Source organism: Equus caballus, chromosome 3 (assembly GCF_041296265.1).
Source record: "Equus caballus isolate H_3958 breed thoroughbred chromosome 3, TB-T2T, whole genome shotgun sequence".
NCBI classification, from domain to species: domain Eukaryota; kingdom Metazoa; phylum Chordata; class Mammalia; order Perissodactyla; family Equidae; genus Equus; species Equus caballus.
The window spans coordinates 57,001,973-57,074,061 of record NC_091686.1 but is presented as its reverse complement, the minus strand read 5'-3'; the positions used below and the strand labels follow the sequence as shown (position 1 = coordinate 57,074,061).

Genomic DNA, 72,089 nt, shown 5'->3' with positions numbered 1-72,089 from the left:
AGATCCTGGGGAGCACTGGAAGGTCACTGACCCCAGCCCAAAATAGGAGGCAAGTCTGAGATGAATCTTCAAATATGAGTGTGAATCAATCAGGCAAAGGAGGAATGAAGGACTGGATTAGATTCCAGATCTCTGCGCTTTCACAGGACACTGAAAGCAGCTCCACCATAAATAGTCAGAGTTACTATTTGTTTAGCCCTTCTTATTTGCTGGGGTTTACATTAAATCCTTTACGTGCATTATTATGTTTAATACTTAGGACATCCCTATAAGAAAAGTATTATTATTCTCTCTGCTTTGTTGAAAGGAAATAAGGTTTAGAAAGTAAATGTTCCTGAGAAGATGGGCAGGAAGATGTGATCCAGAGTACATATGGAGGGTTTGGCTTTTTTGATGGGAGAAGGTAGATGTCCCTATAGTCACAGAAAGGAAAAGATGAGTGCACAGTGGATGGGTTCATAGAGTTTGTCTACAAACGTAGACACAGAGTAAAAGGCAATGCTGAGACGTGAGCCCAGTCAGTTTGCCAGCAGAGTCCAAGACGCAAACCACTCCATTTTACTATCTAATTACACTTACCATACTGAATTAGAATTGCCTGTTTATCTGCCGGCCCCCGCCTCATTAGATGGGGGAGCTCTTTAATCTCTGAATTCCAGCCAAGGTCCAAGTACATAATAAGCACTAAACTAATTTTTACTAAATTTGTGAATGAATGAATAAATAAATGATGAAGCTAAACTCATTTGTGTGGCTTATTTTAAGAATGGGCTAAGGAATATGTGCAATTATCTGTATATTTTTATTCTAATTTTAGAAAACTCTGGCCATAATTTTAGGCCTGGTGCACATGATTTATCCTCAAGGAATTGCTTTTGTTTTTACCTTTTGGTGCAGGTCCACTAAAAAGAGTGTTTTTAAATATAATGGGTATTATTCTAGCACCCATTCTACCCCTCATCCATGATGTTACACCCATGCGGCTCTAGAAAAGCTGGCTTTACCCCTAGCCCCAGGAAGGAAGTACATAACCTAGTCTAAGATAACCATTGCAATCCATTCACCCTCTAAGCACTACCATTGGCTCATTCATGAGCATGTGATCCAGGCTAATATAATCAGAGAAAAATCTCAGGCTTTATGCTGGAGGTTATACAGATAATCTCCATTTCTCAGAAGTATGTGGTGTGCAAGTGCAAGAGCAGGAAGTGTTGTTGCCATCTTCCTCCTATGAAAAAAGCAAGCTGAGGAAGAAGTTGACACGTAGACGAGGGCAGAAACAAAATAATTGCATCATAACTCAGTGTTCTGATCAAATTATACCTGAAGTCTATATTACTGCTGGATTTCTCAAATTTTTAATAAGTTCCCTGTTATTTTGGCCAGTCTGTGCTGATTTTTTCCTTGGGTGCAAGCTAACACTTCCCAACTGATATGGTAGGACCCTTAATAGATCCCAGTTTCTGCATCCTTTCTCTTTCAACATTTAGAACCATACATGTGTTAACTAATGTCTTAGCCCTTCTATCTGGCAAACCAGATATTAAACAGCAGAAATTTCACCAACCTTAAGCCCAGCCTTTTAAGACCCAGCACCAGAAACTCCTGCTTGTCCAGCTCTGACCTAGTCCCCAAATCTGAGACTTTCTGCCCTTTCTTATAACTGAATCTTTGTCTAATTTCTCCTGCCTAATAGCCTCACAGTCATCTTCGTAGCCTTTCTCTGCTCTGACTAATACCATACCTCTCTCACCAGCCTCCTTCCAGGGTTCAGGGCCCTGCCTCTTCACCCCAGCCAGTGCCGGGTGGTCTGCTGCTAACAGAGAAACGTTTCTGAGTTCAACATCATCCTAACAGTTGCTAAATTATATCGAAAGCCAGTTACTTAACCTCTTTCAAACCTTTACAAAGGAAATTCCCCCCAAAATATTTCTCGTAACAATAAGGAAAGAGAGCTTTGGCACTTCTGCTTTTTGGGGGGCTTTTCTGCTTCAAATGAACTAAGAATGTGAAAATACAAGTTGTAAATAGCTTGGCACTGAAAAAAGCAATGCAGCTACTATCCAAGAATGATTACCTGGTCTCTTTAACAAAACGCATCCATCGTGAGGAATGGAGATTCTATGCATTAGAAAAGTTAAATTTTTCTGTGTAGTTTCGTAGTTTATGTGAGTACATTTTCTGTCCTCCGGCAAATTATGAGGACCTAGAAGACAAGTACATTATCTTCTGTGTTTTATTTAAGTAACACTTATTAAATTATGGATGACTTGGACGTGGAAGGCGGAGGGGTTGAGGGGGGTAGGCAGCAACTTCCCCAGAAAAAAATCTGTGGAAAAATCTTCACCAGCTCGTAAAGAGACTTTTAGATGACAGTGATGTGACTTTCCTAGTGGACTTCCTAAGCAGTTTGGCTGCTCGCACTTATTAGCAACTTTCAATTTCTCAGTAAACATTCAGTGAGTACTTACTATGTGCTGGGCACTGCTAAATACAAGGGAAGGGAATAAACACAGGGAAGAGGGAGCCCTGGTGTCGCCCCATCCCTGTGTCACGAGTGCCCCAGCCTGCATCATTGCTACTCTTCCCGTAGGTGCTCCAAAGCAGCAAGACTCCAACTGAGAATGGCGCCAGCTGCCAGAGGAAAGCACCGGAACTCTGGCTGGCAGCTTCCGTTCATATTAAATTGTTCTTCGGGCTGAGAGTTTGAACATTAAGATCTTACATTAAGGCTTTTGTATCTGGCAAATACGTGGTATACTTATCACAGAGTGGCTGAGGAGATCCTGGGCTCTGTGAACATGTCACTTCAGGAGTGAAAATCCTGTTATCAATTCATATTGTCAGTGACGTGAGAAAACTAAACTAGGCACAGACGAGTCAGCTTCACTTTCAGTGTCTGTTTTGCCTTGTGACTTCAGAACTTCAATTCTGTTGAGGGCAAACTGAGTTCTCTTATGAGAAACTGGAAAGCAGCATTATTTCACAGTACAGCTTTTGATAACCATAAGAAAAGACAAGAGCTGTGAATCTCTGATGCTTGGTTTTCTTCACTAAAGAACTTTTATAATCAATAGGAAACAGGTAGTCAGCAGGCATTTTATTCAGGGTAGAATATATCCACTATAATCTGATAAGAATATCTACAGATTTGATACCATTCCAGAGTCAGTTATTTCTACCCACACAAAACCTAGTTGAGATCAGGACTTAGCTGGTTCAAATGGCTCAAGATCATTTCGGATCACTGATCTCCCATCTTCCTACAAAAACGCTCAGGAGACAGAGAAGAGTGATCAAAATTCAAAACCACCTTGAAAACTAAAACTGAGACACAACCTAATGCCAGAATCGTAGAGGAAATTGCAGTAGCCGTAGTGTAGAATGGAGCTTCAGAGAATTGCATCGCAGGGCAGTAGAGCACAGAGGTCAAGAACGTGCGGTCCCCAGCACACAAAGCTGGATTCAAATTTCATCATTACCTGGCCAGGTGATCCCAGAAAATTAAAATCTGTAAAATTTTCCCTTCCGTAAAATGAGGATAATAACAGTACCACTGTTATGGACTGAATTGTGACTCCCCTCCCCCCAGCCCCCAATCCGTATGTGGAAGCCCTGCCCCCTAATGTGACAGCGTTTGGAGACAGGGCTCTTAAAGAAGTAATTAAGGTTAAACAAGAACATAAGGGTGGGGCCCTAATCCAATAGGACTGGTGTCCTCATAAGAGATCGTAGGGAGGCGCACCCTGAGGAGAGGCCACGTGCACACACAGTGGCAAGGCAGCCACCAAGCAAAGGAGAGAGGTCTCAGGAGAAACCAAGCCTGCCAACTCCTTGATCTTGGTTCCAGCCTCCAGAACTGTGAGAAACGAATTTCTGCTGTTTAAGCCACTTAGTCTGCGGTATTTTATTAAGGCAGCCCTAGCAAACTTAGACGGCCATCCTCACGGAGCGTTGTGAGAACCAAATGAGTTCGTGAGTATAGGGCCGGGAACAAGGCAAATGCTCAGGAAAGGCTGTTCCTGTTATTGTTATTAATTCATAAACAGAGATCATGTGGAAAAGGGTGGAAGGATGCTTCCTACATCCCTCATCTCTCCCAAAATTCCTCTGTGAAATTAGCCAGGGAATATTAAGCCCTTACTTTTGATACGAGGGCTGGGTTGGGCACATTTTAAGAGAAGGAACAGCTGGTCCACAGCACGAGCTACTTCCACGCACACCTTCCTCGTTGAGATGACACTGAGATCCCAATTGCATTCTTGATTTCCCAAAACATGCAACAGCTAGGAGGGTCCAGCAGCAGCTAAACCATGGTCCTCAGGGAGTCCCCTATATTAATCCACCATCAACCACATTCCTCTCAAGGAACAAATTCCTGACAGCTAGAAATATCCAGCCCTGGAACCAAAGGAAAGACGGAAGTTTAGGACCAAAGGTGGAATCATCGTTTTTTTCCCCACTGTATTAAGAGCTTCTCTCTTAAGAACCTTCTAGTGGAATTGCTCATGTAGGTGGTTATATGTGGGATAAACTGTCCACCTCTGATATCGAACCTGAAGTGAGTTCACTCACCCATTGCTCAGCAAGCCAATGTTTGACACGGGGTGTAGTAGAAGAAAATAGGACTTTATTATTGCACAGCACTGAGTAAGGGGAGAGGGCAGCTAACGCTGAAATCCTACACTCCCCCGAAAAGCTAAAAGGAAGGGTTTTTATTTGGGGTTTTAGGTAGGGGAGGGGGAGCATATGGCCTTGCTTGTCGGAGCTTTCCCACCAGCCTGTCTTTGGCCTTGAGACACTTGCAGACAGGAGGGAGCCCGTGACCTTGCTGGTCAGCAGCTTTCCCACCAGCCTGTATCTCCTTGTGGGGAGGAGATAATGAGTCCAGGAGCTTGTCCTTGGCTGCAGTCTGTCTCCATGGAGGATAGTGGATTCTGGAGCCAGGAAGCCAGGGAGTAAGCAGGGAATGAGTGTTTTGGTTTTAACCCCATAAATGCTGGGTTTAATGTAGGGAAACTGATATCAGGGTCGGTATCACCACTATACTGCCCAACCACTCTCCTCCTCTTCGTTCCTCTAGTTCAGGAAAACCTGCATTATCTACTTGTGTCTTTACGCACACACAGAAATAAGTACACAAATACATCAAAATATTAACAATGGTTTCCTAGCACTCACAGAATTATTAAAGCTTCCTTTTTTATTTTTTCTTCTTCTTTGTACATTTATATCTGTTAATTTTGTATGATAAATATGTGCTATTTGCATAATTTTTAGTTATTTTTAAAGTAGAATTTTAAAATACTAGAGCTTTCCTAGAAAATTCATATTCTCCTGAAAAAATAAAACCCTTTGAATAACTAAAGAATTATAGTGAGGGTTTTGCTATTGATAGTTATTTATTTGTATTTAATTATCCAGAAAAGCTGTTTTCATACTCCATGACAGTGTGTGTAGACTCAATTTTAAAAACCTAGATTCTTGAACTGCCATGATTATAGGCCATTTCCCAAGTCTATCTCTTCTTCAATTTTCCTGCCTGGAATTCTAACTAATCTTTGAACAACATGTTTAAAGCTAGAGCCCAGGGTCCAGTTATTTTAGCGCGAGTCACTTAACCACAGAACTGAATTCTGACAGAGTTGAACAAGGATGGTTTGAGGTATTATGATTAATAGCCACTTCCAGATGACTTCTTTTTTTTTTAATTTTTCTGGAGATCCTCCTTGAGAACCTGCTTAGCCCTTGTGAGATCCTACTGGATTTCCAGCAGCTCAGGGCCATTCCCGCTGCCCCATGCAGATGGCCTCTGCTCACTGACCTTTCCCAAATCCTCTTTTCTCCTTTCAAGACTTTTCTTGTTTTGGGGTCTCATCCTACAAAGTTCTTACTTTCCTGGGAAAAAGATAAAATCATTTCTACTGTGGGGTATAAATTATCCCAACGGAAGGTAAGTAATAAATGCATTTTGTATATGGGTGCTATGTTTTGTTAATTTTTTACCAATAGAGAACTTTGCACATGTACACAGAGTACATGGGAGGCACTCTAGAGGCAGAATGAAGAACTTTAAAGAAAAATACCTAAGACATCTTTCCCAAAATTTGGCCTAACATGTAGAAATTTTTCTTCATTCCAAAACTATTTCCTTGCTTCAGATGACCTTGAAGCAACCTTTTTCTCTGAAAGTTATACAGTTTACCTCGGTGAACCATCGAGCCCCAAACGACGCACAGCAGAGCCTGGCCCTGCTGCAAATAAATAAACTATTAATCATTTCAAACTACTAACTCCCTTCAGCACAGTAATCTACACACAGGCCACACTCGAGACATGTTGTTGGAGATCATGATTAATAGTATGAACATTAAAGGCACACAGTAGTCAATAAACACTTGTTGAATAACGATTTAACAGCAAATTGAAAGTGTATAGCTAAGAAAAAAACAAATGAGTTTTTTTTAATCTGGAGTTATTTTCTCTATGTGCAGTCTTTGCCATTTCTAAATTACCATCTAAAACACGTTTTTTCTTCAAACTCTGTTTTTTAAATTTGTGTGCTTTTATCGAATGTCATAGAAATTGCTCCGTTTTCACACATCAATTACAGAGAGATTATAATTAAAATAACAGATTATTAAACAATTTTGGCAAAATCATTTGTTGTGAAATGTACCAAAGTAATAACTTAAGACTCATCAAGCGGACCTAATAAAATATAAGTTAAAATTAGCAACTGCAAACCTCTCAAAACATTTAGTATAAAATGCCGCTCCTTTGGTTTTTAACAACATTTCCTAAAGGCTAGATCAATTAAACCTATTTATCACAAAACATTAATGACAGAATATTTGTGAGGATCTACCTAAGAAGTTTTCAAAAATTTGAAAATATGTCTCTTTCGCTGGCTTTGAAGGACAGCTCTGGCTATAAAAAAGTGTCATTCTCTAATAAAAAAGCATTTCTTTATCATATCTCTATGTGTTCTTATCAGTTTCACTGGTTTTGCTTTCCTTCTCCCTTTGAGGATGGTAAAATAATTGAAACATCAATTCTGCAAATTAAATACCATATGCAAAATATTACTATCCATACATGTTTAATAATTGATCTCTACAGCACATACATTTATGAACACAAAAATTGCACATATAACAATTTATCATACAGCGTGATCTTAATTACACCATAGGAGTCAAATCAAATGAACTATATCATCAGATTTGGAGGAGATTGCATTTTAAATCAACTCATTTCCATAGAAATTAGGGTATTGACAAGTAATAAAATTGAGTTTCTTTAATAATCACTCAGTATTTGCTTTTTTGTATATATCTGACTTGAATTTCAAATTCCCCCATTTCAGTGAGTGATTTTTTAATGAAAACGAAATAATGTTTCATAAGAGAATATTCATTGAGATTAGAGAAAAACCCATAAAGCTTCAACTCACCTGTGTTCCATTTTCTGGTTTATTTTCTCTTATACCCCTTTCTAGGAATCTCTCTTGTTCAGTGGCATCAGCTAATACCCATGATAATAAACCAACACTGAATTTTTAAAGAAAATCTTGAAAACAAAAGATCTAAGGACTCAGGGAAGAACTTCTAACTGTATCTTAGTCATCCTTGTGGCCCCTAACACGATGCTCTCCATAGTGCACTCAGCCATGGACGCCATCGCTAAGATTCTGAGTGTCATTAAACATGGGCCCAGTTCTGCACCAACCACTGGGATAAACAGAGAATAAGGCCTGGTTCCTTCCTTCAAGGAGTTTAGAGGCTACCAAGGCAAATGGGTCATAAAGAGATTTATGGCAAACACACCATAAATGTTGGCAAGGGCTGCAATTCCCTTGAGCGGCAGTGAGTCAGGTAGATTTCAGCAACAAATATCTGCCCAGTGCTCTCGTTTGTTTCACTTACTTGCAAGGCCAGTTCTCAATCCATTTTTCTAAGTATTGGAACACAGTCTCAAATAACAGCCTACTCAGAAATGTACCAGATGCAAAATTAAACCTTTATTTTGGATTATTGAGGAACTAGTTCTCCTGTTGTTAAAACTCTTTTATGTTAACCAGGTACGTTTATTGATAGCCTCGTTATTAATACAAATCCAGGGAATTATGGTGCCCTAAAGAACTAATGAAAAACTAAATTAAAATAACTGTCTAAAAATAGCCAGTTTTTAATTACACAAAGTCTACTTCTAGATGAAGTAATCTAGTGTGTACATGCGTGCATGAATGCATATGCGTGTGATTAATGTAAATGCGCAATAGGAGTTCCCATCTTCTGGGTCATTTCATCAAGTCCTGTTGCCCTTTTTTGCTTCTTGGTATGCTGACTGACAATCACATCAAGCATCGGATTCATATTGTTCTGGATCAGAGGGTGCTGTGCCTCTATTCACATTTTTTTATGCTTAATAGAAATAAATTATTAATTCTCTTTAAAATACTTTAAATTGCTCAGTTTTAACAGACATACGTGCAAACCTATTGTACAACAGAGACACAGAATTGCTCAGTGTTAAAGAGAAACATGTAACAAGGTGAGATTTTCCGACTTATCTATCTTGGCCTAGCCCAATCATCATTTGATGATGTGATCATTTGAACAATTGTTGAGATAATAAGTTTTATCTTAATTTTAAGCTTTGTGTATGATCGAAATTGTAAGTTTATAAGCAAAACAGAACTAAGTAAAGAAAGTTCCTATTTAATTTTTTCTAAAAATATGAGTGCTCCTAAGTAGTAACTGAATAAACATTTGCACTTATGTAAGATTTTGAGAAAAGGACTGTTCTAATTACCTCAATATTTATACTTAATCATATACAGTCATGTGCCGCATAACAATGTTTCCGTCGATGATGGACTGCAAATACAGAGTTGGTTCCATAAGATTAGTCCCACACAGCTTAGGTGTGCAGTAGGCTGTACCATCTAGGTTTGTGTAAGTGCACACTGCAATGTTCACACAAGGAGAAAATCGCCTAACAATGCATTTGTCAGAACGTATCCCTGTCGTTAAGCAGTGCGTGACTGTACAGATATCTTCTATTCATTCCCACCATGACAAAAGTGGGCACCTTTTCATAATAGCCAGGCAATGGGGAGAACTAGATTCTGATTCTTTTTCTGTGACTCAAGAAATACACTTCAATTTTCTTCTTTCATATGTAAAAAGTGGAGTGGGAAGAATTAAAAAAAAAAATAACTCCAGGTTGCCGTCATCTTTTCTGCATTTTTAGTCATATTTTTTTTAAAATTCATTGTATACTAGGCACTGGGCTGTAAACTAAGAATACAAAAGTGAATAAATAATACATGGTCCCTGTCCTAAGCAGTTCATAATCTATTAGGAGAGACCTACAAACATAATTGTATCCTATTTGAAAAGGATAATAATCGTTAATATTTAATGAATCCTAAATATGTGCCAACTTCTGTGCTAAGTATCCTGCATGTATTATTTAACTTTTTTCTCCACAATGAAATAATCATTAAGGAAACATCATCATGACCCGCATTTCACAAACAAAGACACTGAAGCTCAGAGAGTTTGTGCGACTTGACCAAAGTCAGGCAGCTCAAAATGAGTAGGGGACAGAGCTGAGATCTGAATTCTGGTGGCCTGATTTCAGGGCTCATGGCCTTAACCACTAGGTATACTGCATCCGAGGGGAGGAATAATAGTACAGACTGCTGTGAAGACATAAGTGAAAGCAGCTAGAAGCAGAGACAGCCATACATCCCTGTTTGGTTGGGACAGTCTATTTTATACGTGTTTCCCTAGGATGGTTTTTAATAGTGCCCTTCGAAGTGTCTCATGAGGATGATAATTACATGGTCATCCCATTCCTAGAGGAGGCTGCATTTGAGCTTATATCTAAAAAAGCAAGTGGGAGTTTGCCAGCTGGAGACTGGGTGGTTCAGGGAGGGAGGACGCTGCTCCAGGCAAAGGGGATACAAAGCACCAAGGCAAAGAAATGGAGTAGAGCTCAGGAAGGAGGGGCCTGGGCGGGAGCAGAGTGCCCTCAGGCAGACCTGAGCCCACCTCTAACTAGCTGCCAATATTCGCTACATCCCAGCCAGAGTGAGCTTTTAAAAGCAAATTATATTGTGCCAGTCGTCTGACAAACTCAGTGGCCTCCCACTGCTCTTAGAATAACACCCGTATTCCTTACCAGGCCTTCCAAGCCCCAACCCAATCAGTTCTGCCCACCTTTGTGGCCCCATCATGCACCTCCTTCCCCCATGCGCACTGTGCTCCAGCCTCACTCTCTCCTGTATGGCCTACTTCAGGCCTTCCACAAGATTTCCCAATTCCTCAGAAGGGTACTTTCCTGCCTGAAGTAGTGTTCCCACCCACTCGCTCCGCTGTATCACCTACCCCAGCGTCCACTTCCTTTATAGCTGCATCCATCAGTCAACTATTTTGTATATTTATGTTGTGTATTTACCGACCCTCTGCCTCTGACCTTTGAAAGTCAGTCCTTGAGGGCAAGAGCCTTACCTGTCACGTTCACAGGTACATTGCTCCTACCAGCGAAGTGACCTGCAACATATAGATGTTTTATGAATTTTAGCTGAATGGATGAAGGGTTAGGTACCATACTAAGGTATTAGCCCTCTAAGGGCACTTCTATTTTAAAGAAAATAAAAACAGAGGGCAACGTGGGAATGACCCTCTAATGCTACACTTGAAGGCATGGGTGAGAAAGAGACTCCTGTAAATACTTCAGTCCTTACCTGAGGAGGTATTCAATCTTACCTGCCACTTAACTGCCATAGCCATAGAACACCACAGCAATCACTGCCACCATCTACTGAGTTGTATGCCAAGTACTTTACATATATTAATAGCTAATTTCTTATTTGCTTTGGGGTGGCGATAGCTTTCCAGTCCCTTCACTCCATTGACACTTACCAAGGACCTAAATATTGAAATAGGAAAAAATGGTTAGATATTTGGTTCCTGGTGTACCTATGAGAACAGTATAGGAAATCAGAATAACTTATTTCTCTTCTGTGAAGTAAATAGTACACAATTTTAAACATTACACATATTAACATTATTGGCACTTTCTGTAAGCCAAGAAAGACATAATTATCGTTAATATATGTTAAGGTAGGGTATTTTTAATACTCAGCTAAAGTAAATTTCAAAACAGACTGGCAGGCATATAAATAGAAAGGCGAAAAGTTTTAAGGGTATATGATACATAGGAGGGTATATGAAACTCAAGTGGGAGTGTTATCAAAATGAAAACAGCCTGTTAAGATAATGAAAATTGGAAAATTCTAGCAAACAGGAATTATGTTAGGAAGCAAAACACATTAAGAAAAGCATAAGAGATTTTTTTTAATGAATTTTAATTCTTTCCGCAGCCTTTGTTGTTATCTGCTAATGTACTTTGTGAAGGTTGAAAACCAAAGTTTATTTTCTCATTAGCTTCATTCTTTTCCACTGGTAGACATCAATTCTCCCCTTTCCTGGACCCTCCCTTCAGAAATACATGGAACTAAAATGAATAAGATAGTTATATTCCCCTCATAGTACTTACATAGACATTAGCATCAGAACGAAGTCAAAATAGCTTAGGGTACAATGTAAATTACCTACAGAAGCAATTGAGAAGAAAAAAGACATTCTGGGATGGTTCCAGTCTAAGAATTTTCCTTACTATTATCATATAAACATTTCTATAAAAAAAATCAGCTGGGACAAAATAATTTAAACAGCCAACCTTCGATTGCCTTTCCATTCTTGGAATAGTGGAGCCCCAACACAGACAGCAGTAAATAATGACTGAGCATCTGTTATACATATGACACTATCTTTAGGCTCTGAGGATACAAAGAACTTTAGGCAAAGGTCTCTTTATATGAGGAGATAAACACGCAGGTAGTTACACAGAACATCTATGTGTATGCAGTAAACAACAAGTCAACCCCAGGATTTAGATGATAAAGGAATTAAGGCATAAAAGGAAAGAGTGAGGGCTTTTGGATAAGCAGACCATGGCTTTACTAGTAGAATGAGCTTGGATAGGTTACTTAGCCTCTACTAATAAATTCTCAGTAAGTACTAATAAATAAGCATTAAACAGGAAATTAAACCAGTTAATGTATGTAAAGTACCGGGCATATAATAAAACTCAACAAATGACAGCAGTGGGTGTTGTAGGGGTAGTGGATGTCCTTGCTCACGGCTATGGCAGTTAGGTGGTAAGTTACGGAAGATGTAGATAGTTATTAGCACAGCCTAGAAGATCTGGAGGTTTCACACCTGTCACCTCTGACATGATGACAGCATCCCACACCTGTCATACTCTGTCCCCAGGGTGTATGTGAGGTGTCCTCAGGCGGTGTTGACATGTCAGTATCACACACGTCACACAGGGTTCCCTAGACCTGCGTGTGTGTGTCTCTGGGCTGGGCTGCAGTCTGGTCATCACACACTCTGAAATGCGTATGTTCCCGGGCTGTGTCGCTGTGCGCTATGAGAACGCACTGTGTGTTTCCAGCTGTGTGATGTACAAACTAAAAATAAGAGGCTCCCTTCTCCCTGCTGAAAATAGGGAAAGCCGTTCCTCCACCTCCCTTTTCTCAGAGTACTTACTGCAGAAAACTTCTAAGTGCTTCCTGCCCTCTTTCAAATGTATCCCTTTGAAGACTAGAGAGGCCCTTTGTCAGCGGTCTTTTTTCTTTCTTTCTTTCTTTTTTTTTTCAGTTTTATGACCCAGGAATATCTTTCTCAAGAACGTGGAAGACATCTTTGTGAAACGTAAACATCAAAGGAGGCAGCTCCTCCAACTCCAGTTCCCGTGGGCGGGGAGGCGCCTAACCTCAGTGGACACCTGGCTCCAATTTGCAAAACTCCCTCCTGTCATAAAGACATGAGAAGTTGTTCTTTATGCTCTGGATGAAGCAAACAAGCTAACAGATAATCACCCCAATTATCAGGTGGAGTTAAGAAGGACGGTGTGTGACCAATGGTGCTGTCAAGTCCTCTGGAGGACTAGTTTGTTTACCTTGAAAACACGCGTGTAATGGGTTGTATCTGCTGGGCTGCACAGGGAGGCAAGATGTTTTTCTGTTTTGCAATGTCTTAGCGTGTTGCCTGTGAAGCACATCACACTCTGGTTTAATGCTTATTCAATAATAAAAGTGTTTTCTGTTTCTACAAAAAAAGATCCGGAGGCCTGACATTCACAAAGAAAATTGTGGCTGTTGTTTTTTGTGAAGGAGAATAATAGAGGGAGAGTGTGAGAATGATGTGGGGCTTCACCTGTTGTGCAGTGTGAGCACTAATGGGTTGCCTGGACTATGGGTCCCATATCAGTAAGTAATGGGTAAAAGTTTGGGAGACTTCCATTGCCAGGCGAAGCATTTATCCCATGAGAAAAAGAGAGTCAATATAATTTTGAGCAGGGAAGAGGCATGGGTAAAGAGATTGTTTTCAGGAAAGTAATCCAGAAGTAGAATACAAGATGTATTGAAAGGTACAGACTTGAGAGATCTACAAACCCAGAGAGAAACTGTTGCAATGTTCATATTAAAGGAAGTGCCTCTAAGAGATCTTTCCCTTTAAAAAGCTGAAGACGCCTTAGAAAAATACCTATGATGATAGTCTGACAGCTCATGGAATTCCGCCAGACTTTACTTCCCACCCTCCACTTCAGACCCTTTTCTTCAAGTCTTATGTCCCCTGTTTCCGTCATTTTGCCTCAACTTAGAGTCTCACGCTCTATCTAGCACCTACGTGAAGGAGTCCCAGTCGGGCTGGCCGCCTGGTCTCAGTTTGGGCTTCACCATATGAAGTGACCTATTGAATCGTGCTTGGCCTCCCCTACCAGCCTGAGTCCAGACCTTTGGACTCCTGCTAATCTGAGAGGATGAGTCAGAAAAGGATTGTGACTAATTTGACGTGGAGACAAAGGAGAGAGCAAAGCTACAGCTGACTTCAATGATTCAAGCATAACCGAACCTAAGAAATATGTCCAGCTGGCGGATAGAGGTGGGGCGGTAAGTCTCGAGGGAAGCTGTCACGGCCAGCGTGGAAGATTGAGGAGCATCTCAGGGAGCCTCCTAAGGAAAGGTTCTGGTGAGGAAACATCAGGGTGTCAAGGACAAAGTCCACATTCAGGGTCAGGAGGAAGAAGGACAACCAGCAAGGAGACAGAGGGTGACAGAGCAAGACAGCGTTTGGACAGTGAAAGCCAAGGAAAGAAGGAAGCAACATTTAGAGGCACCTCAAACACCGAGGAGGTCAACAAGAACGAGCACTGATAAAACCCCTCTTTTTCCTAATAAAGTTTAATTTCCTAAAACCTTGCTTCCTGGGTAAGCAGTAGATAATAGAGGTAGTCTTCAAACAAAAGGACTGTTAGTTCCAACACATTTCTAATCCCCAACTGGAAGCTCCATTTGCTGGTTTAGCTCATTTTTAAAAGTTTAAAAATATATATAATATGAAATATATACTATATATAAAATGACTCCAAGTATTTTTTTCCAAATAAGAAGAAATTTAGACTTTAGTATTTTCACTCGACTACTAAAAACACATCTGTCTTGTCTGTTGGCAATTTCAGTTTTTCTAAAACCTTTCTTCAACCCGTCCAGTTTTACGACTTAAGCACGATGCTTAACCTATGGCTTCCCCTTCTCTGCTTGAACTCGCTTCATCCAAAGCGATGTCACAAATAAATTAAGGTCTTTTTTTCTAGAGTACAAACTATACTGAGCCATTTTAAAGATTCTTACATTTCCAATGTTTGTTTCAAAACATCTCTGTATTGCTCTCCTTTTCAGTATTTTAGCCTCCCATTGTTTCATCTAAAGGAATAAATTAATTGTGGTTATTTCCATTTTTTCATTATTTCTATTTATGGAATATTATACTGCTGTCAAGTATGCCATCTGTACTATGATCACTACAATGCTAGAATTTCCCTTTTCTTTAAATGTATTTACATTCCCTTATCTTTAAATGTAAATTTTTTACTGTGATGTTTAAAGCACTTATATTCAAAGTAATTGTTCTGCCACTATGGAATGAACTTTTAGGTCATTTTCAGAATAAAAATCCAGGCAGAGTGTGGACTTTGCCCAACACCCAAAATCCCACTTTCTCTTCAAATGTTCTTATGCCTTCAGACAGACATGAAGCCAGAACAACACTTCAAGTTCTGCACTGTCTCTTACTAAATAATAATAATAACTACCGTTGGTTGGGGACCACTAAGTGCCGGGCAATAGGCTAAGGCTTTATATACACTATTTTATTTAATCTTCACTTCTTCTTAACAGAGTGAGTGACATCATTCTTATCGTACAGAAAAGGCAGCTGAAGCTCAAAGAAGTTAAAATTAGGTTCGATGACATCACTAGTAATTGGTGGAACCTACATTCAACCTAGCTTTGCCTTACCACAGAGTCTATGCTTTCAACTATATACACGCCCCTTCCTACAAATCATCCTAAAATTTGAAAAATAGTTATAAATACCCAATGTAAATAGAATTGAATCTTGCTGTAGTTTTAAAGTACCAAATTAAATCGGTGCATACTAAGATAGCAACAATTATTAATCTGAATTTACCTAAGTGAACACTTTTTCTTTTTTTTAAAGATTTTATTTTTCCTTTTTCTCCCAAAGCCCCCCGGTACATAATTGTGTATTTTCAGTTGTGGGTCTTTCTAGTTGTGGCATGTGGGATGCCACCTCAACATGGCTTGATGAGTGGTGCCATGTCCGCACCCAGGATTCAAACCGGCCAAACCCTGGGCCGCTGAAGCAGAGGGCACAAACTTAACCACTCAGCCACGGGCCGGCCCCTAAGTGAACACTTCTAAATAAGTTGTATTAAAAATTGTACAGTTCAGGGGCCGGCCCTGTGGTGTAGTGGTTAAGTACACACACTCTGCTTTGGTGGCCCAAAGTTCACAGGTTCGGATCCTGGGTATGGACCTAGCACTGCTCCTCAAGCCATGCGCTGGTGGCATACCACATAAAATAAAGGAAGACTGGCACAGATGTTAGCTCAGTGATAATCTGCCTCAAGCAAAAGGAGTAAGATTGGCAGCACATGATAGCTCAGGCCCAATCTTCCTTACCAAAAAAAAAAAAAATGTACAGTTCATCAGACTTTCAAAGATGTAATTTAACTATTTGAACTAGTTTATCAAATTATATATTTAAAATAAAAAATTTGCTCTACCAGTTGAGTAGATATTTTCATTATGTTTATTGTAACTTATCCTCTCTATAATATGAGATTACAGAGCTGCTTAAAGCATATCTGTGTCCTACTTTAATCTGCATGATGTTCTGCTCCATGTTGGCACTCTGTTAATATTTAATATTAAAGGGATTTGAAGCACAGAAACAAGCAGAGAGAACTAGCCAGCATTCAAACTAGAACAACATTCCCAAAAAACATTCAGCGGAAAATTCATGCATGAGAACGATTCACAGAAGAAGGTGGAGTGTGGGAAGGAGGATGGGATAAATTGGTGGCTTCAATTCAAGTGCCCAAGATACAATAGACAGAAAATTCCAAAGCAATATTCTAGACCAAGATGTAGTTTTCAATGAAAATAACCAGGAAATAATTGTGTGATTTTAAAATATCCTTACCCACAAGGGAAATATTTTGCATGTCATCAATTTTAAGATTCATTTCTTTCACATTCTAACATTTCTGAAGTTAGATATGTCTTACACTTGATGGCATATCACAATTGTCAATATTTTTTTTTCTTTCTTGGCAGTACATAAACCAATGGTGCATTTACAATAGATGGTATGGTAGCCAGCATCCAAGATGGCTCCCAATGACTCCCACCTCCGGCATTCACAGTCTTGCGTAGTCCCCTCCCACATTGCACCAGGGGTCAGCTATGTAACCAATAGAACGTCATTGCCAAGATAAGGTTATAAAAGTCACTGCTGTTTTGTCTCAGCCTCTCTCTCTCACATCACTCACTTTGGCCTTTGGGGGAAGTCAGGTGCTATGTCATGAGCAACTCTACAGATAGCTCACGTCATAAGGAACTGAGGCCTTCTGTTAACAGCCAGCAAGGAACTGAAGCCTCTTGCCGACAGCCTCGTGAGAAAGCCATCTTGGAAGCAGATCTTCCAGCCCTAGTCAACACATCAGGCAACGGCGGCCTGAATGAGACCTTGACCACCACCTCCTGAGAGACCCTGAGCCAGAACAATCTTATGTTGCTCCCGGATTCCTGACCCTCAGAAACTCTATGCAATAATAAATGTTTGTTGTTTTAAACTGCTAATTTGGGGAACAATTTGTTCTGCAGCAATAGATTACTAACAGAGATGATCTCTTAGATGAGATGAAATAGAATAAAAGAAGACTTAAGAGATGGATTTATTTAAAGAGACCCTTTAAAGTGCTGTGAGTTCACTCTCCACCATCACAAACGCGAGCTGAGAAGGATGGATAGGTGCCTGCTCCTCATTTCGAATCTATAAGGGGCTTTGACAATGATGGTCAGAGAGGATAATGGGGGATCACTGTAATTGGACCCACAAAGTAAACTGGAGGCTGACTCCCACCTGAAAAAGCCAAGAAACAAGAAAGCACGGTTGGCTCCTATGGCAGGGAAAAGGGTGTGGTGGGCAGGTGGGCTTGGCCTCAAGATCCCGAGTTTGCCAGGCCAAAGGACACGAATGTAGATGTATTCCACAGGTGGGCCATCTGAAAGGAAAGCGGTCTGCAGCTATTTAAACTTTGCAAGAGGACCACCTGGAAGACTAAGTGGGATCGACAGAGTGAGTGTGTGTGGAGTAATCACCAGACAACTACATCCGACAGGGAAGCTGCAGCAGGGAAGTCAGAGCATCAGTGCTACATCAGAAAAGATGCAGGGGAGCTTTCAAAGCACCCAGGAGAGACAGATCCAGCACCAGACAGCTGCCAAACCCAGAAAGCGTAAAGCCATGTTACGGCAAAGTAAATGAAGAACGGGCTGCCCCGCATTCCCTCCCTCCCTCCTCCTGCTCCTACGGAGGGAACATCTTGTAATAGCAGCTGGCTGCAGAGAGAGATGCCCACGCTGCAGCTAGCCCCAGCTGGGAGGGAAGAAGGTTTAATGACTGACCTAAGAGGCTGTTACCAACTTAAAGTGAATCAAAGATTTTGTTACTGAGAGACCAGAAAACCTAGCCTTGTCAAGTTTCCATCTAGGGGCTAGGGAGCTATATCGCCCTGAAAAAATCTAAGAGAGATGGTGGGAGACAAAATAAGTTTGCATTTGGATTGCATCTGTTGAGTTGTGCTAGTTAAACACACCAGTTTTGCAAGTTTGGGAGATGCTGCACACCGCTGCCCTTTGAAAGACACGTAAAGTAGCTGAGACAGACACGTCAGGAGAGCTGCCTGCTTCACCGTCCTTAATCCTGCATATCCCAAACTTACTCAAGCGTGGATCCCTTTCTGTTCGTTTAGCATCCACGTTTTGGAGTCAGATAGTTCTTGCGTAAGTCACTTCGCCAGTTCAGCCTGGGCTTCCCCATCTTTAAAACAGAGATACCTACCTCATCTGTCATTTGAGAAGATGAAGCAGTTCAATAAATGTAAAGTACTTAGCACACAGTAAGTATTCTATAAATTCTGGAAAAGGCAAAAACATCTGCAGAAAGTTGGTTCCTAGATTTTCGTTTTGTCAACTTGATCATTTTTTTCACAGAAAATATCAAAGTCGCATTAAATGATCAAATGCGGTTTCCAAGTCACTGAAAATTATCTATGTCACTCTCAGAATTGCAACTCAGAGCTGTGTTGATAGCTCGGTGTCTGGTGCCCTCCTCATCTTCTCTGGTTTCACGTAGTCGCCCTCTTGGAAGCTCCATTCATATTCCCATGGATCAAAATTATGCCTTTTTCATCTCATCGGAATCTTCCTTCCTTCAGAGCTGCTAGAGAGTAGCTGGTCTTTGAACTGCTTCCGAATAGGAACTTTGTCTTATTTATCTCTGAATCCACAGCACCCACCTAAGTCCCATTACATATCAGGTGCCCAAGGAGTGATTAAGGAAAGAAAAAATGAAAGGAAAGAGGAAAAGATGCCAGAAGAGAAAGAGGGTTAAAATGAGAAGTGAAGAACAGATTGCGCAAAGTTCTCTAGTGCATACAGACAGCTTAACAGAGTTGAACTAATTTACATAAGTAAATCTCTTGTTTCATATTTCTCCCTTGAATATGCTGGAAATGTTATACTCTCCTGTTATTTTAGTGATTACTTTCCCCTCCTCTCAGTTACTATAAGGACTTTGAATACTTTAAATCAGGCCACACTTTCTCAAGTTGAAAGCTACAGTTTTCCAGTATTTTAACTCACTGCCATCTTTTTAAACCACAAATTAGGTATTGTTATTGATGTTTAACATGCTCAGTGGTTTTTTTAGATTTATCTACATATTTACCATTTTCTCTGCTCACCTTTCCTTCTTCTCAGATCCTCCTTCTGAGAGTATTTTGCTGCTTCTTGAAGTCAATCTTAGAATTTTCTCTAATTAGCATCTGTTCTGCAATTGATCTTGAAAGTGAGTTTTACACGGCATAGAATTCTAGGTTAATAATAATTTTATCTCAGCCCTTTAAAAGTTTTATTACAATGTCTTCTGGCTCCTATTGTTGCTATGTAGAAATTAATCGTAAGTAATTATTGTGCAGCTGTTAAGATCTTCACTTGTCTTGAGATTCTGCAGTTTCACTAGAAGATATCTCAGCGTGGATTTATTTTTAAAGATTCTCTTGGGGATTCACTGGGCCTCTAGATTTAGAGGTGCACCCCCTCCATCATTTTTGGATGATCCTCACTATTATTTCTTACAAATATTATCTCTCCCTCAATTTCTGAAGTCTCCTTCTGGGACTCCAATTAGATACGTATCACGCCCTCTTATTCCATCTTACATGTCATGCATCTCTCTTTCATATTTTCCAGCTGTGCACCACTATTCTTCAGGGCACATAACAGTTCGTTATTTCTTTCCTTATCATGTCAAATCTCCTATGTAAACAGTCCTTTGTTCTCACAATTATTATATATTTCATTTTCAGGAGCCCTTCTTGTTCTTTTTTGTAAATCTAATTGGTTATTTTTGGTAGACTCTTCTCCTTTGTAGTACTTTTGATGGTATTCTGTTTCTCCTTTAAAAATATTAAATATTCATACCACATTTGGCGTCTGATAAATTCCAATCTCCACAGTCTTTGTTGGTCTGGTTCTGTAGTTTGATATTTTCACTGGTTCTTACTCATGGTTCTGCACGTATTTTATAATTTTATTGTCTACTCATGTGCACAGGAATTTTATCTGTGGGATTTCACTGATGCTTGAGTTGATAATGAATTCTTCCAGAGAAATTTGCCTTTGATTTCGCTTGGGGCCTAGGAACACCCAAAGCCTGAGAGCACCTTAGTTTTCACTTAAAGGTTTTTTTAAGCCACAATAATACGGATTTTGGTAAAAAAAAAAAAAATCTATGTGTGGGCAGGCCTCCTGGAGACTTCTCAAGAGACACATATTTTCCTGCTGTACACAGAGCCAAGACAGAGACAGGCAAGAAAGCCTACATCATCCCCCAGGAGGCAGGGATTTTTCTGGCCCACCCACTGAGGATGTGGAAGATGTAGCAGCTTTGTGGCCCAACCTTCAACCTTGTACAAATCCCAAGATTGGTCTCCCATACCCCTTTCATCACTCATAAAAGTGAGCCTGATTGTCTCTTGCCCATCTGATTCATGCCTTCATGTCATTTCTCCAATAATTTTGCTTATTTTCCTAATAGCTCATCTAAGCATTAATTTTTAAAATTTTATCCCGGACTTGTAGATGTTCTTTACAAGAAAGGTTACTCCAGACATCCAGTGCACCATGTTATCAGAAATAGAAGTCCTTGAATCTCTAAATAGTGATATTCCTGGCACTTCTGCAGAATATGAGGCAGTGTTGAAGGAACTGTTCTCACCGAACTAAAATACCATCAGCCACGCACCCTCCTTTTCTAGCTTTGCATGCAGATGGCCTTTCTTCTGAACACAGTGGAATACGGTGTTGAGGAGATGGTAGGTAGATAGATAGATAGGTAGGTAGATAGATAGGTAGGTAGATAGATAGATAGACAGACAGATAGATATATAGATAGATAAATAGACAGATAGATAGAACTTTCCTCATTTCTTCACCAACAGTTATGACTTGTTTCTTGGTTATGAAAAAAGAGAGAAAGTGCTATGTTTTTTCAAAAATAGAAATAGCATATTTATCAGAGTCCTTCCACAATGTAAGGCTAAAGAATTACTTCTTAATAATGTTTCATAATTTCTTTTTTTAACACAAATTCTCCTCACATAAATTTTCTTCAGGCAGGTATCTTAATAGTATATTAATAAGTCATGTTAATAGTAACCAGAACGCAGCCCATTACTAGTACTCATGTACTAAGTGATAAGAAAATGGCTGTGCATCATGGCTATCTCCAAATAGACTGTGGCTTCTTTTCATTTGTCAAGATGCAGATTCCACCATCCCAGTGGATTTATTCTGTGCATTAAACAGCATTTATCAAGGGTTTTGTGGTTTTGGTTTTTTATTTTTGTTTTTAGCTCTGGAGGACTTCTGAGGGGGGAATCACTATATATGAATAATAATATTACCATTCAACAAAGATAAAGGGAAACTGCTTTCCTCCGTTTTGTATATTACCAGTATTATTTTCCTTTTGGAAGATTATCTGGGCCTGCCACTTGCTTCCTCAGCACAATTGAACACATAATTACTATGTAAATTTGGATTTCCACATGCTTCCAGAGGAACATAGGCCATTTGGTATTGGATATTTCGAAGCATTAATCATTTGGAATATGGTACATTTGACTTAATCTGTACAATGCAGATAATTCTTATCTGTCTTCAGGGTTTAGCATTAGGATTAATTGCTTAATTTTGGATAAGCAATTTGAACATGAAAAGCCTTATATAAATGAAGGTAAGTTCAAATATTATTAAAACAGAAATTATTGAGCCATTCCGCAAAGAAGCACAGAGATATCTTTTCTGTTTATTATTCTGTTATTGTTATTGTTATCAGATCATTACCTAATAATTTCTAGATTAAAAAATATAAGACAACAAGTAGACCCTTTTCCTAAAGACCTAATACTCAGTGTTTTCCTTCCTTCACAAAAGTAGCATTGAGCATATCGTTACCACTGATGTCTATGAGTCTGCGATTCCGTAACACAGCGACGTTAACCTGGTCCATAAAATAGTATGATGTAGTTTAGACCAATGGCACCTTTTATTTTTCTTTGGTTGGGAGAGTATTGAAAAGAAATGCTAAGTCTCTTTTAAGAACTTCTTGCTTAAAAGAAAAGTCAGATATATAGAGATATAGATTTACCTTTAAAATCAATTCCCAAAATCAATGTAGAAAGAATGCATTGCTATTTAATTAAAGAATTACAGATGCCCTACACGTACCCATGCAGATTCCTAGTCATATAAAAAAAATACTCCAGAAATAATTATTGGTTGAAAAATCCAACATTCTGTAAGAAGAGAGGGAAGAATAGAACAAACATGAAATTGATCTCTGTTGTTAAATGTTTCAATGACTCTTCATTTTCTACAGCCTCAAATATAAATACATCAGCAGAGTACTAAAGTCTTCATCATTTTTCTGCTGCCTATTCTCAAACTTCAATCATTCTTTCATTCAACCAACAGTTTTTAAACAATGATTTAGTGAGCAGCTACTATGTGCTAGCCCTTTTGTTGAGTGCTGGGAATACGAAAGGAGGGAGAGGGAGAGAGAGAATTCCTGACAGCACAGAGATTAAATTCCAGCAGGAGATACAGATAGTTAACAAAACAAATGGTTAATTACGCATACCGCATAATCGTGTCAGAGACTACAAAGGTGATTACAGGATGCAATAAAGGCATGAAACAGAGAACCTAAGCTGAGAGGTAGAAAAATTGTCCCTATGGAAGTGCCATTTAAGCTCAGACCCAGAGAACAAGAAATTTTCCAGGTAAAGTTGCAGGAGCATGAAGAGGGACGGGTGACAGTCTGCATGAAGGCTCCAAGGGGAAAGAAAGAAGGTGGCTGGAGATAAGGCTACAGGAGAGGCGAGAGCCCGGATTAGAGAAGCCTTGTATACCATTTTAGCACCTTATCCTAAGAGCAATGGGAAAGCACTGAGGTATTTGAAGCAGTGGTATGAAATATTCACACATATGCTTTTTAAAAATTATTCTGGCTGCCGTATGAAGAAAAAGCTGACAGGGACAGGAATGAAAGCCAGACTATTATTGTTGCAATAGTTTAGGCTAGAAAAGACGGTAGAAAAAAAAGAAAGGAGGAAGAGAAGAAGGGAGTGAGGGAGCAAAGAAGAAAGGAAAGAGAGAGAAAAGAAAAGAGAAGAAAAGAGAAAAGTAAACAAAGCTCTTAGGAGATGGCCTGGTGGCGTAGTGGTTAGGTTCGTGCACTCTGCTTCGGTGGCCCGGGGTTCACAGGTTCAGGTCCCCGGTACAGACCTAGCACTGCTCGTCAAGCCATGCTGTGGAGGCATCCCACATGAAATGGAGGGGGATTGGCACAGATGTTAGCTCAGTGACAATCTTCCTCAAGCAAAAAGGGGGTGATTGGTGGCAGATGTTAGCTCAGGGCCAATCTTTCTCACACACAAAAAAAGAAAGCTCAAACAGTTTCAACAGTCAAATGACAATCAAGAAAAACTGTTTTCTATAACATTAGGCAAAGAGCTAATTCCCACAATATATACAGAGCTTCTACAAATCAGTAAAAGACTATCAACTCAATTTTTTAAATGAGCAAATGATGAACAGTTTATAGAAGAGGGAAATAGAAATGTTATAAACATATGAAAATATGTTCTTAATTAAAGAACTAAAAATTAAAATAATACTTGAGACTCTTTCACCTATAATATTGGCAACATTGAGGGCCCAGTTCAATGCTAGTTTGGGAGTTTAGGTGTCACTTGACAAAATAATTAAATAGGATTTCTACTCAAAATTTTATATTCTGTTCAACAAAATTCACATTCTACTCTCACATAAAAGACATCTAAAAACCCTGCCGTAAAGAAATTTTATTTAATTTGGCTTAACCCAAGGTTGCAGTTGGGGTCTTCAGAAAGCAAACTCTAAGTTGGAGATTTGTATACAGGAAGCTTATTGGAGATTGACAGCTAGAGTTGACAATAAGAGGTGCTGCTACAGAACAGCACTCACTATTGCACGAGGATGACAGGATCCCAGAACAGCAAAAGCCAAGTGGTGGCCCTTAACCCTTAGATTCAGAAAGGCATAATTACCATAATAGGCAGCAAGGACAGAATGGCCTGAGTCAGAGGGATCGATGGAGACAGCAAATAAAACATAGAGTTCCTAGGGGAACTATAAATGGACAGCTAACAGGGATAATTCTTAATTTATATAACCAAAGGAGATCATGAATGGATGAGCAGAAGGCCGAAGTCAGCCCTCCCAAAATTGTGACTTCTTGCCCAATTTCCAGACCTGAGCCAATTCTTAGACCCAGAACTCACTCACTAAAGAAGAATCTGGGTCTACATTAGGAAGGATTGTAAAATACAATGGAAAGTGTACAGAGTGGTAATTCCCCAATCCTTCCCCCAAGGGACTATAGCAATCATCCAGTTAATGATACAGTGGAAAAAGAGAATACCCAGATCTTTGGGGGCTGTTGTACACAGGGTCTGAGTTGACACTGATACCTGGTGATGCAAAGTGTCATCATGGAGATGAGGTAGTAAATGGAGTCTTGGCCAAGTCTGTCTCATAGTTTGCATTCACATGAGAAAGACAACAATATCAATTCATAGTCTTGATCCAGGGCTATAATCCTCCCGCTCCCTGTTATAATGAAGGCAACTGGACCATCCGGACATTCTATAGAGCATCACATTAATTCACTATACTGATGATATCATATAAATCAGACCTGATTAGCAAGAAGTGACAAGTGGGTACCATGCTAAGACTTATGTGTTCCAGAGGGTGGGAGAAAGGGCCTAGCTCATCAGTAAAATCTTTAAGCGTCCAGTGGTCTGAGTCATGCTCAACTATCTTCTTATCCTCCTTGCACATCTTACTACTAAGAAATAAGCACAACACTTGGTAGGCCAATTTGAGATTTTAATGCAGTATATTCTGCATTTAGAATATAGCACCAACTCATTTATTGGGTGATGAGGAAGACTGCTAGACCTGATTTGGTCCTGGAGCAAAAATAATTAATAAATACATAAATAAATAAAGTCTTTACAGAAGGTCCAGGCTGTACTATAAGCTGCCATATAACTTAGCAAATCCACTGCAGTAGAGGTATCTTTGGTAGAGAAAGATACCAAGTAGAATTTATGGCAAGCCTCAAAAGGGGAACCACAGCACAGACCCTTAGGCTTCTCGAGTAAGGGCATGCCGTCTGTAGCAGAGAATTAGGCACCATTTAAAAATAGATTCTGGCATATTCCTGGGCTCTGGTGGACTCTAAGCATCTGGTCATGGGATATGCAGCTGTAACTGCAGATGAAGAGCTGGATACTGTCAGACCCATCCCACTGTGTCATAAGTTTAGGCTGACTGAGGTAGATATGGAGCCCCCTCAAAGAAAGACTTGCCAGCCAACAGTAGGAAGTACAGACAATTTCTGGTTATCTGCTCCTACAGGGTCTGCCTTAGCTGCAGAGAGACCCTTAACTCAATGTCACACCATTCCCATGTCCCACATCTGGTGACTGAGTGAGACAAGGGTGTAAAGGCCTGGCTATTGCAGCCATTGCAAGACACTCCAATGGACACCATTTGCTGCAGAGCTCCCAGCCAGCTTAGCTGAGGCCCTGGTGGAACTGCATGGAAGTTCAGCTTCCTCCTCTGCCCAGTTTTGCTTCCTTCCCCTTCCTTTCACAAATGTCAATTCTTTACAAACATCTTGCACTCCAAACTTTTTCCTAGGGTCTTCTTCCAGAGAACCAACCCTGAAAATACCTACAAAATTAAAGGAGTGTGTCTAGCAGGTTCAGAGGACACGAGAAAGCTGCGCAAACATGTGGCCCAGATTCCTATGTCATTTGCCACTGTTACACCAACGCCTTTCCCTCAGCTCACACTGGGACATAACTGGGTTGGGGGTGGGAGGTTCCCCATGAGCAGCTGATGAAGAATGAAAGCTAAACTTGGTTCAGAGATGGGCAGCTCTGTCAGTGCAAGTTAATAATGGACAGCTGCTGGTTTACAGTGCCGCTCAGGTTGACTCTGAAAGAGAGCAGTGAAAGGAAGTTCTACCAGTGGGGAGAGCTTTGGGCAGAGTACCTGGCCATCCATCTTGCACAGAGAGAAAAGTGACCAAGGTAAGAATATACACAGTCTCTGTGAGGCAAATTGCTTAGCTGGTGGATCAGAGGCCTAGAAGTAACAAGATTGGTAGAACATGGACAAGAGTGTCAGGGGGAGAGGCATGTAGAAGGACTTATGGGAATTGCCACAAAGATCTTTGTACCACATTTTAATGTCCACCAGAGAGCATCTACTGTAGAAGAAGTGGTAAACAATGAACAGGATGACTTTGCCACAAGGATGGCAATCAGCTCCTATAGTTGGCCACCTCAGTACTTACACAATGGATGTGTGAACAGACAGTCTACAGTAGCAAGGACTGAGGCTATTCATTCATGACCCCAACAGCACTGGCTCCCTCTAACCAAGGCTGAGCTAGCTACTATTACTGTGGACTGTCCAATAAGTCAGCAACAGAGACAATGCTAAGACTCCAATACAGAACCATCGCTCATAGACACCGCCCAGCCTACTGACGTGAAATTGATTACATCAAGTCCCTTCCTCCCCAGAAAGGGCAATGATTTATTCTGACTAGGATTGACAAGTATTCCAGTTATGAGTTGATATCCCTCCTAACATTGCCTTAGGTCAAGGGACCCATTTGACAGCAAAGGAAGTATGGTGGTGAGCCCATAATAACAAAATTCACTGGTCTAATACATACTCCACCACCCAAAGCTGCTGCTGATAGTCTTCTTAAAGATACAGCTCAGTACCAGTTTGGAGACGACACCCTGTGAGGACAGAGCGCTATCCTTGAGGATGTGGTATATTCATTAAACCAACAGCCTTTATTTGATGCTGTGTCTCCAAAAGGTAGAATATACGAGAACAAAGGAGTAGAAGTAGGAGTTGTCCTGCTCACGATCACTCCAGGAACCCTCTTGAGGAACTTGTGCTTCCTATCCCTGAATCTGTAGGCACATGTGGGTCTAGAAATCTTCACTCTCAGTGGGTACTCAGTCTCCCAGGTGATACGGTAAGAGCTCACTGAACTTAAAGCTATGGCTGCTGCCTAGTTACCTGGTGTTCCTTGTGCCAGTAGACCAGCAAAGAGAAATGTTAACATACTGGAAGGGATAATTAACCCTGATCATCGTGAGGATAAAGGACTATTGCTACCAAGTGGGGGCAGGTAGAGTTAAGGCTGATATTCAGATGACCTGCAGGACATCTTTTAGTATTACTATGCTGAGTTTTAATTCTAAATGGGTAAATTCAAGAACTTTGGTCTGATAAAGACATGGTAATCAGGAGCTTGGACTTTCCATGACTGAATGTCTTGATCACTCCAGCAGGCAGGCCATCTAGAACTGGAGAAGTGCCAGCCTAGAGGGAGGAAAAATAGAATGGAAGGTAAAAGCAGAAGTTAATGCGTATCAGTTATGATCTCAAGATCAACTGCTCCAACAGGGGCCACAGTTTGTCCTACTAACCCTCCTCTTGTATGTTTTTCCAGAAATTGACCAGCCAGAATCCTGGAGAAGTTACACTTGGACAGAGTGAGCTTAATGTGAGAGGCAATTGGATTCATCGGCGCAAAGGAAGCACTGTATCAGACACTATTGATGCCCCACCCAGCTCCCTTTTCTCCATTGGTGCCCCCATCCCTCAGCTGCTGTAATTTCTGTTACTGACTCACATCTACAGCTTCCTCTCAAGAACGTCCTTGGGCAACAGGAGCTTCCTCCCCCGCAGAATGTTAGGCACTCCAGAAACCCCAGCTGGGGCCAACCCATAGCTAATAACTGCCTTATACAGGGATACAAAAGGCTGGACTCCTTTCCTCAAGGTAGGACCAACCTTTTGGTGCAAATATTACTCCAGAACTCCCCATAGGATTAGGTTGAAGCTAGACTTCAGCTGACAGCACGTTCTTGCCTAGCTTTTTTCCCTTCTCCTGTCCTGATTCCTTCACCCCCTTTCTCCTGAGAGCAGTCCAACAATAAGTCACTTGCATAAAAAAAACCCATGTTAGGGCCGATCTGGTGGCATAGCAGTTAAGTTCCCACACTCTATTTCAGCAGCCCAGGGTTCACCAGTTTGGATCCCAGGTGCAGACCTGCTCACCACTTGTCAAGCCATGCTTTGGCAGGCATCCAATATATAAAATAGAAGAAGATGGGCACAGATGTTAGCTCAGGGCTAATCTTCCTCAAAAAAAAAAAAAAATTGTTAATTTCTGCTTCTAGGGAACCCAAACCAGGTAACTATGCCTCAGTTTCCTTGCCCATACCTACTATTATTATCCTTTTGTTACAGAGAAGGGAATTGGGGATTAATCATAAAATACTTAGAACATGCCTGGTGCATTAAATGCTCAACAAGCATTAGCTATTACTAATATTGTCCTCCACAAACTATATGAGAAAACAACCTAGACTTGAAAAATTCAGAGTAGTCCACTGACATATCAGAATCATACTCTCCTCTTAGGCTCAAAGAAAGAAACTATCTATCTCATTGTTTCTTCATAGAGAAGGACAGAAAATGCTCAAGTCCCCAGATCCTTTCCACTGTGCAGTATAAACCTGTCTCCAGATCCTAGCAGATATTTGCATCCCATTTACCCAAGCTTTATTCCCATGTAAGTGACCCCAACTAGTCAAGGGCTAAGATTCCTCCTGATTTACAAACTTTCAATAAACTCATTTCATCTTAAATAGTTTTGGTTTAGGTATAGTGAACTGGAAATTAGATAAACAGAGAGTGAGACCAATAATAAGCCAAACAACATTCTAAAATGTTTTCCACCTAATCCTAAGAAATAAATCTCAATACTTAAAAAGCATTACCTTTGAAACTATACCAAAATAAAGTTTATCCTTCCCTCAAGAGGCAAGGGTTTAAACCCATTTATTGAACACTTACAACATACCAGATTTACCATTTACCTCTCCCTGTATAATAAACTACTCCAAATCAGTAGCTGAAAATAACACCCATTTTATTTGTTTATGATGCTGTGGATCAGCAGTTTGTGCTGGGTTCAGCTGGGTGGTTCTTCTGCTGGTCTCATGTGGAATTACTCTGTGCCTGCAGGAAGATACAAGCTTGACTGGTGTCGTAGTCCATTTGGGCTGCTATACTAAAACACCATAGGCTGAGTGACTTGAACAACATGTATTTCTCACTGTTCTAGGGGCTGGAAGTCCAAGATCCAGATGCCAGCAGATATGGTGTCTGGTGAGAGCCCACTTCCTGGTTCATAGATGGGCTGTCTGCTCACTGTGTTCTCACATGGCAGAAGGGACAAGGCATCTCTCTGGGGCCTCTTTTGTATGGGCACCAATCCCATTCACGAGGGTTCCACCCTCATGACCTAATCACCTCTCAAAGGCCCCACCTCCAAATACAATCACACTGGGCATTAGGATTTAACATATTTTGGGGAGACACAAACATTCAGTCTACAGCAACTGGACTAGGTAGACCAATATGGCCTCCCTCCCATGCCTAATGATTGGTGTTGTCTCTCGATTGAGCCTCTCTCTCTGTTCTTTCATTCTCCAGAAACCTTCTTCATGAAGTTAAGGAGTTTCAAAAGAATAAGAACAAAAGCTCAAGGCCTCTTGATGCCTAAGCATAAGAGCACCAAAACATCACTTAAACCACATTGGATTAGTCAAAGCAAGTTCAAAAGCCAGCCCAGACTCAAGTAGGAGTTGGTTGGGGGAGAATAGACTTCAACTCTTAATGGAAGGAATGGCAAATCATGTTACAAAGGGCCATGAATACAGGGATGGGAGGAACTGGTTTGGCTACCTTTGCAAACCATGATCCACCCTTGGCTCTATACACCTGTTTTACATATATTCACTATGTTATTTATCCTCATAATAATGGGGTAGGGTAAAGATTTCAATCCTACTACACAAAGGCAGAAATTCTGGATCAGGATGGGGGTCTTATTTTTGTTTCTAGATTATTTTATTATAATCTCCTCTAGCCTACCCATATATTTCAATCAAATTTAACAATTTTTATATTAATTACTTTAAAAGTAGAAAGTAGACTAACAAATAGAGCTTTGTGAACAAAGAAAGATGTAGCACTAATTACACATCATCTCATTTTCCCATCTGTGGTCCAGAGTCAAAATATTCTCACAGTCTGGGCCTTCTTTTATCGGGATGAACGGCTGATGGAATTGAGGTATTAATAACCACTAGACCATGACTGGGCTGAGCTGGGCTGAGCCCAGTGCCAAGGCTCCAATTCAAGGGAGCATTGAAGGAGCAAGATTGATCCTTAGTGTCACCTAAATTAGTGTTTTTCAAACTGAAGTTCATGACACGTTAATGAGCAGTGAAACCAATGTAAGGAGCTACCACTAGCATTTCTTAAATGAAATGCGACAAATTACAATAGAATAGAAACTATCTGTAATGCCACCACAGCACTCAGAGGCTATGACTAGTGCTCAAATATTTAAAAATGTACTCCCAACAGCTCCTGTCAACAAGAAAAGGCTATCTCTTCACTAGCCCCTTTTGCTCCATCTGTTACATTAGCTACAGAGACTTCCTGCTCATTTGGTCCTGATGATTACTGGCTTAGTTGGTTAACAGTATTTATTTGGCTATAATCTTACTTACTAAGCTGAGCCAAATTCAACTAATATCAGAAACAAAGCCTTTTTAAAGCCAAGGCAACATTATCTAAGAGTCTTTGGGCATGGAATCTTTGGAAGGTTCAACAAGGCCATTGGGGAATCCCATAACCCCCAGGAATGGAGCTGCCTTGTTATCGCTGCCATACTCAGTCATCGGCAAATGCAGCAAAGGCTTTCAAGCACAGCAGCTGGGCCCTTTTGTCAACCACGCCCCCTGTGGTTGAAAGTATGCAATGCACATTCTTATGGCCACTCCAGGACACTACAGCGTAGTATTTTCTTTTCCTATTAAAACAGAATTATTTTAATTTTTAAATTTGAATTCACTTTTTATATTTACACCAATAAAGTCAACTCTTTTTGATGGACACTTCTAGCTTTGACAAATGCATACAGTCATATAGCCACAACCACTATTTATCAGTTCCCTCACCCTAAAAATTCCTCCACGGTACAACTTTAAAGTCACCCTCTCACGTTATCCCCAGCCCCTGGCAAGCACTGGTCTATTTTCTGTCCCTATAATTTTTCCCTTTCTAGAATACAATTGGGATCGTATATTATGTAGCCTGTTGAATCTTAATGCATTTGAGATTAATTCATATTCCTACATGCATGAATATTCATCCTTTTTCTTTTATTTCTGAGTAGTATTCCACTGTATAGATGGACCACACTTTTTTATCCATTCATCAGTTAAGGACATTTGGGTTGTTTCCAGTTTCGGGCAATTATGGATAAAGCTGCGATAAATATTTGCGTATATGTTTTTGCATAAACTGAAGTTTTTCGTTCTTTTGGGTAAACACCTAGAAGTAAAATTACTGGATCACATGGTAAGTGTGTGTTTAATGTTCAAGGAACTGTCAAATGGCTTTCCAAGTGGCTACCCCATTTCCCCATTCCCAACCGCAATATGTAACAGTTCTGCTTGTCCACATTTTTATCAGAACTTGGTGTTTTTCAGGGTTTTTGGTTTTTTATTTTTTGTCTTATCCATTCTAATACATGTGTAGTACTATCTTATTTTGGATTTAATTTATATTTCCCTAATAACTAGTGATGTGGAGCACCTTCTCATGTCTTTAGTTGTTATGGTGAAATGCCTGCTTAAATCTTTTTAAGGACTGTATATTTTAATCCATTGGGAGAAACAATCTGTTTTTTAGCCCCAAAATTTCTATGTTCAAAGACTTCCTGAATTTCAGGTGTTTATTTTCATATGAGAATAAAAACAAAATCCTTAAAGGAGATCCCCTCACCTCTCTTCAAAAGGTAAATCTAGGCAGGAATACACAGTAATATAACTTGCCTATGGATAGTTTGCAAAAATAAACATTTCAAGATATTTAACAGCGAGTGCAGCAGACGCTGAGCAATCAGAGTGGACACCAGCACTAGACCAATATACACGAACTGAGCATGAGCCCTGGCTCACAGAGCAAGTCAAAATCCTCAAAACTCTGCGTATTCTTTGAACTATAAAGTCCATATCGAATACTTTATTATAAGGAAATAATTAAAGATGTATGTAAGGATATATATTTATTCATATGTTCATGCCAACACACACATGTACATTCAACACAGTTTTGTTTGTTGAGACTGTTGTTTGTTGAGATTGTTGTTAAGAATATTGAACATAATCTCACTGTCCAATAATACGGAATGGTTGAAATAAAATATAATATGTCCGTACGATGGAGTATCATATAGTCATTTAAATGATGTTTTAGGTATGAGTCTACTGATATAAAAAAAGTATTCATGATAAATCACTATGAGAAAAAGGCAGATGGAAAAAGATATTGTATGCTCCTATTTGTTCAAGAATGTGTGTGCATATGAGTATGCATTTGAAAATACTTACACAAAGAGTTAGTGTTGACTATCTCTGGATAAGTATAACAATTGGTGTTTTCCTCTTTGTATTTCTGATTTTCTTTAATGAATATTCCTTTAGTAATGGGGAAGGGGTAAGGAATAAAAGCAAAGCATTACAGAGAAATAAAAACGGTATATTTAATTATTAATAGTGGTGGATGAATCATCAAGAAAAAGTTAAAATGTGTTTGGTATACTTATTAAAGAAGGCAGATTCATATTAAATATTAAACTATCCTATTTAGCTGAGTAAGTTTCATTTATAGAGAGAAAATCTCATTCCTCAGCAATGCCAGACAAAGGAGATAGGCTGTATTTGCGTGTGCATATTTGCACATATATGCCATGAACGTGTGTGTGCCTGGCTGCGTGTTCTGCAAAGTAAACCTGGGACTCCCTAGGCTTTTTCACTTAGTCATAGAGAATAACTGACCCAGAGAGCAATGTTCTGATTCATCCTAAAGCCTGCGCCGGAATTGCTAAAATATCCTTATTCTTATTTTGCTACAAGCGTTGAATTCACAGAGGAACTCACGCTTCAACAGTTTCCCTCAGTTGGGTCAAAGAGAACTGCTTTTGCATTACATAGCTACAGAAACCATACGAACCTTTTAGCCACAAAGTACGTGTCCCAAAGACACGCTGTTTCACAATAGAAATTTCAGGCTTCAAACTGTGGCTTTCATAGCTCACATGATTGTGTAGATTTCTTTTCAGTTAGAGCTAGAAAGACAATGCCCAGAGGACTTCATCTTCTTTTTAATAGTCTCAGCCTTACTGACAACCAGAGCACAGAACAACAGCATTTTCCTAAACAGAAGGTATTTTTCAAGTCATTCAAAAGCACTGTACTTTTTAAAGCAATCTCAAGCAAGGTCACAGCAATCTGATACGCCGCGAAGACTAGTGATTTAAAAAACATGGTATAAGGCATCAATCAGATCAGACGCCACCCACGCCAGAGGACAAAGAAGAATCAGAAGAGAAGACACACAAACAGAATACTCAAGGAGCATTCTGGTTCCCTCTATTGTCCCCAGTGAAGGCTCTCCTGCTGCTTCTCGGTATTTTGTTAATGAATAGAAACAGTAGTAAATTCCACTAGGAGCTTGAAAAGATTTTTATTTCAATCTAGGGACACAAAAGGAGGTCTCCTTGTGAGTTATTAAACTATGGAGACAAAAATCAAACAGATTCAGCAAAAATGGTCACATTCCCTTGGGAAATGCTGATGGCAATCAAATCAGTCACTGAGTCCTCTGGAACAAATAAAACTAATGCTTTGTTTTTCCATCTTACCCTTAATCAGTTGATTACCAAAAGCAGAAGCATTAGTGGCATTTTTCAAATAAAATGACAGCTAGAGTAAGGAGTGCTAACAAATGGATTTGTTCTACTTTGAGTTGAGTATGGTAGAGCTTGTTACAATAATAACCCACATAATATCACTTTTAAATTCTTAAAATATTTCAGTTTTCTTTCATAGTAACTTTTCTTTATATTTTAATTTTAATATATCAGAAATATATGTATTAGTTCATCAAACCCTCACAACCACTATGAGATGGTAAGTATTTTTACTGTCCATATGTCAAAGAAAAGGAAACTAAAGCACCTGGAGGTTAATTAGCTCTCCTAGGGTCACATATAACTAACAGGTGTTAATACTTTGTTGTATTTGCTTTAAATCTTTTGTTCTTTTTAGAAATAAAATATTACACACATACGTGAAGTTCCTGTTTTATGCCTCACTGATTCAATGCCTCCCTATACCTCCAGAAGAAATCACTATCCTAAAGACAATACATACCTTTCTGCTACATTATTGTACTTTGATTGCATATACATGTATCCATAAACAATATATAGGATTGTCTTATGTGTATGGTTCTGCATCTGCTTTTTTCACTCTATGTTTTTGTGATATAGCCACTTTAAATCATATAAATCAAAGATATTCATTTAACTGCATTATACTATTCTGTCATATAAATATACCACAATTTAATTATTCCTTCTCCTAATGACAGACACTTAGGATGTTTCTAGTTTTTCAATGTTAAAAACAATGCCCCTGAGCAGACTTCCAGTGTCCTATCAGGCATCTAAGGAGTTTGGAAGTTGGCAGTCTGTTCTAATAACAAGTAAAAGGCTGAAAGTCAAAAACTCCCCTTAGATCATGAGAGAATGATGGGCAAACTGATGCTCCAAAAATTGGAGAAACAAATAAGGAGAATCACAATTTATCAGAGCAGAAACCCACAGCCTCCATAGAAACCAATGTCGGGGTAGGAAAACCTGAACTGTAATTGACTAATTGTGGGGCTCAGTGTGGACAATTCTGAGAGTTAAAACTCCAGGGGGCTTTACTCTTAGGGGGACACCCACACTTTTGTGAGCTTTACCTTGAGGAGCTCTACCAAGTTCTCACAGTGAAGACTGGAGGGAAAAAATCCCGTGTGTTTCTGGCAGGGAGAGGGGAAAATAACCATTTTCAAATCACCAGAGCATTCTGTTCTTCTTAGAAAGGCATGACTCAGGAGAAATTATTTTACCAGACCCTAACCTACTGGGGTTTATCAAAGCCTAATCTACTTGGGGGACGGGAAATCCAGCCACAGGACCCCTACCTCCAGGCCCCTCTAGCCATCCTCTCCTACTTAAGGCAGGGGGAAAGAATGAGAAGCACTTTGCAGTTCACAGACCAGAGGCATAGGCTCACTAAATGACTGAGCCCTGATCACAGGACTATAGAAGGCTTCCCCTCCCCCAACACCTGACAGCCACACCACTGAAGGCCTATCTACAGCAGTCCCTTTTACCCAGTACATCATGTCTGGCTTTTAACAAAAAATTACAAGGCATACCAAAAAGCAAAAAACACAGTTTGAAGAGTATGAACAAGCATCAGAACCAGATTCAGATATGGCAGGAATATTGGAATTATCAAACCGTGAATGTAAAACTACGATTAATATGCTAAAAGCTCTAAAGGAAAAAGTAGACCACATGTAGAAACAGATGGATAATGTAAGCAGAGAGATGGAAATTCTAAGAAAGTATCAAAAAGAAATGCTAGAGATCAAAAACACTATAATAGAAATGAAAAATGCTTTTGATGGTCTCATTAGTAGACTGTGCATGGCTGAGGAAAGAATCTCTGAGCTTGAGGATATGCCAATAACCGGAAAGCAAAGATAAAAAGACTGAACAAAACAGAACAGAACATCCAAGAACTGTGGTACAACTACAAAAGGTATAACGTACACATAATGGGAATACAAGAAGGAAGAAAGAAAGACAGGACCAAAAGCAATATTTGAAGCAATAAGATTGAGAGTTTCCCCCAAATTAATGTCAGACACCAAAGCACAGATCCAGAAGGTTCAGAGAACACCAGGCAAGAAAAAGAAACAATCAGAAAAACCCATACCTAGGCATATCATATTCAAACTACAGAAAATCAAAGATGAAGGAAAAATACGAAAGAAGCCAGAGAACATACCTTACCTATAGAGGAGCAAAGAACCACATCTGACTCCTCTTGAGAAACCATGCAAGCAAGAAGAGAGTCGAGTGAAATATTTTAAGTGTTGAGAGGAAAAAAAAAAACACCAGAATAGAATTCTGTATCCTGTGAAATTATCCTTTGAAAGTGAACGAGAAATAAAGACTTTCTCAGACAAACAAAAATTGAGGGAATTTGTTGCCAGTAGATCTTCCTTGCAAGACATGTTAAAAGAAGTGCTTCAGAGAGAAGGGAAAGGATGTAAGTCAGAAACTTGGATCTACATAAAGAAAGGAAGAAGATTAAAGGAATAAGGAATAAGTTTTGGGGTGTGAAACGATATATCTCATTTTAATTTGCCTTTCCACAACTATTAATGTGGTTGACCATCTTTTCATGTGTTTGTAGCCTAAACTTCCACTTCATGAATTACCTGTTTGTGTCTCACTTTTTCTACTGGTTTGTCTGCCTTTTTCATTCAAACAGATGTATGAGTCGTTTATATGTCCTAGACAGTAATCCTTTTTTTGGTTCTATGTGTTATAAATATCTTTTCTCAGTTTTTGAAACTCAACCTTTCATTTGTTTATGGTGCATGGTATATTTTTACAAAATAAACTGTCTTTATAAGTGGAAGTGAGATACTTGCAAAAAATGCTATATAAACCGGGCCTCTGAGCTACTCTTCCCTGTGTTTACTGATTTTGTTATTCTTATTGTTTTTCGTGTTATTTCTTGTTATTTATTTTTCTTTAATAGATAGTATCTGTGTATAGCACAAAATTCAAACTACACAAAATGATGAAAAATAAATCTTCCTTCCTCTGTTCCCCAAGACACTCAGTTCCTCCTCCTAGATACAAACACTAATGCTAATTTTTTTGTATCTGTAAAGATAGATCATGTATTTAAAAACATTTATCAATATATTCCTTTTTTCCACAAAAATGATAATATACTACACAGTTCTATTCCTTGCAGTTTTCTCCTAAAATATATATCTTAGAAATACATATATATGTGTATTTCTAGGCAATCTAGATTATCAGTACAGAGCATAGAGTGGCTTCCTTCTTTTTTACACCTTCCTAGAACTCCACATGTATGGGAGAAACTATAGCCTAGTAAGAATATGTCAACTCTGGAGCCTAAAGTGGAGTCTCTATTCCTCTGTTTATTAGGAGCAAGTTAGTTGTCCTTTCTGCGTCTCAGTTTCTCCTTTTGTAAAAGGAGGAAAATAATGGTTCCTGTCACATGTATTTGTTGAGAGTTAAATTAGATTATATATGTAAAGTGCTTGCGATAGTACTTGGCACAAAATAAACACAAAAAAGTTAGCTTTTACTATTCTCACAAACCATATTTTATTTAGCCAGTACTCTATTAAGGACATTTGGGTTGCTTTAAAATGTTTCTATTATAAACAATACAGTCATGAATATCTTTGTGCATATTCATTTTGCTAACAGTTGAGTATACTTTAGGATCAATATATAGCAGGATCAGCAGCTGTGTGAATATCAGCAGATATTGGTAAGTTACCCTCTAAAGAGTTTGTATCAACTTACATTCTCACCAGGAATGTAGCAGAGTAAGTTTCCCTATGTCTTGCTAACCATATGTTATCAAACTTTTTTTTGCCAGCTTGATATAGTAAAAAAAAAAAGTGGTATATTGCTATGATTTTATAATTGTCCTTCTCTTATCATGAGTGAAGTGTTTTCATCTGATCGAATCACTTTTATTTTCTTTTTTGTGAAGTTTCCTCATTTTTCTATTAGCCTAAAGTGTTTTCTTCATTGATTTATAGGATATCTTGTATACTTAAAATTTTATCACTTTTGTATATTTCAAATACTTTTCTAGTTTTATCATTTTTCTGCGCTTATGATGTTTTAATTTTTTTTATTTTCATAAATTGAATTAAATCATCTTAATGGATTTCAAGGGATTTGTGTCATTTGTAGAAAGCCTTCCAAACACCAAGATTATAAAATCACCTACCATGATTTCTCTGGTACTATTATGGTTTAATATTTTAACATTTATGCCTTTGACCCATCAGGATTTATTTTAGGACAGATAAAGATCACTCTTTATGCTTTCTTTCAAGACGCAATCCTCTTGTCCCTTTACGGTTTATTGAATAAAGCATCTTTTCACCATGGATTTAAAATACCACTTTTACATTAAAATCTCATATATATTTGAGTATATTTCATAACTTTCTATTCTTTCTATTTATATACAATTACCACACTTTTAATTAATGTAGCTTTATTGTAATAGATGCTATATTAATATATGCAAATCCTTCATAAATCTTCTCTCTTTTTTGTTACGAGAATTTTCCAGGCTATAGTTCCTGGGTCATTTTCTCCTATGAATTTTAGAGTCAACTTGTCTAGTTAAAACAAACAGAAAAAATAGTTAGTATTTTAGCTTAAATTTACAGATTAACTTAGGGAGAAATGTCAGTTTTATAATATTAAGTTTTCCTATCCAAGAACATGGTATGCCTTAACATTTGCCCAAGTCTTCCTTTCATTCTTTAGTAATATTTAATTTTTTCATGTAGATCTTGTAAAATTTTGTTAATTTCATTCCTAGGTATTTCATCTTTTATTACTATTATCAATGAGGATTTTCTTCTATTACATGTTCTAATTGGCTGTTGTCTGTTTCTTGTTTTCGGAGTCTTATTTTCTTATCACCAGATCTAATCCTCTATGAAAATTTTCTGCACCCATAATCCACCAAAATCTTCTGAAGCTCTGAGCTGACCAACAGGTACTAACCAAAAGACACTACAAATGTCATTATTGTCATGAAGGTAACATATACCTCCTATTTATTTTAGGGGTTTAGAATAAAAATTTAAGCTAAAGAATGCTTTATTCAAGACCATCAATGGTTTCAGTGACTTACGTGTTTCCATAATATCATATTTCTTTAATTATATCTCAATTTACCATACTATGACATGAAATGAAAAAACTAGCTGAGTTTAGTCAGCTTTAACGTGATAGACGATCTAATCATATAGTTTTGGGTATAGCAAATGCCGTGGAGTCTGCCTAACATTACCTCCAAGGAGTAATGCATGCCGGTACATAATCCCCTTCAGTGCAGAGGAAACTACGATTTGCCTCTTAGTGAACAGAATATGGCAAAGGTAGTAAGATAAAAATTCCCTCGGTTACACTACATTATACGGCAAAAGTGATGGCACAGTCACTCCTGTGAACATTATATAAGACTCTGTCTTTCAGACTGGAGGGAGAGATTCCCCTGCTGGCCTTGAAGAAGTCAGCCGCTGTGTTATAAGAGGGCCATGTGTCAAGCTCTCTGGGAGCCTCCAGGAGCTGACAGTTGCCCTGGCTAATTGCCAGCAAGAAAATGAGGACTTCAGTCCTACACCCTCAGGGACCTGAATTCTTCCAACAATCACAGGACCTTGAAAGAGGATCCTGAGCTCCTGAAAGAAATGCAGCCCAGCTGGAACTTTAATTGCATTCCTGTGAAACTCTGAGCAAAGGACCCAGCTAAATTGTGCCTGAACTCCTAATCCATGGAAACTGTGAGATGATAAATGTGTGTTTTTTTAAGCCTCTAAATTTTTGGTGACTTGTTACAGCAGCAATAGAAAACTAACGCACTACGTGTCAAATCCTATCCCTGAACACTACAATTACAAATAGTAAATATCTCTTATAGTTTAGTAATTTATGGTGGAGTTTAGTCCTGAGTGAAATATCAGTATAATATAGTTTCATTCTCTCTCTAAATTTACAGTGCTGTGAGTAGGGAATTCCAGAATATCCCCAGATACTCCAAAGCTCAAACTTTGACATAACTCTTTCACACCACACCCTTCAAAACCTAAGCTAAATATTATTCATCAGCATTCAGAATTTGTGTATGTTGAAATTTTTTGTAAGTGCAAGAGTATATTTGAAAAATGAAAGTATTACAATGATTTATAACTGAAAAATTGGCTGGGAACATCTTATTTTAGAATAATTGAAATGCTTCTTTTATCTCCGCCTCTGCCCCTTCAGTTATTCCTGGGGTATGAATTTCAATGCTTTTCTATTTTTATGGTTAAAGACAAAACCACAATAGACTACCCATAGCTTGAGCTATAATAACATTTCCATGGCAAGCCCAGTTTTCTAGAATTTCACATAATACAGCTATTTGAACACTTACAACCCAGCATATGGGTTCAAACTTGACATTTAATGTCTCAGTCTTTAAGCAAACTGTTCCATCTCTTTCAAAAAGAACATTAAAATGTTGGCTTACAAAATAATATGTTGGCTGACCAAACCCTTTTAATCCTTGTAGTCCTGAAATTCAAAAGTATTCTTTCCATTAAAAGTTATTTTCTTTTTCTTCTCCCACGTATTGTAAAAGGCTATGAAATTAGTGTCTGACATGCTATTTTGATGTAAATCCTGGTATATTATTCACCCTCAGTCACTCAAAGAAAAGGATCACATCAAAAGTCAAGTTTTAGAGAGATCCTGTGGAGTGTAGACAAGAGTTTTTGGAAGAGGATGGGGATTTACACTGCAAAGACTTAAAGGAGCTTGACGTCATTCAGGAGCAGAGAAAATATAGACCACAAAGGAGGGAAGCAAGGCCAGACTCTATTTATATGTAGAGTCTGCTTGGACTCTATAAATAAGCTGTGTTCAACATCCAGTTTTAAGTTTTCATGTCCTACACTGTTATTCCCAAACCTTCTGGAAGCTGGTACACAACAGCCTTACATCAGCAGTCCTCTTGTGAATCCTTCAATATAATGAAATATATATCCTGGGTACGAGGTAGTGAGGGAGAGAGGAACGTCATCGAACCATCTTAACTTAAACCAGCACAGTAATAGCATGAAGAACAGCCACCATTTATATGACATACTATGTGCGAAGCACTTTATATAAAGAGTAAGTCAAATAAACTGCTTTAGTTGGCTTCCCCTGAACCCGAGCCCGAGGAAAGGATTCAGGTGAAAGTGATTTAATGAAAGGGTTTTCAGAAGAAGTGAGAGTGGTAACGTGGGACCAGAAAGTGAAGGAGGACAAGCAAAGGTGTGAGCCACGTGGAGGGAAGATAACTCAATCCCATGGGAACTCTGGTGTCAAATGTTCCTCAGAGTTACGTGTCATCCAGGCACGTCTGATGGCCGGGGGGCAAGGAAGACAGAATATTTACACTCGACAAGTGTCAGTCATGGGTTAAAGGCTGGGGTGGGGGGCGGGGGTGGAACAGAGGAGATATACATTCCCAAGTACTTTAAGGTGTTGAGCGCAGACAAACAAGGTTCTGGCAGCCAAGGGCAGTTGAAATAAAAACACCAGGTGCTGGCTTAGGAGTGACAGCTCATCTGGAACATATGTGTACAACAATGGAAAAGACATCTGAGGATACTGGACAACGTACTTACTACATAACCCTCACAACCACCCCATGAGGGAGCTGTTAGTTTTGTATCCATTTTACAGGCGAGGAGGCAGAAACACAGAAAGGTTAAGTGAGATGCCTAAGATTCTACAGCTGATAAGTGTCAAGCCAGGGTTTGAAACGAGACCATATGACTCCAGAGTCTGCACACTTATCCATTATATTATTAAGTCAAATGCTACAGCAGAGCATGCAGAGGCCCAAAGCAGAACTAAAGCCATGGTTAGGAACTAAACAACAACAGAGAACGGGCTAGAACCCGGAATGACTAAGATGCAGCCCACATATACCAAAGCAAGGTGATCCTCATTTGGGGAGGGTGGGTAATTAGATCTCTCTATTAAGTGTTTAAGGTCTATCCCGGCATCAGACACTTGGGTTACACAGAACATTCACTTTCATTCTAAACTTGCAAGAGAGAGAAGTTATCGCAGGCAGGGAAGTACTGTAGGGAGAGGGCAGGAACAAAGAAAAACTTCCCTCCCTTTTGCCTTTCCCTCCCTAAATCCCGCTTCCTCCTTCCCTTCTACACTCACAAACACGCAACACACACACACACTGAAATCTGATTCTTTCAGTTTATTTCTGATATTTATTGAGAATAATAAATAGAAAAAAATCAGCAGAGACATTAAACTCAACACATCATAGCAAGACACAAAGTCAGAGAGTTTCCTATAAGCTAAGCTTGCCTATCAAAATAGCTTGGACAACAGATAGCTTTTTAATTAATTCTAAAAGCTAGTTCCTTCAATACGTAATTTGAGACTCACTGGGAAGATTTGTGTTCCACAAAATCTCTCTTTTTGTCAATCAAGTTACCACTGTATCTACCCTTAGATCTTCCTTCATTTGAATATTGTAGATTGTCAGCTATCAAAGAATTCCCTGTGGGTTTCAGCAACAAGACAGACTGAAGCGTACAGACTCCCCTCACAGTACCACACAACAGAATCCTGACAGACATAGACATAAACAAAGACATAGATACAGATAGAGATAAATACAGATATTCTATGTGATACCACTTAGTAAATTTAAAGCACATCAGACAATGCTCTGTGTGTGTGTTTGGTGGATCACACATAAGCAGCAAAGTATAAAAGCATGGCAAAGAGAGCCATATACGCATCTCAGTAACAGGTTGTGGCAGTTCACTGTATCTGTAGTATATACATATTTTTAATGTTTTTGAAGCAAATATGGCCAAAAATGTTGACATTCGTTAAATTGGGTGGTGAAGAGAAACAATGTTGAGTTTTCCTGGAGCACTGTGATCTTAGAAAGCAGCAATGGTTAAAGAAATGCCCCCACCCACCATTTTGAGTTCTGGAAAATGGCTTACTGTGAAGAACCACCGTCCTCATGTAAATTAAATATGCCTCACGGATGTCCCCTTGTTTACCTTGGACACGGCCAGATACAGACCTTCCAAATTCTCATTCTTTACCTCATAAATGATTAGCTGAACTGCTTGTCCCCACTGATCAGTAGGAACAAAATGCTTGCTAAACAAACAGTGGTTACGTCTCTCCTACCCGCAGGTTCCTAAACTTTGACTAGAAGACAACTCCTTCTCAACAGGCTCTCTTGAGAATAGGCTGGCCTCAGGGTAGAAGGGTCTCTGATCTACTATCCAGTCTCGCTACCCTTTCACCCCACTTCCCCACACCATTCTTTCTAGCCTCGTTACTGCTTTCTATAAAAGAAAATCCCTTTTTGCCTAACTCTTGAGAGGCTTGCAGATCTCATGGTTAAAACATTCTTCCTATTGCAATAGTCCCTTTCTCCATCTTGCAGTAATCCTCTCAAATAAAGCCTAGCCTTTCTTAGACTGGATTTGTTTTTCATTTGACAATCTGGGTACATGTACTTTTTTGCACTTCGAATATTTCATAATACAAAATAGATTTGGAAGCACTCCTTATTAAATAGAAAAATAAATAGCTAAAAGGTTGAAATGGAATAGTTTTTCAAAATGTCTTAATAAAAACAGAGCAACAGAACTCAACTCATATCTACTTTCTAGCAGAGGTAGGATTAGAATTCCCGATTGACCAGGTCAGTCAGGGGCCTCATATGAAACACAACTGAAGGAACTGGGAATGCTAAATCTGGGAAAGAAAAGACTCAGGGGGCAGAGCAGCTGCCTTCACATATATGAAGGGTTGTTACATGGCAAATGGAATAGGAAGTTTCTGTATGTTGCCATTAGGTAGAACTGTGATAATAAAGGGAAGCTTCAGGAAGACTTCAGCACAATCTAATAGAGAATTGTCATGGCCTAGTGGTAAACTTTGGTGTGCTCCACTTCGGCAGCCTGGGTTCCCTTCCTGGGCACAGACCTACACCTCTCATTGGTGGCCATACTGTGGCGGCAACTCACATACAAAATAGAGGAAGACTGGCAGAGATGTTAGCTCAGGGTGAATCCTCCTTACTGAAAAAAAGAGAGAAAAGAAATGTCTAACAGCATTGTCCAAAGGTGGAATAGGCTACCTTGCCAGTCATGAGTTCCTCACCAATGCCAGTGTCCAGATATGACCTGTATAAACACAGAACAAGAGGATTTCACAGGACGAGGTAACCAGACAGCTTCTGGATTCTATGGTTCTATCTACTGGATAATGTAGAGAGCACCTGAGTGAACTTTATTTTAAGAACTAAGCAATTGTTTATTGCCAAGATTTTCCAATTGCCAACAATTTCCTATTTCAGTAAGCATAAGTAGCAGAAAGAAGATAGTAAATAGCCCTATTGGGAGATATATGCCTTAGGAATTTTTTTTAAAAAAGAGGAACAGGAGCAAAATCAAAACAATCAATAAGCAAGAAAAGTCATTCTTTCACCAGAATGTGCACAAAGAAATTAAAAGAACTCTAACTCCCAACAACCAGATATAGCTTCTGCTTCTGTCTTTAATGATACTGCATCTACTGCAGAGCTTTTATAAGACTACAAAAATTGTAAAAAATGTAAATTCTCCATCAAAGAAGTATTTGATGGCTGAATATTGGATAGGGCAATGAGAAGCTTTTTCTAAAAGCCATAACAGGAAACTCTGAATGGATTTATCAATCAATCCAACATAATCTAGACAATACAACGTTCTGGAATAGCAAAAGAAAATGATAGCTGATTTAAGATTTAAGCAACTCCTTTAGACAAAAATAAAAAAAACTGGTTTGCAGATTTGTTTGTCAGTTACTTTCATATTCCAGCCTCCATGACCGTGAAAGCCACACGAGGGGTATAATTATATTTCACAGAAGCTCTCTTGTTTTGAATCTGCCCTTAACATGCAGCAGCCAACAGAGGAAATTATGTTTAATAAGACATCTGGCTTCTAAATGAAGCTGCATCCCATTTTTATTCTAAAATAATTTTAATTTGGTTTGTAATTGAAACACCAAGTTGATGTCATTTGGAGTTTCCTGCTCCAGAGAAATATGTTTACAAAGAAAATATCAGAATATTTTCATGGTGCGTGATTATGCTTTTATCTAATGCATGACAAGTCTGAATAGATATTTTGACAATAACGTCTTCCAGGAGAATTTATCTTCTTTTTATTCGTGAGATTACGTTTGCTTTAAATAAAATGAGTAAAATAGGATACTTGCTTTATCCTATGCCGTCTTTTTATTTTAATATTTATTTATTTCCTAACCATTTTGATCCATTCATTTTCTCCAAAGTAAGTGTTTTTACTTCTACATCCTTCTGTTAAATCAATTTCTTCAACTCTTCCCATTTCATCTCCCCTATTTTTCTGCTTCTCTCCTTTTCCCTCATCATATATCTTCCTCCTTCTTTATTCTATCTTTGCAACCAAAAGGATTCATAACTATCCAGAATCAAGGGAAAGAACTGGATTCTAGTGAAAGGAATTACTTTGCATATAGAAGACCCTCCCATAGGAAGAGACTTCTGAAAAATGTTATCATAGAAGAAAGCTAAAAGGTGAGGTGAAAAATAATAAAAGAATGCCAAAATAAAGCAAAAAAGTCAGGCTATTCAAAATCTAGAAATTAAGATTAGTGGCTATTACAGTTACAAACAAAGCCAATTATAAGTTCTATTCTTACTAAAATATTTATTGACATTTTATTGCTAATTAAGAATTAAAATATTTAGTACTTATAGTACAATTGCAATAAAAATTTGATACTATGGAGAAATTATCACTAAGTAAAAATTTTTATTTCGTTAAGTGTTCAACTAATCTATTTTTCGAAAATAAGAGATAAATCCATGAAAACCGAATCTACAGTTGGGTGAAAATCTACACCCTTCTCAAAATAATTGGCCTCTCACATCTCTTTAAATTATATGTACAGTTATTCCTGAGTTTATTTGAAAAGTAGAAATACATTTACAATTTTAAATAATGTTGACTATATGAAAAAGGTTCTTCCCTCAAAATATAAAACATTTTACCACATTATTCCTATCATCATGTATGCCATAATATAGATTTTGCGAAGATCAAATGGAATATATTTGTTAACATGCTGAAACACAGCTGGCTTAATTAAAATGCCTGAAAGATGGTTTTTGCCTGCATCAGAAATTGTTATATAATTACTATAATGCATCTGCTTTGTTTTTACTGTTATTTTTTTTAACAAAGACAAACCCAGGTGATTTCTGGGTAATGCTCTAACATGAATCAAGAAGGATAACTCTAGAAACTGAAAGTATAAATAAAACATATGGAACCTAGAGTAACTCAAGGATTTCGCCTTTGAATAAAATTATAATCATTTGCTTTTTAAGGGTTTAGGGATTTTGTTGTAGTTACTGAGAAAATTTCATAGCAACATTCATCAGAAATAAACCAATTGTGATAATAAACTTATTGTTTATATCAAATTGAGTTACAGTACAGGAGGCTGAAGTGCATCATAGATCAAATTCTAATTTAAATTGATGAATGTCCCAAGTTAAAGAGATTTCCTTTTTAGAAAAATAGAACTCTGAGAAGTATACAAACTTGTCTTTGTAATAGGCATTCACTTTAGTTCATTTAAATACCTTTTTTCAGTAGATTAATATTATGTCTTCTATAATTTATTTTCCCACCATGTTTTTAAACTAGTAAAAACAATTCCAAATAGTATTTAAGGATCTTGTTAAGAGATCTTCAAGTACTTAGGCTTAACAGGTTTATTCGGTTATCCATTTGTGACCATCTGCGAGGAGCGGTTTGGCATTTTACTTACACAATGAGGTAAAAAAAAAAAAATTACAGACTACAGAAAAAAAATATAAAGTTGCAGCCTGGAAACACAGGGCAGGATTCAGAAACGTTTAAAAGCATTATACAGACAACTACATAGGGAGAAAATATTCCCTGGCATTTTTCAGGGGAAAGAAAGTCATTTCTGATTCACTTATATTTGGAAATGAAAATGCTGTTTCTTTAGAAGTTCAGTCTAGGACCTGTGAAAACTCTGAAGTCTTTCTAAAATTTTTGCTTAGAAATAGTGGTCTTAAAATATGTTGAAGCCACAAATATTGTAATTCTATTTAGAGGGTGTCAAAAACCAGCCATATTAGAATGGATACCACATATCGACCTTAATAAATGTTACCTTAGAGCAGTAGGATTGAATTTTCCAAAAAGAGGAAATGAGTGAACTACTGTGAAGGTTTTCTTAATTGCCAAGAATTTCACACAAACTATATCAAGTATAGAAAGGGTTTTTATTTAAAAAGAAAAAAATATCGGAAAGATCTCAAGGGACTCAAAAGCAGAAAGTACAGTCAGACTTACATAGCTGAGTCTTAGAATTGGAAAGAGATTAGGAAATACTCTCTATCTCCACTCCCAGCCTAGTTTTTTCTGCGTCTTCACACCCATGACCCAAACACAGCCACACCTACCACCTCCAGCAAATTTATCAACTCATCTGCATTTCCGTGTCCCAGTTACAAATCCTCATTAGTGAGAATCTAAACTGGTTCAATCCAAGCAGTGCTTTGGCTCTCCTAGGTTCTGAGGTCTATCCATTGCCTACCAGCTGAGGTCAGGGAGTGGCACGGACTAGTATCATATCAATAACTGCAGAAATCCGTCTTCTGTTTGGGAAGGGCAAGTCCCAGAGAAGTGAGGTAATTTGAGGTGATTTGCTATCATCCAGAGAAAGAACAATTAACAACTCGTTCCTACATAGGTTTCCATGCATATATGTGTGCTTATTATTAAGTGGGATCACGTGCTACATATTATTTAGCAACTTGCTTTTTTTTTAACTTTACAGTATATCTTGTATAAACTTCTATCAAGAATTCAATCTCTTCATTTTTTAATGCTTTTGGCATAGCATAGACACTCAGCTGTTATTAGTTAGAGATAAATGAACTAGCTATAAGTGAAATGTCAAAAGATAAACTGAGGCATATTAAAAAGTTTGAGTTTATTTGAGCAAAAATAGATTCAAATGAGGCAGCACCCAACCAGAAGGTTAGAAGTCCTCTGCAGAGCCGAGCCAGGGGAAAGACTCATGGAGAGCAAGTACAGAAGCGAAGAAAGGAAAGCATTTGATTGGCTGCAGCTCCAGCCTAGTTGACTGTTGTTTGTGATTGGTCGTCCTTAAATTTTGATTTCATAACCTTGAGGCATTTGCAGACTTAGATTTTGCTTTGCTTATGTAAGCCACCATGGCATCAGAGCCACCTCAGTGTAATGGCCTCTTGTTTAATTAATTTAAGACTACATTTAGCTATTTTTCTGGCTAATATGGAAAGTTCTAAAGATTGTTGGAGGGCAGTCTCTGGCAGGGCTTAAACAGTGTTAAAATAGCTTGTGTATACCGTAAATGAGACACCCCAAGGCTGAATCCATAATGTTGGAATTAATATACTGCTTTAAAAACAAAAATTAATTTATCTATTATTATACAATGAAATGAAACCCAAACGAAATATTTAATTTGGAGTTATTATTAACAAAGACTCAGCAGCTGTCCTTTAAAAGCATAGATACATCCAAACATTATCAAGCAACTTCCATTATTACACTGAGAATATTTTCTTGCACCAAATATCATGCTGTTCCCTGAAAATAATTCTTTTATTCCTTCATCATCGCCCTTGACCACCTCACCCCACCACACCCCAGTTTCGTTCACAAAGCTAGAAAATATGCTGAAGGCAAAGTATTGACTAATATAGTACTTGACACAAAGTGAGCATTCCAAGGAAGCCTGACCAGACATATAAATGAAGGAATAAATAAATAAGTGAACGCATTTTGACAGTTCAGGAATCTTTGTCTGTAAATACTCCCACTCTGGCACAAGACGACGAAAACAAACATTTGGAAATAAAGGTGATAAAATTTGTAGCCATGGGCATTAAAATCCAAGTGCCATAATCCCTACCAGAGTTCAATTAGAGACAGCTTTGAAGCCAAAGAATTTTTACTATGAATGTTGTGAATGAAGAGGAATAAAAACCTTTACCACTATTATGGGCACCTCTCAAATTCAATTTCTACAACTTGCAGCCACGACTCCTCTTGCTTACCCCCTAATTAGCATCCTTTAAAAATATTTGGTGTTGCTCTTGCCCATTACTGGAGTGTCACCCTAGCTGTGACACATAATGAACCCTTCAGGAAGTCTCTCTCTAGGAGAGAGTTAAGTGCTTAAGGAGGCTTATTTGTTCTCAAGGCTTAGCAACCACTTAGTCCATTACAATGGAAAGAGTGATTTAAAGGCAAGTATGTACAGCTAGAAACAGGTGCTTAAGTACGTGGTTGTCTTACAGTATTAAGAAGGAAAGAAATTCAAATTAACCCCGTGAAGCCATCTGCTGGAAACCACTAATCTGACTAGCAAAGCAATAAGTACTTTCTGTTCGACTCTGAACTGCTTGATTCTCCATGTTCTCGGCACTTTGAGGTATTTCCCTTTCCTACTTGAAAATCAAGTGGAAGTAAATCATGGAATTTCAGTAATTCTAAATGAAAAGCCACAGGAAAGGAAAACAGTAATGAAAGAGAAGGGAAAAATACTGCAGTTTGTTAGAAATCAAACTTTTCCCAAAATTTAGAATTTATTTCACAATACAATTAAGTGGAATATTTTAAGGAGAGGATTCATTTTAAATAATTTAATGCTGGCGTCGTTTAGTGACAAAAACTCTGACTAGCTTAATAAATTATAAAATAGACATTTTGTTTGCTGAATTGTATACCCCTACCTAGTTCATTTATAGGGATATAGGTCAGGTGGACATTGTTTTGTCGCTCTTAAATTCTCCCCTGTGCCTAACACAGCAGTAGGTGATTGTGAATTGTGAGCTGAAATTTTATAACGCTCCCCAAAGCTTAAAGATACACGACTTCATTTCAAACAATTGTCAGTCCAACAACATCAATCCTGCTTGTAGAATGAAATGCTATGTCGAGTCAATGTCCTGAATACCACACTCCTCCTTGCCTTTGCTCTTCTTACCCTCGTTTCTAGGTATGTGCCGTGATATGAGAGAGAAAGAGAGAGAGGGAGGGAGGCAAAAGGAGAAGGAGAAACAAAGAGAATGTTTCTGCCATCCTAAAAGACCACTCCTTGTTCCAACAAAGAGAAACTTATTGTTGATTGACTTGCTATTCCAACAAGCATTCTTTTGACAAAAAAAAAAAATGACTTGAAGCATCTACTCGGGTCCAACTCAGCCAATAAAATTGTGGCGGACTTTTTGGTTCCTCACCATTAAATCCTCTCATCCTGCCAGAATGTGTTGTTGAAATTTTACACATGGGGCCTAAGAAAATAAGGCACAGTGCTCTAGTACTCTTCGTTACGTCTGGGATAACAGCCTACTAAAAATGAAAGTAAGAAAATTACAATAAAATTAATGACTGCCACCTAACAGAGATTTGAGTACATTCAATTTCTTGTTCACCTGATATTTTTCACATTTTTTGTGGCAGGCAGGAGACAGTCCGCTTTCCAAAGAGCTGATTCTTGGATTTAGAGATACAAGATAGAATGCTAGCTGTTACAGCAGGGGTTAAAATGTGCAAATGCCGGCGGCAGTTCACTCTCTTTGACCAAGCTGTCAAAACATTTAAATTGTGCCCCCGTCTTTCCTCCCTTTCTCCACTACCCTCTCCCCAGCAGGGGCTCCCAGCACCAAATCTCTGTCAAAAGAGAAGACAGATTAGCAAACTGTCCCTTTCTAAGAGGAATTCCAGCCTTCTTTGTGTTACTTGTCGTGTTTATTTCTTCCTGCCATTTTTGCATAATCCTTGCTGATTCTTTTCAGTTTGATTTAATGGAAATGCCCATATTTTAGGTCGGTTAACAACTTAACAAAAGACATTACAGTTGGTTAGCACTAGCGTGCTTTAAAAAAACCCAAATAACTGGAGGCTTTCCCTGTGTCTGGACAAGGAGGAAACTAAGCAGTTTGCAGAATCACTTTATAATTACTTCAGCTGAGAAGTAAGAACACAGAATAAACCCTAGCAGAGAGACTTCATGACGCATGTTGCTGAAATTCGGAAATGTGCACAAGGCAACAAACGGAAATGCAAAGAAGGCTGAGCCACAAACATCACCCTAGTATTATAAAGAATCAAATAGATATTTTTAAAATAGAATGTGGTGTACAATAAATATTATATTACACAAAATTTATTAAAATGTTGGAAACTATTTATTATTAAACGCCTGCCAAGCTCTATACCTCTGGTTTCTGCATCTTATCTGCACACATCAGGCTACACTGTGCCAAGGCCTGGACTATCGAAATGAAAGACTCAATCTTCGCTCCGCTGATAGCTCGCAGTCTAGTGAGGAAAAGCGGCCAGTAAACAACTGTGAGATGAGATTCGATGGAGCTATGCACGCTTACAAAGGCATCTGAGAAAGAACACTCAACTATGATTGGGGAGTTGAGAATGTTCACCAAATATGGCTTTGTAACAATAAGGGAGGCGATGTGGGACCAGCCCGGTGGCGCAGCGGTTAAGCTCGCACGTTCCGCTTCTCTGCGGCCCGGGGATCGCTGGTTCGGATCCCGGGTGCGGACATGGCACTGCTTGGCAGCCATGCTGTGGTAGGCGTCCCACATATAAAGTAGAGGAAGATGGGCGTGGATGTTAGCTCAGAGCCAGATAAACTAGAGGAAGATGGGCACGGATGTTAGCTCAGAGCCAGATAAACTAGAGGAAGATGGGCACGGATGTTAGCTCAGAGCCAGATAAACTAGAGGAAGATGGGCACGGATGTTAGCTCAGAGCCAGGCTTCCTCAGAAAAAAGAGGAGGACTGGCAGTAGTTAGCTGAGGGCCAATCTTCCTCAAAAAAAAAAAAAAGGGAGGGGATGGGTGAGCTTCAAGCATTAAGGAATGAGAGTTAACCGGAAGACAAAATGTTAGGGTGGGAGCTTTCTTTTTCCGGGCCAAGAAAGCAGCCTTACAAAAGCAGAGTTAAGAGAGAGCAACGCACCTTTGGAAGGACTGCAAGTGATTATTATTAAAGCTCTGGGTGGAAGACGAGGGAAGGAGGCATTAATGGAAGGTTTGGTACTAAAGATGTGGGCTTTATCCTGGAGGCAGAGGGAGAATAACAGGAGTTTTAAACAGAGTAGCTAAGGAACTGTATTTTTAATGTAGAAACAACAAGAATCGTAGACATCCTTTATTGAGTGCTCTTGCACGCCATTCACTTCATATTCTTATTTAACTCTCTATACCATGTTATAAGTAGGCATTACATCCTCATTTTACAGATAAGATAACTGATGCTCAAAAACTTTAAGAAACGTGCCCAAGTGCATGTAGCAGCTCAGAAGAGAGGCTAAGTTTCACGGTGTTCTCACTTGCCACCCTCTCTCTCCTAAGAGTTGTGGTTGTGTGGTTAAGAGCAGGTGTTTTGGAGACTAACTGACTGGGCTTGAATTCCCTGCTACTTTACTTTCTGTGGGACTCCGTGCAAGTTGTGCCTCATTTCACCATCTGGAAGATGGGGATAACAAAGTCCCCCCAAGATAAGTGAAGCAGTGCCTATAAAGCTGGTAGCATAACCCCTGGCCCATATTGAAAGCTAACCATTATGAGTACGATGCCAACGAGGCACTACACTTGAGCACGTTTTATACACCCACTTGAATCTTTATAAGAACCAGACAAGGTGGGTATTATTATTTTCATTTTATAGATTTTTAAAAACCCTGAAACTTAGAGAAATTAAGTCACTTGCAGAAAGATGTATAACCAAATGGCAGAGCTGGTTCTGCTCCAAAGCCCCTACTCTTTCTCATCACGCAGGGTACAGCGCACCAGAGACAGTCTGTATACAGGATAAATCAGAAAGAGATAAGGCAGGCGGCAGGGGTAGAATATTTAAGAGGCTTCTGTAGAAATCTAAGAGAAAGATGTCAAGAGTCTGAATTAAATAAGTGGTTACGTGGAGTAAAAGAAGTCAGTTAAGAGATGTGGCCAAGGTTGAATGAACAAGACTGGGTGGGAGATTGGATGTTGAGAAGGAAGGAAGAGAACTCAGGAAAACTTTCTGGTTTATGGCTGGGTCACTGGACAGATCATAGCCCTGTGATAAGGAGCAGAATAGAAAAGGCTGAACTGGAAATGTCTTGGATAATTTTTATTGACGGAATGAATAAATAAAGGATAATTTCAATTTCAGATATATTAAATTCACAGACTCTGTTCAACATCTTAAAGAGATATCCAGTAGGAAATATTGGTCTAGACCTTTGTAGAGAAGTCTGTGCTAAACAAAAAAAGAATTTACATCGGTAGCTAAAATCACTGCATATATAGATGGCATTGCTAGAGAGACTAGAATGAAATTAGAAGAGGATCAATGATGGAACCCTGGAACTAGGAAAGAAACTTTTTTTGACTGGCCTAAGTTAGTATGGGGAGGAATTCCACCTATTACATCCCACAGGGTGAATTTTAGGGAAGAAACTGAGCGTGTAGCCCCTTCCTCTCTCTCGTTGACTAATCAGCCTCTTTGCAGGGCATTCACAGTCCCTGTTCCCCAATGTCTCCAGCTGTGACTAGGAGAGGACGTTTAATTCTATGACTAAGTATCTGGTAGCTCATTGTAAATATCCATTCAAAGCCACATTTTATAATTAGTTTTATCAGTGATGAAATTGGGTCTTTATCTCTACGTGTTTTATTCTTCAATTGACTTTAAACTTATGAGAGGAAGAAGGGAGTGCTGTTTAGGGACTCCAAAACCCACACAGCTGGGAAACCCAACGTTAAAGCAGCAAGAAGAAGGAAAGGAATCCATGAGGAAGTAGGAGAATGTGCTGTAAGAAATGTAGGAAGAAAACCAAGAGAGAATACTCTTGTCAAAATCAAAGGAGGAAGGGGCCAGCTGGTAGCATAGCGATTAAGTTCACACGCTCCATTTCCAGAGCCTGGGGGTTCACCATTTGGGATCCCGGGCTCCAAGGTACGCGCCGCTTATCAAGCCATGCTGTGGTAGGTGTCCCACAGAGGAAGATGGTCACAGACATTAGCTCAGGGCCAATCTTCCTCAGCAAAAAAGGAGGATTGGTGGCAGATGTTAGCTCAGGGCTAATCTTCCTCAAAAAAGGAAAATTAAAGGAGGAAGAATCTTAAACAAAGAAGTGGAATGGCCAATAGTGTCAAGTGTTATGAAGAGGTCAGGGAGTGTAAGACCAAAAAATAGTCCTCTGGACTTGGGAATTGAGAGCAGGTTCAAGGGAATGATAGGATCACAAACATCACACTACAGAGAACATGGTAGATAGATTACACTGATGACTCCAATTTTTTATGCCTCCTTGTATCCATGCCCTCTGGTAGGGCCCCCACGCTAAACTGATTCTTGGCCTGGTCACATGACTTGCTTTTGCCATTGGGACATTAGGAAATCTGATGCAAGTAAAGGCTTGAAAAAGTGCTTTCATGTTTCAGCTTTCCCTCTTGGACCCTTCCCACCACCACAGGAACATTCCCAGTTTAGCAAACTAGAAGAATGTGAAAGACTCCTTGTGGAGTCAAGTTGAGTTTCCCCAGCCAAGGCCATCCTAGACCAACCAGCCCTCAGGCAACCCAAAAGCTGACGACCAACACTTGAGCAAGCTCAGCCAAGATCAGCCACGCTCAATCACTCATAGCCTCATGAGGAATAATAAATGATTGTTATCTCAAGTCACTAAATTTTGTGGTGGTTTATTAACAATAACAGGTAGCCAATATAGAATAAGATACGCAAAGGCAAGCCATATACAACAACCTTATCTCAGAAATTCACCAGCATGATTATCTCATTTTTATTTCTGTCTCTTTAATTTCTTATATTTATAATACAATTCCCCCAAGCCAGCCCCTCCTCATAGATTTAGCAACCATCATGGATTCCCTTCTAGCTTCTCTCTCTATTTCAGATTCTGACTATGTGCAAGCCATTGACTTTGTCAACCTGCGCTATAGAGGCATTCACAGTGCGGATTACATCAGAAACAACAAAAAAAAACAGCTCTTCAACAGAGATAAGAGAAGAATGAAAGAAGATACAGATATGTTTGGTTCTGAGTGGGGGAGGGGCAGGGGGCTGGAGAGAGAGCACCAAACTTACCAGCATATGGGACAATTATTGTTTAGGATATTCTCACATAATAGCTTCTATGTGCTATGTGTTAGGAAAATTCATTCATAGAAGGCAGCAACGGGTGAGGTTGCTCAAGAAAAATGGGCCAGGTTAGAAACAGCTTTTGAGCAGCAGCAATAGAAAAAGAATTGCCCAGAAACACAGAAACATTAGCAAGCAGGCTACTGTTACTGGAGATGATGAATCTGCAGTGAAACTATTCCACATAGAGGTGTGACTTACAGCCACATTGTCCTACAGGTGATTGGACCAATACCCTGTTGCAGATGGGCAAAGTGGACAATACAGGATGGCTGGCAAAGGATTTGGTGGTATTGGTGCAGATTATTAAAATGATAGTCCTTAGGACATTTCACTCCTTTCCAGAAAACATCATTTCCCTATGATACCATCTCCCCTTCTTGTTCTTTATTCCTCTTCCTCCAGTTAACACTTAGCCTTCCACTGGAATCCAGCATGAATATCACTTTACTGGAGATGCCTTCCCTAATCGCACCAAATAGGTCAATTTCTCCCTCTTACACTTTCTTATATTCTTTGGAGCACGACTGCATTGTATTACACATTTAAGAAATTAAAAATACAATTGTTATTTGGAGGACTCTCCATCAATGTCAGGCTCCCGCAATTGACTATAAACTCTTGGGACATATCTTTTTTGTTTTCCTCCTCACCATTATATCTCCTATGACTAGCAAAGTGCCTTATGCTTAGTAGGTATTTGAATAAATAGTTTTTGAATAAGTAAAGTGAAGAATGATTGGATAAATGTGCAAAAGAATGCATAAGGAAACAAGTAAACAGGTGAACAGGGAAGGAATCAGACCAAAAGGAGTCAGCAGCCTCAGCGAGTTTCAAAAGCAGCTTCAAGAGCTTCACGGGGCAGCTGAAGGACAGTGGGTCCTGTAGATTGAATCGCGTCCCACCCAAAATTCGTATGTTGAAGCTCCGACCCTCAATATCACTTGGAGAAAGGACTGTAGGGATATAATTAAGCTCAAATGAAGTCAAAGGGTGAGGCCCTAATCCAGGAGAACCAGTGTCCTTATAAGAAGAGGAGGAGACACCAGGGGTGTGTGAGCACAGAGAAAAGGCCATGTGAGGACACAACAAGAAGGCGGCCATCTGCAAGCCAAGGAGAGAGGCCTCACTGGAAACCAACCCTGCCAGCACCTTGATCTTGGACTCCCAGCCTCCAGAACGGTGAGAAAATAAATTTCTTTCATTCAAGCCCCCTGGTCCATGGTGTTCTGTTATGGCTAGCCCTAAGAGGCTAACACTGTCATGCATTGCTCAACGACGGGGATACGTTCTGAGAAATGTGTCATTAGGCGATTTCGTCATTGTGCAAACATCATGGAGTGTACTTACACAAACCTAGATGGTAGAGCCTACTACACAGCTAGGCCATATGGTACTAACTTACGAGACCACTGTCATATATGCAGTCTGTCATTGACACATGACATATGCGGCACGTGACTGTGCAGTAGGCTATAGACTTTAGATTTGAGAGGATGGCGTAGAGGAGAGGGAAAGACCCCCAATACTTCATCGATGCAGAAACAAATGAACACAACTATTTTAAATCAATAACCATGTTGGGAGGGAAGGATAAATATCACACGGAAGGGGGAAAAAAGAGAACCAATCCAAATAACTTTTGAGCACAGCTTTTTGACATTATACCCACAATCTAGGGAAGAAAAGACCTGCAAACAAATCTTGAACTCTTTCTGGTGGGTGTGTTCTTCACTGTGGTATTGGTTTAGCTATTCTGAAACTATTTTATGGGTATCGTAGGACTGAGGAAACGAATAACGTGATGATGTTGTTGGGAGCCAGGTTCCAACTGTGGAATAGAAAGATAAATTATGGAATGAAGGAGGCACAGAAAACCCTGCAGCTATCATAATAAAGATTCATCCAGACTGCTGACACCGTGCGCGCCCCGCGAGCAGAAACCCCTCGCCCTGGCCGCTCCGCCGCCACCACCCGTCTACACCGCCACCAGGTCACCGTGGATGACGACGTCGCTGCGCTCGTGGTCGACAGCGGCTCCGGCATGTGCAAGGCCGGCTTTGCTGGCGACGACGCCCCCGGCACCGTCTTCCCTTCCATCGTGGGGTGTCCCCAGCACCAGGCCGTGATGGTGGGCATGGGCCAGAAAGACTTCTACTTGGGCGATGAGGTCCAGAGCAAGAGAGGCAGCCTGACCCTGAAGTACCCCATCGAGAACGGCATCATCACCAACTGGGACGACATGGAGAAGATCTGGCACCACACCTTCTACAACAAGCTGTGCGCGGCCCCGAGGAGCACCCCGTGCTGCTGACCGAGGCCCTCCTGAATCCCAAGGCCAACCGTGAGAAGATGACCCAGATCGTGTTCGAGACCTTCAACACACCAGCTATGTACGTGGCTATCCAGGTCGTGCTATCTCTGTACGCGCCTGGCCATACCACTGGCATCGTGATGGACTCCGGTGACAGGGTCACTCACACTGTGCCCATCTACAAGGGGTACGCCTTCCCCCACGCCATCCTGCGTCTGGACCTGGCTGGCTGGTCCTCATGAAGATCCTCAGGGAGAGCGGCTACAGCTTCACAGCGACGCCGAGCAGGAAATCATGCGTGACATCAAGGAGAAGCTCTGCTACGGCGCCCTGGACTTCGAGCGGAAGATGGCCACCGCGGCCGCCAGCTCCTCCCTGGAGAAGAGCTACGAGCTGCCTGACGGTCAGGTCATCACCATGGGCAAGGAGCGGTTGCGCGTCCCTGAGGCCCTCTTCCAGCCTTCCTTCCTGGGCATGGAATCCAGCAGCATCCATGAAACTACCTTCAACTCCATCGTGAAGTGTGACGTCGACATCCGTAAGGACCTGTGCGCCAACACAGTGATGTCGGGTGGGACCACCATGTACCCAGGCATCGCCGACAGGATGCAGAAGGAGATCACCACCCTGGCTCCCAGCACCATGAAGATCAAGATCATCGTGCCCCATGAGCACAAGTACTCGTATGGATTGGCGGCTCCATCCTGGCCTCATTGCCCACCTTCGGGCAGATGTGGATCAGCAAGCAGGAGCACGACGAGTCCAAAAATGCTTCTAGGCAGACTGTTAGTACAACACAACCTTTCTTGACAAAACCTAACTTGCGCAGAAAACAGGATGAGATTGGCATGACTTTATTTGGTTTTTTTTGGGGGGGGGGGGGTGCTTGACTCAGGATTTAAAAACTGGAATGGTGAAGGTGACAGCAGTCCGTGGGAGCGGCATCCCCAAAGTTCTATGATGTGGCCAAGGACTTTGATTGTACATCGTTCTTTTTTTAATAGTCATTCCAAATATCCTGAGATGCATTGTTACAGGAAGTCCCTTGCCTTCCCCAAAGCCGCCCCCCTTCTCCCGAAGGAGAAGGGCCAGTCCTCGCCCGAGTCCACACAGGGGAGGGGGACAGCATTGCTTTTGTGTAAATTATGTAACCCAAAACTTTTTTAATCTTTGCCTTAATACTTGTTCTTTTTGCTTTATTTTGAATGGTCAGCCATTACGGCCCACCCGCCTTTGTCCCCCAACTTGAAATGTATGAAGGCTTTTGATCTCCCTGGAAGAGAGTTGAGGTGTGGAGGCAGCCAGGGCTTACCTGTACACTGACTTGAGACCAGTTCACTAGAGTGCACACCTTAAAGAAAAAACGAAAGATTCATTCAAACAAGAACTATCAGTGGATGCAAAATCCAGGCGGAAAAGTTTGATGAGGAGCAGGATATGTGCATAGTCCCAAGTGTCTCCCCGAGATGACTCAGCATTGAAAGAGGAAAATGGTGACTGTACAATGGAGAAACCAGACAACACCTCGCTTGATTAGGTGACGGAATTAACGTCACCCGTCAGGGCCAGAGGGGCATTGTCTTCCACCAGATGTGATGCTCTGACAAGGACAAATTGCTGATGTTGTGGACAGCTGGGAACACACGCGTGATCTGAGTCTAATCATCAGGAAGTACCAGACAAACCCAAAGTGGTGAACATTCTATGAAACAGCTGTCTTGTGTTCTTTGAAAATATCAATGTCATCAAAAATAAAGAAAAGCTGAGGAAATCTTCCAGATTTGGATACTACAGAGATAGGACACTGATTGCAATACAGGATCCTCAACTGATCCTGCACAGAGGGGAAAAAATGCTATAAAAGACATTATTAGAACAGTTGCCAAACTGGATTATGGACTGTAGACTGGATAACAGTACTGTTTCAATTTTAAAGTTCCTGAATTTGACAGCTGTACTATAGCAGTGTAAGAGAATATCCTTTTTCTTACAAAATACACAAAGTACTAAGAGATCAGAGGGAATAATATTGCAAGCTATTCTCAAACTGTTCATAAAAATATATATGTGGCATAGTGGTTAAGTTCACGGGCTCTGCTTCAGTGGCCTGGGGTTCGCAAGTTTGGATCCCGGGCATAGACCTACACACCACTCATCAAGCCATGCTGTGGCAGCATCCCACATACAAAACATAGAGGAAGATTGGCACAGGTGTTAGCTCAGGGACAATCTTCCTCACCAAGAAAAAAAAAAAAGGAGAGAGAATATGAAAAAGCGTGGCAAAGCACTAAAAATTATTAAATCTAGATAAAGGGTACATGGGAGCCCTCTATTATTCTTTCAACCTTTCTATAAGTTTGAAATTATTTCAAAAGAAGGCTTTTTAAAAAAAAAAATCAAAGAAATGTACCACTCTGGTGGGGGATATTGATAATGGGAGAGGCTGTGCATGTATAAAGGCAGGGGCTATATGGGAAATCTCTGTACCTTCCCCTCAATTTTGCTGTAAACTTGGTACTGCTCTAAAAAAATTAAGTCAATTAAACAAAAATCAAATGAACAAACACAGAAGACAAGAGAAGTAGAGGGATTTGGGGTGATGGAAAGTCCAAGCCTTGATTTTAAGGTAGCATGCTCAATAGTCTAAGACACAGATAATAATGTCTTCGTTTTATCAAGAGGAAGTTAGGACTCAGAGGCCTCAAGGTCTGAGGCTACCTGGAGAAGATAAGGGCAGGTGAGGAGAGAGTGGCTCCGCTCGCTGCTATGATTCAGTCCCCTGATGGATGAGCTCACTGCGGGAAAAGCAGCTCCCCGACCTCCTCCCACGTCTGAAATGATGCCCTGCTCAGATCATAAATCATCTCATTAAGGCTCCAGCACGCACAGTTCAAGAATATTGGCCACATGCGTTGCCCTTTTATTCTCTTGACACGACCGATGAAAAAGACTCTATTGCAAGATGTCTACTCTTACCAGTTTTCCACAACAATAAGGGAAATAATACCCTTTCATCAATGTCTAGTTTCAGCTTCAATAAGTACGATTCCTGGTTTTCTCCAGCTCCTTGCACACAATTTTATGAGTGGGGTAGTACCCCCTAACCCAGTTTTCCTATCCAGATAATGGGAGGGTAACACCAAGTCTACATTACTGACCTGAGTAGAAATAACATCTAATGCTGAGCTTTGTGCAACATTTTAAAATATTTTTGCAATACGTATCCTCTAATCAGACACTCCTGTCCTCTCTTAGTTTTCCCTTTCCTAGTAATTTCTGGTGTTAACTTTAGTTTCTGAGTCTGCGAGATTTCTTTTTACCACACAATGGCGCTTAGCCCAAGAAAGGGGCGGTCCCAGGAGAAGCTGTGAAGTGAACAAAGATTACCTCTAGTGCCCAACCTCCCCCCCCACGCCTCTCTCTTCCTCCTCCTCCACCCCGCAGCCTTCACCGTAGCCTAGACTCCTGGAGCAGATAGGAAACATGGCAGCAAATTCTTCCCCTCCCTGTGGCATTGTAGACCCTCCCGTCAAGAAAGAGATTCTACTCAAACTCAACCCTTTGAGTTGAGTTTGGCCAAGTGACCTGTCAAGTGGAACATTAGCAAACATGATGTACAGCAGAGGTTTGAAAGTTGTTGTACTTGGTGCCTTGCTGCACCTGGACACCTGAACCCAACATTTTATAGGCCTTTGTAACCTGCTACAGGCTAAGGGGCCACTGGAGGAGAACCAAGGTACCCTAGCTAACAGCCAGTCAACTACCACTCGTGTGAGGGAGACCATCTGGAAGCAGGCAACCCCCGAGCTGACCCACCAACTTATCTAGAAGCAGCAGGTGACCACAGACTCACGAATAGGCCCAGCTAAGACCACCAGGAAAACCAGCAAGCTGATCCCATACCTTAACCATGAGCCAAATAATGACTGTTGTTTCAAGCCACTAAGTCTTGCAGTAGTTGTTCATGCAGTAATAGACAACTGATATAGACTCAAATATCTCCAAGTAGGTACTGCTCTTACCCTGCCTCCTGGTTACTCATCTTTACCCCATTGTCATCCACTACCAACCCAACAGCTAACTTTTTCTCCACCATGAAAACTCATTTGTTTCATGTGTTTTAGGACCTCAAATTCCTTGACTAAGCTGATAAACTAACATGATTTAATTCATTTATGAATATGAAATAATTAGTTCTAATTAATGTAATTAGAGTGTAATAAATGACAACACACACACACACAGAGTCCCCAAAAAAGACCCAAAAATAACTTTTCTCACTTCTTCCATTATTCTCTTGTGCAGCATTCTGACTGATACCAAAAAGGAAAGGATTTCTCCTTCTGAAGCAGCAACTTGAAAATTCATGGGCTTATCTCTTTCTTCTCCTTCCAAGGAATAAAGGTTAAACACCATTCTATCCACTAGAGATAAGTCTGTTCAAATATACCCAAGTTAAGAAATCATTGTTCTAACTTCTTATCTCCTCTCCCTCTAATCAAATTTGAATGGCTTCCAAATGAGTTGATTAATCCTTCTCTGCTAGAATCAACATATCTTGCCTGCTTCCCAACTCACTCTCTGAACAGTAAGCCCTTCAAACAGCCCTTTCTCTGTTTCTGTATCAGTAGGCAACCCCTCCACCTCCTATGTCAAGGTTTAACAAAACCCTCCAAAACGCAAGCCATGTATGGTGTACACACTCCCGATATACTAGCAAGTCACAAAAGATTCATTTAACCCACCAAACTTACCTCCTGACTGTTCTACCATTGTTCTTTGCTAACCACAGTTATACAATAAACAGCATTCCTGCCTCTTCTTGAAATGTATCCCCTCATTCGGGAAACATTAACTGAGTACTGTGTCACTGAGAACCTCCTTTCTCCTGGTCTCAGGATGCCGTGAGTAAGAACTTCTGCAACAGTAGTACCCACGGCCTCCCTCCCCACCTCCTCCCCTATTCCTCCCACAGGAAAGAAAGGAAGGATATTGTTGTGGACCTTGGGAGAAAGAACTGAGCAAACTTGGCAGAGGTTCTTCAGAGCCTCAGTGTTCCATATCTGCCAGTGTCGGGAGGGCACATCCTAGTTGATTCTCTACTATGTGATTAGCACAGATGACCAGGTTCTATTCCTGCAACTAGAAGCCTACTATTTTGAAGAGTAAGTTCAATGAATGACAGACAATTAGGATGCCCATTGTGGTGGCATATCTACACAACACATTCTAATTCAACTTTTAATATTAAAAAAAAAAATCCTCCTGCTTTGATCTCCAGAGCCACCCACACAAAGGCAGTGGCCCTGGGGACAAACAGGGACTGGATCGGCCCAGCTTCTGCACACCAAGCCAGCTCCCGGCCCCTTTCTTCTACCTTGTCCACCCAGAGGCAGTCCCTCTTTACAATCATCTTCCAGAAGTGGGTGTTTTCTTCTAATTCATAGGCCCAAAGGACGAAAAAGAAGGTGCCTTTTTCTAATCTGAACAGAGGCACCTTATGGCTGGCAGCAGCCTGTGATTCCCAGCTGTCTGACTCCTCTGTCTAGCTCTTAATTGGTTCCCAACTTAAGACGGGAAGCAAGAAGCTAAAATTCCAACACTACTATGTACCGGATATCGTGCTAGGCATTGGGGGGAAAAATGAGTGAGATAGCGTCTCTGACCTCAAAAAGCTCCTAGCTAAATTCCCTAGGTCCTCAAAACCACTGTTTGGTTGGTTGGTTGGTTGGTTGGTTTTGTAGAGAGAGAAAGACGCAGAGCACTCCCTGGGGAGGAATGTCTGCCTTCTTGGCTCCCCCTCAGGGTCTCGAGGGCTCTCCCAGTCATGGCTTGAGCTATGTGGACCAGGGGCTGGAACCAGGTATGGTGATCACAACGATGACTGTGACTGACAAAAACAGGCATGTGCAAAGGATACAAGGTCCTCAAATGTAGGTCCACCACAAAGTTTGCTTTACACACTGACAGCTACACAGGGCAGGAAAGACAGTGGCACAACCAAAGTGAGGGGCACACATCCCTACCCGACAGAGGCACCCACCTGGTTGATGATAGCTAAGCACCTGCTCAGGGTATGATGTATCGTGTCCCTCGGGAAGCTCCCTTTTTGCCATTGTGGGGGGTTTTGGTATTTCCTCCTGACCCCAACCCCAGTTCTGGAGACTCTGACCATGAACCTACCTGCCCACTAGGGTTACACACCCCAGACATTGCTGTTTACGGCAAGGCTGGGTGAACTAAAGGCCAGTGTCCCAGGACACTGTCCCAGCAGCTCTGGCTCAGGGCTGCCTAGTCTACTCCTGCCATCAGTAGGGGCATCTCATCACCAAAAGGAAGAGAAGAGCTGGGACACGAGTGGGCGTGCTAAGGCCCAAAATGGCAGGAAGACTATTTTGAAGGTTATCAAATCTGAAGCAGCCAGAAGCAAATTTCAAAGTGGACTCAAATCCTAGAATCCAGGACGAGGTAAAGAGGAGCTCAAAGTACCATCTGGGAACAAATGGACAGGGAGAGGGAAATACAAGAAAGAAGAGGATCCTGAGCAACTACCTAGAAGATGTGGAGACTATAGAGAGAGCTTTTTGTGCAAATACATTGATCCAGTAAAAGGGGTTAAGATCAACTGGGCAAAGAATAACTCACTCTGACCCCCTCATAGATAACATTCCCTTTTACATTGCAGTTTTCAGGTGCCTTCATCTTAGAAGTAACAGATATTGTTAAGTATATTTCGTGAACCAAAAAGCAAATCAGATGATCTCACAGTGCACCCAAATTGCTTAAAGACCAAGCCGCCTTGGGAAAGTTGACCCCCCAGAGTAATGTTGGACTCACAGAGAGCACAGACCTTTATGGGCACCTGCAATGCTCCTGGCATTTTGTTAAGCACTTTACATTAATTACCTCACTTAGTCCTCCCCCAAGGAAGTAAGAAAAAATTATACTCACTACCCAATAAGAAAACTGAGGCCTACTGAAAGTGAGTGACTCGCCAAGGTCATGCGGGCGTCTATGGTGGAGCAAGAATCTGCACTTGTGAAGTCAGGCTCCGGAGCCTACTCATTGAACCACCACCAGCCCACCGCAGAGCTGACGAGGTGCAGGAGCAAAGGGGAGAGAGAAGAGAAGGGGAAAAAGCAAAGAGTTGGCCACAGCTCCTGATGCAAAACGTGGCCTTGTACTGAACCGCCTACTAGTGTTACAGGATCGCACCCTTGTCACTGCTTCTCAAGATCCACATCAGGGTAATTTGCATCCCCACTCCAACTATTCTAGCAACTTCGAACGGTATCACTTCTCTTACCCTCAGAAATAAACTCACATACCACGACTTTGTGAACCAATTTCATGTCTGAAAGTCTAAATCTACTTCTATTATTAAGAAAACACAGAGGCGCCTGGCATTGACAAACCACTGTCTGCAAAAACTGACATAAAATAACCTACTCATTGGAACTACATTATTTTGGTTTCTTTTTCTTGTTAAGAATTCTTGCTGGGAAGAAGCGGCTAGAGACCCAAATTAGAAGCTAGAGAGGACATTCGCACCTAGTCACAGGCCCCAGCCACACTCTGTGTGTCAGGCAAAAAAATAGACCACGTCTCACCTGCTGTTGAGAAAAAATAAAAATACCTGTAGGTGCTTGAAATATACAGAATAAAATTATAATGAATCAGCATCAACAACAACCTACAAGGAACTTTTTAAAGTCTAAGCCTTAAAGTGACGCACCTTCCTACTGAGAAATAAGAACAGATTATTACCTGATACCCTCCGTGCATCCACATGCTTCAATTTCGGGTCACTCTTGCCAGCTAATAAGGTGTAAGGGGAAAGAATCTCTATATCAGAGCCTGCTCACTCTCCCCCTTTATCCGACCCTGCCCAGAAGGAGGTCCACGGTGGGAAAACCCCATTCCCTCATGACTTTCTTTTCAGTACTGAATGTCTGCCTAGGAATGGATGCTATGCTTTATGAAGATACAGTTTTATGGGCCACCCTGCTTGGCTGGAGATTTTGAAGTTGTTAAAAAGGGAGTGTTTACATGTGTTTAGAGTCCCTCCCATCTCTCTTCCTCTCCTACCCTAGAGAAGCTAAGCTGTGGTCTTGGCCTGTCCTTCCTGAGAACCGGGCTGTCTCCCAACATGCATGCTTTCCACTGGCCGGCTCCTGCTCCCTGTTTCTCTCTTCAGGTTCTCTGGCTTCTTTCACCATGTGGCTTGGACATGCAGCCTACACCAGCTCTCCATGTGGTTTTGCGACAAACACTCTCCAGTTCCTTCCCGTGTATCTTGTGCTCTCTTCAGCCTCTTGTTGGCAGATATATGGAGTAATAGGAATAAGACTCAGATCAGTGCTGTGGAGTGAAAGTAAGCAAAGCAGGCATTTAACCCCTTTTAGTCTCAAGCTGCTCAGGTAACACAAAGGAGTTCCCGGTGGGGTCCTATCTAGCTCACTGGATTCTTCACTGGGGGACACACACACATCAGTGGAAACATGGTATATTTTCTTACTATTTTCTTCATGCATTTTTTTCAGGATCTGGTAAAGATTGCTCATGAGAGGCTGAATCCAGTTATTGCTGGATCACAGACCTAACATAACCAAAATGCCATCTTAATCACAACCCAGAAGCCCAACACCCTATTTCAAGAAGAAATTCTAAGAGCCAGTAAACAATTTTCATATTCTCTCTTTCCCTCAATCATGGTGACTGGCAATCTTTCAGAGATGTATTCCATCAGCACAGACTCCAGAGATAGGAGACTTGAGCAGAACTTCACCCAGTCCATAGTGGGCACATAGTGTAAAGTGAGAACTAAATCTTGCTGTCATAAGCCACTCAGATTTTGCAGTTGTTCATTACCCAGCATAATCTAATGCAGCAATTGATGGTGGTGGTGGTCATGGCGGCGGTGGTGGTGGTGTTTCAGGAGGATCCAAACCTAAGTGGTGACAGTACATCATATCTGGTGTGCCAAACTCTATGATTTGGCAACATAGCCAGTATGGTCTCCTTGAGACTGGCCTAAGGGATAACCCAAACTATCCTAGATGCCTTTGGGCCTCCCATTGGATGCCAACACTTTGGGAGCTGCGGTGGAAATTGCTCTTAGTGAAGAATCTGCTCCAGTCTCTTCTGAGAATATAGGATCCGTGGCAAATGGTTTCACCACTGCTCCCACAATCTAGGGCTGGTGCCCCATCTACTGACACATACAATAATCCTGATGCCTAACTTTTATCTACACCCATCTAACATATAAGCGGAAGGTATGTTACATGATTTTAGGAGCACAGGGAAAACATCTCCGCTCTGATATTCCTCTCCTTTCCAGATGTTACAGTGCCTTTAACATTCCTGTTTTCATTGTTCAAAGAACCAAATGTTAGCAATTAAACGGTATTTTTGGTTATCTAAGTTTAAACTCCCACCACTGGAAACTTCTCTTAGAAGTTTTCACATCCTTGACGATAGTCATCCTGCCTGTTTACATTTCCAAGGACAACTTCACAAGGTGACCTCTCTCATTTTGCACAGCAAAAATTGTTAGCAAATTCTTTTTTATAAAAGAAACTTGCCTTCACGCTCTTTTCTTTTCTTTTAACTTTTAAAGTTTTGACCATTCTACCTGTCTTGAAATTCTATGTTTTCTAAGTTTCCTGGGAAGAGATTAACCCCGGCAAGAAATGAGGATTTAGGGAAATAGATATTAATGAGCTTGTTAGAAAGATATTCTCTCTCTGGGTCCTTGGAGTTAGTCTGTGCTGGGTTCTGAGTCACGTAGCAGCCCAGAACAGCTCCAGGGGTGGGGAATACGCTGACCCAAGACAAATGGAATTAGTCCAAGAAAGACTGAGACAGGGAGCCAGCCTGGGCTGGTGCTGAAGTTGTAACTTATTTTCTGTGTACTGCTCCTCTTTCTTTATCTTTCTACCTTCAGTAAAGACTCATTACAAATTACAGTCTTGGATCCTTAAAACCCACTAGTCTGCAAACTCAGTGAAGGCAAGGACTGTGGTCTTTCTTTGCTTTCCTTTCTATCAGTACTGCCTGTCTCCGAGTCTGGCATGTATTAAGCACTCAGTAATTTGTTGAATGGATGAAATTGGTTATGTGGGAGATTAGGAAGCGATCTGGGCTTATCTTGGGGTTTCCAAGGGGAAATAATTTAACTTAAAATCTGCAAAGGGTCATGGCTTATTTCAGACTGACATCAGGATGCACGGAGGTCCAATCTTGTGTGTTTGTGGGTAGGGAGAAGGAACATTACATCAGAAGAGGGAAGTGATGGAAGCCTGACAGGATGGCAGCATCCTGAGTCTGTGTGGGCAGTGTGTTCAGAGCAAGAATTCAGAAAGACATTAGATAGGAAAGCGATACTCATCTTCCTTGGAACCAGAAGGGAAGAGGCTTTCCACACGTGCCCAGATTAGGGTCAGGTGGGTGGAAAAGGGAAGACAGTTAGGGCTGGGGCATCTATAAGAGAAGTCTTAAGTCCAAAAGCTAAGTGGAATGTGAACATCAGAGTCGGTCAATGTCTTATTCTTTGTCATACTCCAACTTGCCACTGTGCTAACTTAAAAAACCTGAGACATTTCAGGCATCGATAATGGTGTGTGAAATGTTTGTTCACTTATTCTTTAATTGATCTTGATTCTATCTCAGGAATCGGGTCATTAGAGCTTATCCCATGGTCTCCTCTCGAGGAAGCCATGACCTTTAGTCTAAGATCCTCTTTGATTTAGAATAGAATTAAGGTCCAGCTTCTTAGTGGTCCAACAAATCAAAGCTCACTTTAGACTGAGCCAGGCTTCTCAGGGCTGCTGTCTGGCTGCTTTAAAAACTTTAGTATGAGCCTGCAGTACAAAATGAAGTCCAAAGTGAGCTTGGCTTGGGTCGAGGAGGGTAAAGAGAATTGTTTTAGTAGTCCATAAAATAATGGTGTTTAATAATAGTCTGTATTCATTTACATCGCTGTTACTAAAGACATTGTAGTGTGGGGGATCAGAATTGGCCACCCCAAAATGTCTCTCTTTGGCTTGATTATTTTTAAGAAAAAAAGACTCTGAAAGAAACTTTGACCTTCCCCCTAACTACCTGAAAGAATGTAAGATAAAACACCTGTCCCCAGGACAGGCCATCACCATAGATAAATCTGGGTATCAGTAGACTGGGAGGATCCTTGCTAAGCCCACTCTTATCAAAGTTCTGTCTACCAAAACTTTGCTTTTCCATCTCCATGTAAATTGCCTCTTTTCCCTTTGAAGTCCCAAACCACTATCCCCAACAGCCCCCTTTGTCTTTAGCTGAAGATGGTATTTAAGAAGGCAGCTCGGCCATTTTGGCGAGTTACCCAGTTTTCCTGGGTTTCTCTGATGTATACATGTTATACAGCTTTGTTTGATTTTCTCCTGTTATCCTGTCTCATGTGAATTTAATTTGTAGCCCAGCCAGAAGGACCTAGAGAAGGTAGATGAATTTTCTTCCTCCCTTACAGTTGCCAATTTATTGATATTTTTAATGTTTTACTATGGAGAATTTCAATTATACTCAAAAGTAGATACAATGGTATAATAAATTCCCAGCTATCTATCCGGTGCCAGCTACCATAACCCCATGGCCAATTTTGCCCTATCCACACCTCCATCCATCCCCTTCCCCCAACTATTTTGAAGCAAATCCCAGCTATCATATGATTTCAATTGTAAATATTTCAGTGTGAATTTCTGAAAGATAATAACTTGTCTTTAAACACAACTAAAATACCATTATCACACCTAAAAATAATTCCTTAACAATATCAAACATATAGTGTCGACTATTTAATCATCTCATAAATCTTACAAACAGGTTTTTTTCCACCATGCTTATTTTTTTTTAAGATTTTATTTTTTCCTTTTTCTCCCCAAAGCCCCCCGTACATAGTTGTATATTCTTCGTTGTGGGTCCTTCTAGTTGTGGCATGTGGGACGCTGCCTCAGCGTGGTCTGATGAGCAGTGCCACGTCCACGCCCAGGATTCGAACCAACAAAACACTGGGCCCCCTGCAGCAGAGCACGCGAACTTAACCACTCGGCCACAGGGCCAGCCCCTCCACCACACTTATTTTAATCAAGATCCAAATAAGGCCCAGATGTGGGAAATGATTATAGTCTTTTAAGTCCCTTTTAATTTTCAGGTTTCATTTTCATCTCTCTTTTTCTCCCTCTTGTGATTTATTTGTTGAAGAACTGTGCTTTTAAATCCTGTGGAATTTCGCACAGTCTGAGTTTGACTACTTACATCTCCTCAGTGTATTCAAACATGTTCTTCTCTCCTCTGGATTCCCAGTAAATTGCTCGTTATATTTAGAGGTTTGATGAGATCCAAGTTTAATTTTTTTCTACAGTATATTAATTTCTACCAACTCACCTCCCCAGAGTAACGTAATCTCAGTTTTGGTCAAAAACTTATTAATAAATTCTTTTTTCTAAAATTTATACCAGAAGATATTGCATAAAGCATCAAAAACTTGAAATTTATAACTGGACGTAGGGCTCTGCAGTTTGTGGAAAAGAACACACACACACACACACACACACACACACAGCCACTGCCAACAAAAATAAACACAAGAAAAGTTCAAGCAACAACAACAACAACGAGGAAGAAAAAATGCAAATTAACCTGAGTCTCTAGGAAACGCCAAAACCTGAGATTAAGTACAAGCTTTCCAGCCCTTTAAATTAAGGCTTAGATATTCAAAACCCTATTTTTGATACAAAGAAAAGAGCTTTTTGCTCCGGGTTTTGATTCAGTTTGCCACAGCTACCACTAGAGGGAGGCCAAGCTACATCTGAAAAACACATGCTTAAAAAAATAGGCCTTAAACCTGAAAGATCGAAATTTGCTTTTTTTTTAACATATCAAAGTTCAATAACAAAATTGATTTATTTTGTGTTTTACAAAGAAACGTTATCTAAGGTAATTTTATATCTGAAATCTGTCTGTAATGTGGAGAAAAAAACAACCCTTGTGTGTTCTGTCCAATATTCCTGACACAAAATGTCCCTCTGAAGGCTTCCCGCACCCCTGTCCCTCCCAAGATGACAAAAGTACAAGAACCTAGGTAGAAGTTATTTCATGGTGGATGAATTAAGGTTTTTGAAGAGATTCTAAGCACCTTTTTGAGAATGCAATATTCTAACTCTCTTCCAAATTATAGTTTTAAAACATTAAACTCTAAAATAAGCATAAAGAAACCCAACAAATTTCTATTTTTCCAACGACGATTAATTTGACTGGGGGAGTTTGGGGAGCTATATCAAGTTCTTTCCTCCTCCAAAATAAATTAATATTCCTTTGCTAGAGGGCTACACATGTTTCGTCAGTCTTGTGGATAATCCAGCTCTGCTTCCTGTCCTGCAAATAATTAGCCAAAATGTCAGAATGAAATAATCTCTCCTTTTGCTACAATATGCACTCTGCTTATAATGCTTATACTTTACTTAAGCATTTTTTTTCATTCATAAGATATTTATTAAAATAATACACTTAGGTGAAAAAAATCAATACAATGTATACATCATTACTGAAAACTGTATACCATCATACAAGAAAGAATTTTATTTTGGGAAATTGATTCCCGATTTATGACAAGTGTTACTTTCAGAAATAAAACCACAAAACAACACAATATAATTCAATCTTAAAGGCTGGCACACTTTAAGATTTATCATTTATTTTCACATGCTATTTCATTTATCCCCAAAACTTTATAACTGGAGAATATTGTTCCCACTTTAAAAGAGGCCAGGGAGTGAAATACTTTGTGCAAAGTTCCACGGTTGTAACCTTCACAAATAGAACCCAAATCCAGAGCTTCTGAGTTCTAAAACTCAGGTACTTTGTGACTCCACTGACAATACCATGGCCAAGAATTTCAGTTCCCCCGTGAACAGGCCTGTTTCTCATTGTCAATGCCTGTAAGACCGAAAACATCAAAGTGATGCTCATGCTTTCCATCTCAGTGGACTTGGCAAGGGACTATGGAGGCCTGCATTGAGTGGCCAGTCTTACTACCCAATGGAAGACCCATCCTTAGGCTCCTTGGCTCTTCCAAGACAGAGGACTCAGAGCACAGATTGCACTACAGCTGTTCAGGCCATGAGGAGCGGGCCCAGTGGAGCACATCCCTGAGAGGCATACAGATGGTGTAGG

At 40.2% G+C, this 72,089-nt stretch overlaps 1 pseudogene; it reads left to right on the top strand.

Annotated features, from left to right (window-relative positions):
• The first annotated feature begins 17,717 nt into the window (after positions 1–17,717).
• Positions 17,718–66,876, top strand: LOC138923684 (actin, cytoplasmic 1-like; annotated as a pseudogene).
• Positions 66,877–72,089: the final 5,213 nt, after the last annotated feature.